The 72,089-nt window shown below is 42.4% G+C and overlaps 1 protein-coding gene across 2 annotated transcripts; it reads right to left on the reverse strand.

Annotated features, from left to right (window-relative positions):
• Positions 1-22,286: 22,286 nt before the first annotated feature.
• Positions 22,287-45,813, reverse strand: LOC146008975 (beta-microseminoprotein-like). 2 transcript variants are annotated; one of them, XM_083148858.1, is made up of 4 exons: positions 45,724-45,813; positions 33,843-33,942; positions 28,937-29,042; positions 22,287-22,546 (listed from the first exon to the last, which is right to left on the reverse strand). In XM_083148858.1, exons 1-4 carry the CDS (start codon positions 45,754-45,756, stop codon positions 22,417-22,419), a joined length of 369 nt encoding a protein of 122 aa, XP_083004984.1. In that variant the 5' UTR covers positions 45,757-45,813; the 3' UTR covers positions 22,287-22,416. The 2 variants fall into 2 exon arrangements, with proteins under 2 accessions (XP_083004984.1, XP_083004983.1); XM_083148857.1 differs by lacking the exon at positions 45,724-45,813 and adding an exon at positions 42,357-42,539.
• Positions 45,814-72,089: the final 26,276 nt, after the last annotated feature.

Raw genomic sequence — 72,089 nt, forward strand, 5'->3', positions numbered from 1 at the left:
ATAAGACACTGGTAGAAAGAGTAGGATGGATATGTAGTCATAGGTAACATCCAATAAATTTGTGTAGCTTATGTCCAGTTCACAAATATGTGATGCCTACAATAGATTGTATGGTGTGTGTCCAAGTCACAGATGTATGGTGATATACTGAAACAGTATTAATTTGTGTGACAAATTGGACACAGGACACAAATAGGCTACAAAAATTAGCTCGCAGTAGTAAAAAAAAAAAACCTTATCTGGGCATCAATTGAATCCCAACCGTGAGTGGTCAATGAAATTACAAAAATATGTGACCACAGGTTTGTGAGTCAAATTGATATATGTGTATGCCCACAGTTGTGGGTCGCTTTGATACTCTAAATTTCAAAAATATATATATGAAGACACAGATTACAAAGATAGGATGATTTGTGAATTGTATCCAATAAATTGTATAGTGTGTGTCCACTTCACCGATACATAATACATAATAATGCGCTCAATCGGCGTAAATTTAAATGTGATAGATGCAGAGCTCCAAATATAGTCAAACAAAAGGGTAATGCAGTGATAGCCACCTACAAGAAGTGATACTGAAGTTTTAATTGGATTAAGAGTAGTATCAAAATAGGGACTCCACAGGAATGCACACAATTACTACTGCTGTGTCAAATGACTAGTCCTAGTCCTGTGTTGACACAGTGAGCGGATTGTGTTGTCAGACCATCAATGGGGAGTAGAGTTGGGAACTATATAGAAATAGCATCTGCTGTCTCTTCCCCAGAAATAAGGTGCCCTGTTGTCACCGACAGTGCAGGGTCTAGCCGAATTTTCTGGGTGGAGATGAGAGTGCTAGAGAAAAGGTCATATATGGTGCTATAATAGTGCAACACAGGAGACGACTTCTGCCTAGTGGGTTAGTAGGCTGCTGCTTCCCATTGATAATACATTGGTGGGAAGTGAGCGGTACTCACCACTGGCTGCGTTTAAAGTATAGAGTAGAATATCAGTAATCACTTTAAAAGGGTATATGGTGCCCTGTTGACTGATAGTCAGAGCAGGGTCCTGCCAAAACCTCTTGCACTGATCCGATAATTCACGAGTAGAAAGAGTGCAGGAGAAATGGGAGGAAGGGGGAGAAAAAGGAGGTGCGTCTGAGGTCTGAGGTATCAGGAGCTACCAAAATCCCATTGCTAAAAGCATTGATGGGAATCAGTGTACACTGTGCCAGAGACGACCTGGAATAAATCCCCCTGATTTAGAAGTGTCACCTTAGTTGCTGCTTAAATATTCTATATAGCAGGTGCTAGACATGGAGAAGGAGCCATCATGGTAGGGCTTGCTTCTACAACATAAAGGTCTAGATAATTTGAGTGCGGAGCCGTGGGAATGGCTGCGGTGATGGGACACTGCTATGAGTTATATAGTGAGCCGGTGACCCTCTCAGAGTAGTGGAACAGTGTGGCTAGCACTGCTTACCTGCCGTAGGAGGTCTCTGCATCGGCCGGGAGCTTTTTCGGATGTGTCCTGAGCGGCGCTGAGTAACAGCGTCAGGTCTCGCCGGCGCCGGGTGTAGTATGTCAGGAAAAGAAGGCAGACAGCTGTTTCGCTTGGAGAGCTTCGTCAGTGCTGTTTCTTTCCCTTTAAAAATTTTACATCATAGCAGTGGGCAGGCTCTTGAGAGACAATTGTTAGTGTAGGACTTGCAGTGAAATGGGGTCCCTTGGCGATGGGCTGCAAGCTTAAATGTATTGATCAATTCATGAACTAGAACCCCATTATTTATTTGATTAATTGTATACTAAGGTGAGTTAGTTCATTATGGAGAGTGTTGAGTCCCTGTATTTATTAGAGCATTTATTTATTTATTAGAGCATGTGGACACAGGCCACTTCACCCCAACCTGGGAATGGCGAGTGCTGCTTGCACCCCATTCGCAGGGATGGCGAGTGTTGTGGTACTCTGTATGTGTATATATATATATATATATATATATATATATATATATATACAGTCCAGGGATCCACACTCCCATCCAGGAATATTTGCAGAGATCGGGGTGCTCCCCTAGGGACAGGGAAATTTTCCAAAAGTAGCAAACAGTCCGGTTTTTAAGCCAGAGAGGGCACTCACCACCACAGTAGGTACAACGCTTTTTTATTCAGGAGTAGTAGACAGGCATAGTCAACGTTTCAACCCCGGAGGGCCGTTTTCAAGACAGCTACAGAGATCAGTGTGTCACCACAGCAAGCCAGGCATACACTGAGACTACCATGGAGGTTATTTATACCTTAGCCAATCGGGGCTAATTGCCCATAATCAACAAATAATTAACAGGTGAGTGGATCCTCCTAACACACACCTATTCAATACTGATTGGTCAAAATCACAAGCCAGCCCTATCTAGCCCGTATACAAACAAAACAAACACACATAAACCACAAAGTATTTGGTCCAGATAAAATAAACATATTGCTAGCCAGAGCTTGTGCATACCTCTGTTTAAACCACGTAAGCGATCGCGTTGTTGTCCCGCCCCGGTGCACGAGGACGCCAGCCCATACCAGCGCCACCCGTACCCAGAAGTGTGCGGTCCAAATGCGTTCCACGACCTGATAGGTCGTCCCCAGTCAGCTGGTAGCTGTCACATGGGGCGGCTGATACGGCCAAAATGTACAGCCTCTATTGTGCTGTATAAACACAGAGATTCGGGCATATTAGTAGTAGCATATGTTAGGCACAATCCTTACTAACGGTGCCCGAACATGCCTGAATTAACAAGAATTGTCCGGACCCGGAAGTTATGCGCTTCACATGCGTTTCATTCTGCTTAAAGGCACAGTATATGAATAGCTAAAATAGAAAAAACTGACATACAAAAAATAAAGACAAACACCAAATAACATATAAGTGCTTCGTGTCACCCCCTTAGCTGTGACTTCTCGGCTCATGCAATCTACAGAACTACAACAACATAACATGGAAGGGGGGGCATGGAATACTATTGGGAGGTACATTTGTCTATAGACTAAAAAATTTTGGATATCAATTAATATCTCATAATATACTAAATATTAAGGCCAGGTAAAAATGAATCCTCCATGGTAGTTTACATAAACAACAGCATTGTGAATAAGACTGCGGAATTGCAGTCTAATTTAAAAACCAAACAGCCCCCCACCAGGAGTACCACCAACACAGGGTAGTCATTAGTGGTGAGGCAGTCCAGTGTTTATCTCCAGACCATGATAATATTCTACATGGCAAACATACTTATTGAAAAAAATTGTTACTTATTGCAAGAAAATACTTAAGGGGTTATTCTCATTTAACCCATGAGGGTCAATTGTGTTTAAATCAAAGATCCATCGGGACTCCTTTTTCTTGAGGATCAATTCCCTATTCCCCCCTCGCGACAGTTTAGGTACATGATCAATTAGCATGCAGCGCATTGTTGCTACCTGATGTTTATACTTTAGAAAATGTCTTGCGACCGGCTTGTCTGATCTAAGACTTAGGGAACATTTCCCATTAGAAAATACCATCGAGGTGACTCCACAGACTAGATGCACTACGAGAAGCACGTTTGATCCTATCTCACGAAATGACAGTATTAAGACCTTTTCCCGCATGCTCAGTAATGATATGTTTACCGCCACCATTGCCAAGCCACAATTTTATAATCTAACAGTGGCACAAAGAGAGGCCTTGGTGACTTTGAAGAATAATGATCACATAGTGATCCATCCCGCCGACAAAGGCGGGGCAGTGGTCATCCAGGACTGGGTGGACTACAGCACTGACTGACACATAATCCCACGACTGCCATCAAGAGGAGCATTGACTTGGTGTTAAATGAAGCACTACTCGAAGGGTGGATAGACGAACGTGCAAAAAAGTTCCTTACAGTTGACTACCCCGTCACACCAATTATCTACACCTTACCAAAAATACACAAGCGGCTGGAGTTCCCGCCAGGCCGACCAATTATATCGGCAAGGGGGTCGGTACTCCAGCCGCTTGCTGTGTATGTTGACCAATTTTTACAGCCTATTATGTGCAGTGCATCCAGTTACATACAAGACACTGGACATTTTTTGACAAAGATCCGTGAGATCATCTGTGTCCCTCCTGATACATGGCTGGCGACCATGGACGTCCAGTCCTTGTATACCATCATCCCACACACCAGTGGGATGGAAGCGGTCCGGAACAGCCTCCAGCTGTCTGATCACAGTAAACCGCCCATCGAATTTTTACTTACCTTGATAGAGTTAATTCTTACTAAGAATTGCTTTATGTATGGTAAAGAATATTTTGGCCAGTGCAATGGGACTGCAATGGGCAGTAATATCACCCCGGCGTATGCCAATATTTTTATGACAGCGTTTGAACAAAAACATATCTACCCACTGTACGGTGACAAATTGACGAAATATTTAAGATATATTGATGACGTATTTGTTTTGTGGTCAGGCACCAGGGAGGAGTTCATTAGTATGATTGAGACCCTCAATGCATTAGATGAACCAGTTAAGTTCACGTTTGACATCGACCAAATGAAAATGAATTTCTTTGATGTAACAATATTTCGGGATAGTGACAAACTTGGCTCGACACTATATAAGAAAGAGACAGACCGAAATACGCTGCTCTGCGCCAGCAGTCAGCACCCTAATGCACTCAAGAAAAACCTGCCAGTGTCACAATTCCTTAGAGTGCTCAGGAATAATTCATCTAATGGAAGAGCTGAGACACAGATCTTAGAAATGAAAGACCGTTTCCTTCAAAGGGGCTATACCACCACCACAGTAGACAGGTGTATTACGAAGGCTTACAAAAAACTGTCAAATACCGAAACACAGAGGTCATCAAAAGGGAAAGACAGGATGACCTATGTCTCCACATTTGACCATACTTCAAATGTCTCCAAGGAGGTACTGAAAAAAGGTATTGGCCAATTGTGGCCTCAGACCCGGCACTAAAATTGGACAAGGCGCTCCTTCCGATGTGCGCCTACAAAAAACGACCCAATTTAAAAGAACTACTAATGCGCCCTACGTTAAAACCATCTCCATCTACTGAAACGGAGTGATAAGTTGGGGTGTTTTAAATGCACATCCTGCACAACATGTCGAGCGATGTTAACAGGACCTTCCTTTCCCCACCCTCACTCGGGTAAGAAGATCAAAATAAAACATAAATTAACCTGCACTATGGACCACGTTATATATTTGCTTACGTGTCCCTGCGGACTTTACTACATTGGCCTAACCACCCGCAACTTCCGGTATCGCATGGCGAACCATAGACTGTCAATACGCTCAGCATTTGAGACTGGCAGATCAGACAAGCCGGTCGCAAGACATTTTCTAAAGTATAAACATCAGGTAGCAACAATGCGCTGCATGCTAATTGATCATGTACCTAAACTGTCGCGAGGGGGGAATAGGGAATTGATCCTCAAGAAAAAGGAGTCCCGATGGATCTTTGATTTAAACACAATTGACCCTCATGGGTTAAATGAGAATAACCCCTTAAGTATTTTCTTGCAATAAGTAAAAAAATTTTTCAATAAGTATGTTTGTCATGTAGAATATTATCATGGTCTGGAGATAAACACTGGACTGCCTCACCACTAATGACTACCCTGTGTTGGTGGTACTCCTGGTGGGGGGCTGTTTGGTTTTTAAATTAGACTGCAATTCCGCAGTCTTATTCACAATGCTGTTGTTTATGTAAACTACCATGGAGGATTCATTTTTACCTGGCCTTAATATTTAGTATATTATGAGATATTAATTGATATCCAAAATGTTTTAGTCTATAGACAAATGTACCTCCCAATAGTATTCCATGCCCCCCTTGTGCCACCTTCCATGTTATGTTGTTGTAGTTCTGTAGATTGCATGAGCCGAGAAGTCACAGCTAAGGGGGTGACACGAAGCACTTATATGTTATTTGGTGTTTGTCTTTATTTTTTGTATGTTAGTTTTTTCCATTTTAGCTATTCATATACTGTGCCTTTAAGCAGAATGAAACGCATGTGAAGCGCATAACTTCCGGGTCCGGACAATGCTTGTTAATTCAGGCATGATAGGGCACCTTGAGTAAGGATTGTGCCTAACATATGCTACTACTAATATGCCCAAATCTCTGTGTTTATATAGCACAATAGAGGCTGTACGTTTTGGCCGTATCAGCCGCCCCATGTGACAGCTACCAGCTGACTGGGGACGACCTATCAGGTCGTGGAACGCATTTGGACCGCACACTTTTGGGTACGGGTGGCGCTGGTATGGGCTGGCGTCCTCGTGCCCCGGGCGGGACAACAACGCGATCGCTTACGTGGTTTAAACAGAGGTATGCACAAGCTCTGGCTAGCAATATGTTTATTTTATCTGGACCAAATACTTTGTGGTTTATGTGTGTTTGTTTTGTTTGTATACGGGCTAGATAGGGCTGGCTTGTGATTTTGACCAATCAGTATTGAATAGGTGTGTGTTAGGAGGATCCACTCACCTGTTAATTATTTGTTGATTATGGGCAATTAGCCCCGATTGGCTAAGGTATAAATAACCTCCATGGTAGTCTCAGTGTATGCCTGGCTTGCTGTGGTGACACACTGATCTCTGTAGCTGTCTTGAAAACGGCCCTCCGGGGTTGAAACGTTGACTATGCCTGTCTACTACTCCTGAATAAAAAAGCGTTGTACCTACTGTGGTGGTGAGTTCCCTCTCTGGCTTAAAAACCGGACTGGTTGCTATATATATATACGTCGGTTTTCAAATAAATGAAGACTGGAGGCGGCACTCTCAGTGAAACAGACAAAACCTGTATTCAAATCATGTGGTAAAAATCACAGTGACAACGATGTCAGCATTTATGTGTCAACTTCACTGTTTGCTGTTTAAGCTATGTTGCACAGTCAGCAGTCCTGAGGAAGAGGCGCAAGCCTCGAAACTGTCGACACATAAATGCTGACATCGTTGTCACTGTGATTTTTACCACATGATTTGAATACAAGTTTTGTCTGTTTCACTGAGAGTGCCGCCTCCAGTCTTCATTTATTTGAAAACCGACACTGTATTATTGTTGTGGAAGGCACCTCCTCGATACCACTGGATGTACCAAGTGCCGCTCGTTACCCCCATATATATATATATATATATATATATATATATACACATACATACATACAGGTAAAGGATCTGCGCAAGGTTAGCACATAATCAATTGGTTCCGTCTCTCCAGAATGTGGTGCTGCTCACTCCAAATGGGCTTTGTCACTGCCTCAGTAAGGTGCATAGAACAGAAGAAAGGAGGAGCGCACAGGTAAGTATAATTGCACAGTGTTTACTGAAGAAAAGTGTAGGCTCACATACAATTCAATAAGCAGTAATCAGCATGTGTGGGAATCACCATCAGTACGTCAGCTTCATAGCGCGGACACCGGAGGACATCCAGGGAACCGGCAGATGGAAGTTCCAGACTGCAAACAGACGGGAACCACAGTGGCAGAGATCCGATACGTCAGGTGACCACGCTCCAACGCGTTTCGTCACTGATGACTTCGTCAGGAGGCGTGTCAAAGGTATGTATGGCAGGGTATTTTATAAGCCGGCTAAATGAGCTCAATAAGTAAACAGCATGTACCAATTAAGTGAAATGTGCAAAATGCACACAGAGAGAAAAACAAGCATTCAGTTTATTTAACAGAATCCAACTGGCAGCAAAAATATATACGCCCCAGCTGGAGTTACAACATTTAATAACATTTAATAATATATATTAAAATTTGTATAAAAAATCAATCGAATATAAATATACAAAAATATACAATGATAAAGCATATATATAAACATACAAAAATACATTAGACAAAGTTAATAAAAACAGCATATAAATATATAAGAATATGTCATTTAAAATTATAGCTAATGCTCAGATGAACAATTAAAGGGAAGCGGTAGAACAGTACAAAAATACAAAAGTAGTAGTACAAAAGTGGAAAAATGGGACGAAAAAAGAAGAATGGTATTAGTACACTCAATAATGGGATGAGAGATATATACATATATATATATATATGCATGTTAGGCGGGTTTACAACCACCCATAATAAATAAATAAATAAATAATACAAAGAGACATTAATATAAACAGGCATATAAATTCATTCAATGATTCTATCAAATCTAATAGAGAACCGTACCATAAAGTGCCATATAACAAAAACAAGGGGACAGTACATTGCTGTGCACAGGTGCGATGCCAGGACACCCACACTATAGGCACCGTGAAGGGGCAAAAACCCAGCAACAACACGGAGCCAGTGCAAGCGCCCTACATCAAACCTTCTAGTGCAAAAACGGTACAATGTCAACCCCCTCGTTAAGACCCATAGGAGACATAGTGTTAAGAGTATAAATCCAAAATGTCTCTCTCTTACTTAATTTTGTTAAAATATCGCCACCTCTCTCATCGAGGGTGATATGCTCCAACGCCTTAAATGAGAAGTTCTGAAGATCAGAGGCACAGCAGGTAGCAAAGTGTCGAGGGACACTGTGTGTTAACACTTTATTTGTAATGCTCCTAGTGTGTGTCGGCAAGACAAAAAGGGTTCTAAAATTACGTGTGTTAGAACACACTAGGAGCATTACAAATAAAGTGTTAACACACAGTGTCCCTTCGACACTTTGCTACCTGCTGTGCCTCTGATCTTCAGAACTTCTCATTTAAGGCGTTGGAGCATATCACCCTCGATGAGAGAGGTGGCGATATTTTAACAAAATATATATATTTTTTTTTAATTCATCTTTATTAAATTTTCCAACATTACAAAAAGAAAAGACAAAGATTACGTAAACATAGACAAACATACCTCACATATACATATACAGTAAAAATCCACCATCACTCTACTTACTCCTACTGTCTAGCAGCAACCCTTATATATATGACGCTTGTACTGGCAGGTATACTATAACACTCTAGCCTCTCATTTGGTCTTATCTGCAGCCCGCGGCTACTTCCTCCACCACTTGGTTTTCCTTTCTTGAGCTCTTTTTATAGTGAATCGTATGTATTTACTCTTAAACCACTTATCTCTATTTTTTTTTTTTTTTCCCTTTCCCTCTTTCTTCCCCCTTTAATTCCTTTAATATATGCTCAAACTTTTTACTAATAATGGATTCTTGCACATGATTTCCATATTATTGTTCCATCCCTCACTTCTATATTAATCTAATTATAGTGAAACTTATTTTTTGTGTCTAATAAAACAAGTTATTTGCAAAATATTCAGTGTTTAACTTTCTAAATAACATACTATATTATCTCACTAATTTAGCAAAACATTTATAATGTGTTTTATAGTGAACTTTTACCCATAAAGTAACAAGTGCATAGCTTTAATTTGTGATCATGAAGTGATCTTTAAAAAAAAAAAAAAATCAATAAAAAAAAAATAGAGTAAAAATGTATTAATTAATGAATTATTAAATACTAAAATCCAGGATAGGCATTTTCTCACACCTTTCGTGTTATAATTAGTGCATTATCATAATTTTTGACATGATAGAACAAGTGTCTTACTGTGTTTTGTAATACTTTGAGTAGTACCACCCTCCCCAAATACCATAAAACTTTTCAATTGAACGCCTAATTAAGTGTACATACTTTTCATGTTCTAATGTGCAATTAACTAAATTAACCCACTCCTTAATTGTAGGGCCCTTGTGTGCCATCCACGTGCGTGCAATAAGAACCTTTGCTATTGAACATATATTAATCGCGTATTGCCTCTTCTCGCTCGACATTAAATCATGGGGCCACACCCCCATAATACATCCTAGTGGTTGAATACACTGATTTGGTATCCCAGTCTCGTTCATAATTCTAGCAACCCCCTTCCAAATGATATTTACATTTTTGCACTGCCAAATTAGATGCCAGAATGTACCGTTTAACTCTTTGCACTTTGGGCATCTGTTCTCTTTTTTTACATTATTTCCCCCTTGGAATTTACTTAATCTCTCAGGTGTTATATATGTTCTATGCAGTATATTCACCTGAATTTGCTGTATCCTAGAGGAATTGGTAGCAATCCTTGGGATTGACATGGCCTCCCTCCAATTTTTTTCTGTAATTGGTGGTATTTCCTTTTGCCACTTTGTTCTAAGCCCCACCATCTCGTCCTGTTTTATCTGGTCTCGTAAAAACCCATAGAATCTAGACACGCCCTTTTGACCCTCCATCTTCTTAATGGCTTGTTTAACTACTGATTCAGCTATATTTATAGGTCCATCCCTTTGATACTGGGAAAGGCCACTCCTCACTTGTAAATACCTATAAAACATCTCCTTAGGCATATCAAATTCATGCTGGAGTTGAGAAAAGGATTTTAGGGTATTCGCCTCATACAACTGCCCGATTCTATTTATTCCAAACTGTTTCCAGGATTCCCCTCCCTGTTGAATATCTAACTGTTTCAGTGGACTTAATGAAAAGATATAGGTATCTGGATCCATTCCTACATTATCCTTCCCCTTTCCTGCCCAGTTCCATATTTTTATGGCCTGGGCAACAAGAGGGGGATACTTTCTTTGAATTTTCCCTGTCAAAAGCAGTTGTAATGGAGTATACCCTGGAGCAGCGATCTCAACTAGCTTAAGCAGTTCCGGGGGGGGGGGGCTCCTTCCTCCTTAACCCAAAGGCGGAGATGAGCCATCTGGGAGGCCATATAATGCATTTTAAAATCTTATAAAGAGACTGCATAGACAATTAACCCAACATTAGGACTAGCTAATTTATCAGTTCATATTAGGCTTCAGATTCTTAGGCTTTGTCATGGCCCGTCAACTCACCTATGATTTATATCAATAATCGCTAGTTAAACCTCCTCGACTATGCGTTCTCCCAACTTTATTCTCACAACTTTACTCAGTTACTTTCTTAATCTTCCCTCCACCTCTCCCCCCCCCACCTTCATTTATATATAGTTTACCCTACTGTGTCAGTGAACTAGAGCAGGGTGAGTCAGGTTATCTCAACTTCATTCTTCCATTGCAAAAGAAAGGAAAAAAAACATATGTATATATTTTTCCTCTCTCTTCCTCCTATTTCCCCCCTCCTCTTAAAAATAAAGGAAAAGGACATAAATATTTACAATTGTGATCATAATATTATAATTATATATTCTATTATAGCATTTAATTCTCTCTATAAGGTGAAGATACATTCAAATTCCACTTAGATTTCTACTTATTAGTGCAAAATTGTTCTATCATAAAAATGTGATTGTATCCAGTGATTCCAAACCAGGTAAAATTTATTTAGTGTATTACGGGCTTGTGCTAAGTTTCTTTCTTGTTGTATAATAAAATTCACGCGTGCCTTCCATACTTCTATATATGGTGCAACATTAGACATCCACCAACTTCCCACTATAATTTTAACAATGGAGATGAGATTAACGATAAACATTTTATCATTCCTGTCAATATCCCCTGGCACTATTCCTAATAAACAGCACTTTAGAGGCAAGATTTCAATTGGTTTCCCTGTCGTCATTATAATAGATTTGACTTTATCCCAAAATTGAGAGACCTGACAACAATCCCATATTAAATGGATAAATAACCCAGGAGCATTTCCACATTTAGGGCAGGCGGATGAAGCTCTCCCTGCAAATTTCGCCAATTTTAAGGCGGTCATATATGATCTATGTAGAATAAGGAGTTGGGTCTGTTGAACTCGGAGAGAGTTTGTCGCCTTAGCCACCATTGACTTGGCCATAGACCATTCCAGGTCGCACATCTCTCCTATCTCCTTCTCCCATTTTTCCTTTAATACTATTAGACTGTCTCTGTTTTTGTTTTCCATTAAGATACCATATACTCTAGATATTATTTTCTTGGTATTTGGAGCTTTAATAATCTTTTTAATCTCAGATTCATTAAACCATAGGGCTGAATTTGTTAAGCGTGCTTCCACAGCACTCCTTAATTGCAAATATCGAAAGAAGAGTGTATTCGGGAGATTATATTCTTCTTTTAATTGGGCAAATGATTTTAAACCATTCGGACCGTACAACTGGGAGAAATAGTTTATTGAATATGGGTGCAAGGCTTCTGCTATTTGTAGAGCATTAGCTTCCTTGGGGGTAAGCAAATCATCAATTCTATATTCCTTATCCATGATACCATTTTCTATAACCAGACTGACTTTCCTGTTTAGCATCTGCTGCGCCCTTACCATAACTTGAACTGGTTGACTGGCCTGACTTGTTGTCAATACAGACCAGTTTCCATGTCTCTATCCTTCCTGAGTACTTGTACTATCCTGTATGGGGGGTGGGGAGGGGGGGGGGGGTGTTTGTTCCTGTAATTGTTATACTGCTCTAGATTGTTACAGCGGATATTATGCTTAAATAATGCGTCCAATATACTTTGATACCACTTGTCCGCAACCCCAGATAGTCCATCCTATAGCTATCCTTTTGATGGGTGGGTGGGAGGTAGGGGTAAATTAGTTTTGTTAGGCATAGGTTAGCTGATAGCTGACAGCCGTTTATTTATTCACACACAGACAGTATGACCCGCACCAAGTGGTGTATTGGGATTGTATCCCTGTGGATGGAGAATTATTCTCAAAAGAAGAAACTTTTTATATATATTGTTTCTCTTTATTTTTGGGTGCTCTCAACTGATTAATAGTTTGAATTGTACAGAAAGAAGAAAAAAGAAATCAGTTTAAACTAGGATGCACTCCTCACCCACATTGTCCCGTGGGACATAACATTTTTTAATTATCGTTCTTTATTGAAATGCAATTAAGGGTAAAAGGCCATCATGTATTATTATTGATAGGTCAATTGTATTAATTGTCCATGACCTGGTATGCTGGGTCCCTGTATCAGGGATATTGATGGCGAAATATTAAAAACAAAGTAATGAATATAGAGTAGAAAAGAAAATACGAAGATTAAATTAATTCTGATACTTCTCAGATAAGTATCAGTGATGTTGTACCAGTGAATGCTTTAGTAGTCAGTGGTATGGAGCCGCTGAATGTGTTATATTGTGTGCAATTGCAACCATTGATATTGCTGGTATGGCTTTTTAAATGTTGCAGTATTTCAGTATTACTTCATATATGCCGTTGCCATCAGGAAAAAGCACTTATTTTATAATTTTGGTGGCCACTGCTGTATACTCATGGGTGTCGTTAAGTCCAGGTGTAAATTAGGACAGTACTGTCTCATATCCCGTCAGGGGTATTGCGGCTACAGAAGTCGGCCACAGTTAGTATGTGCCAGCTTTATCTGTGTATATAATTACCGCTATGACGGGTGAGGTTCTCACTGTAATTGCCATAGGGACCCCCGCTGCCGATATTTTAGACAGTATTCCCACTATATAAAACATAAAAGAGGGCATATTTTAATGCCAATCACTTAAAGTATCTATTCACAATTTTTACACTTGGCAACAGTATAAAGTCACCAAACAGCACATAAATAATTCACATGAGAGATGTGTGATCGATAAATAAAGAGGAAGGATGAAATGTGGCCGGAAGACAATAAACAATATTTCTAAGAATGTTTGAAATGATAAATGAAATCAACCTATCAAATAACCAGAGATGGATACAATGGATAACAACTAATAAATATTCTCCAGATATCCTCATTAAAGGATGAAAATATATACCCCTGAGCCCATTAAATATGGGAAAATACAGATTTTCATACAAGTGATTAATATAATTCAATGTAAATTTAATGAATATATATTCCCAATGATTGTAAGATGAGATAAACACAATGGGGCACTAAACCACAACATTGACAATTTTTTAGATCTGAGTAGGTAAAATATTAATATGTTACTCTAAATATGAGTAAATATAGATGGTAAAAAGCCTCTTTGTAATTATAGTAATATAGGTAAATGCCAAACATATACTGAAGAGCAATATAATATTAGCCATACTGAGGAAAAGAACCTGTATTATTAATAACTTGGGATGAAAACTAAGTATAAAAACCTGAGAAAATAACTGCAATATTGGACAACTAATATAATAATATGTAAAGCATACCTAGAATACTCAAATATGCATTAAAACATAGATATGCTTTATATATAAAAAGACCTTTGATATATAATCAGAAAGGGATACTATGATTTATCCAGATGCAGGGGAACAGGGAGGTTTGTGCATAAATTAATAATAAATACCGCAGTAAGCACTAAGACAAAATTTTCAAATAATGATGATAATACTAAAAGTACCCGCATAGATCGTGAGCCAGACAATGAAATTACAGTTCATATGCAACACTACAAGACGGCAAATACTGCCTTTCAAAATAAATGATCCTGTATAATACAGATTCCGGGGCTGCAGCAGGGAGCACAGACTTCCGGGTCTCGGAAAGAGAGCGCTGTGATTGGAGGAGCGGGGTCACGTGACGGAACGCATGACGTCGCGCGCACGCCGCGCAACTCCGGATTAGTAAAGATGAGTGAAATACACTCACAGTAAGGGCAGCAGAGAACCGCAATGATTGGGCTATAATCTACATGTGACCAAACGAATGCTAATGATTGGTTAATGGACGGACATCAATAGGGTATATATATAGACCCAGAAGGACAAACGGCTTGTTCTCCTGATGAAGCATTTGTGAAACAGCTGTTGAGAATATGTTAGGCAGGGAGTAGGGATGTTTGGTGTATAATACTTGTAAATTTAAAATGATTGTTATGTGTAGTATGGTGGCCTTAATCTAGTTAGTGCTGTCTCAACTCTAAAATACTGCAGACCTAGTGAGAAGGCTGCAGAGAGTATAGAACAAGAGAGGCACTATTTGAAATATATCTACCTTATCAGTATATGCTTAATACTGCAGTAGAGTAATAAATCTGGGCAATTTCCACAGTAGCCACAAGATGGCGACATAAGCCCCCTTTTTTTTCACCAATATATACTTAATACTGCAGTAGGGAATTAAACTTGAGCAAATTTCTAAAGTAGCCACAAGATGGCGACATAAGCCCTTCTCTTATGTCTGATCACACTGATACAGTGTATAAAACCAATTGAGGTACAAAGTACATGAAATTTATGGCTGCAGTGAGATTGATGAATATAGAGGAGGAAGTAGGAGCCACCTATCTTTATGATAAAGAGTGTTGAAGAAATATATAGATCTGAGACAAAAAGAAAGTAAAAAATAAAATCATTTTCAGATCAACACCTACACACAAAACATTTCCCATCCCCTGCTACCCTGCCTATTTTAATCTATTAAGCACGAACTCCTTTCTTTTCTAAAGCACAAGTGCTACAAGCACTCAATTAATGTTGCATGTTGTATGTCAAATGTATGTGAACTTCTAAGTTCTCCAAAAATTTCACCGCTAGAGGGAGCATTTTTTCCTGTAAATCCGCCCAAGTGAGTGGACACAGGATTTGAGGAAATTGTTTTAATAATGTTCAAATAAAGATTAAAGTTTTAAAGTGTGTTAGATTATTCATAATTACATGGTGTGCATCCACAGAGCAAAACCTTTTTTCTTCTTTTGCTATGTTCCCACTATATATGCAGGATATATGCATACAGCCACTAGATGTGCTTTTATTTTATGCAACTTCAAAACGTTAATTGTGCTGGTATGGCTGGTTTTGAATGTTGCAATTTTGTACTTTTTATTCACATATACTGTTGCAGTTTATAGCAGGCACTGTTTAGTATTAGTGAAACAGTATAGATATTGTTAATTAGGGTGCATCAGTGTGCACTTTCACCATTGATCATGAATTGCATATGCACATTAAAGCTGGCTGATCAAGCGGATAGGATAATGAGCTTAATACAGAGACATCAAGTGTCGCTCAGTCTGATGTCTTGATGTCTCTGTATTAAGCTCATTATCCTATCCGCTTGATCAGCCAGCTTTAATGTGCATATGCAATTCATGATCAATGGTGAAAGTGCACACTGATGCACCCTAATTAACAATATCTATACTGTTTCACTAATACTAAACAGTGCCTGCTATAAACTGCAACAGTATATGTGAATAAAAAGTACAAAATTGCAACATTCAAAACCAGCCATACCAGCACAATTAACGTTTTGAAGTTGCATAAAATAAAAGCACATCTAGTGGCTGTATGCATATATCCTGCATATATAGTGGGAATACTGTCTAAAATATCGGCAGCGGGGGTCCCTATGCCAATTACAGTGAGAACCTCACCCGTCATAGCGGTAATTATATACACAGATAAAGCTGGCACATACTAACTGTTGCCGACTTCTGTAGCCGCAATACCCCTGACGGGATATGAGACAGTACTGTCCTAATTTACACCTGGACTGAACGACACCCATGAGTATACAGCAGTGGCCACCAAAATTATAAAATAAGTGCTTTTTCCTGATGGCAACGGCATATATGAAGTAATACTGAAATACTGCAACATTTAAAAAGCCATACCAGCAATATCAATGGTTGCAATTGCACACAATATAACACATTCAGCGGCTCCATACCACTGACTACTAAAGCATTCACTGGTACAACATCACTGATACTTATCTGAGAAGTATCAGAATAAATTTGATTAAAACGACAGTTTACAGATTTTAATCTTCTTATTTTCTTTTCTACTCTATATTCATTACTTTGTTTTTAATATTTCGCCATCAATATCCCTGATACAGGGACCCAGCATACTAGGTCATGGACAATTAATACAATTGACCTATCAATAATAATACATGATGGCCTTTTACCCTTAATTGCATTTCAATAAAGAACGATAATTAAAAATTTTTATGTCCCACGGGACAATGTGGATGAGGAGTGCATCCTAGTTAAAACTGATTTCTTTTTTCTTCTTTCTGTACAGCCGTTTATTTATTCCCTACTATAGAAGCTATGGGTGGGTGGGGGGACATAGATAGATAGTTAAGTAGAAAGGGGGTAGTAGTGATTAGGGGATCCAAGTCTATTCCTTTGGGGGGAGGGGGGATTTATATGTTTAGGATAGTATAGAATAGCTGTAGTGGGGGTAGGTTAAGGGATCCAAGTATACCTAAGTTGGGGTTGGTTCATACAGGGAGGGGGGTTATTAGGGAGGTTTGTTTTGGGTTATAAATATTATTATTTTGTGTTCCATATATCCTAAATTAAACCTGGTTTAACTCTAGGATTGTAGGGCTTCAGGTGACTTTAGCAGTAAACTCTATGTCTGATATAATATCCTTTACCCTTAACGTAAAGTGTTACCCGTATGGTGCCTAGAGGTACTCTGTGAGGGTGATCCTATTGGTGTATATCACACCGCTACAACCATGCTCAATAGTCTTACTATATATTACACTGCTTTGTTATACCATACCTATATATTGATGTATACAATGTTGCCCTGCACTCCATGGAACAATATTTTGGGGTGTTATTGTGTGTTTGTTTGAGAAAATCAATAAAAAGTATTGAATTAAAAAGAAAATCACCTAGCGGGCATCAGTTGTCTTCTTTCACGCAGTCACAGTCTGAGAGTGCCGCCGCCACCAGCCAGATATATATATATATATCCTTGCACTTTAACTGTATACCTGTACAGAACAAGTTATTTTAAGCCAAGTCGGTGCATTAGTGGTGGGACCCGGTTGAAGCTTTCATAGCTATACGCACACGGTGAACCACTACCACTGCACAAGCTGCTTGCCCCAGCTGTCAGCTCAACCACCAGCTGCCAGTCCCGGCCGACATAGAACCAGCAGGACTAGGCATCTGTGCCTTTAGTAAAGCTGCCTTATGAATAATTGGACACAGAAACAACCTATGTTAATATACAAACTGTAATTCCAGTGCAACACATGTTATCATTTAAATCCCTAGACATAAGAGCAGCTCACATAGCTACACATTTTGGCCTGATTCTGTTCACTCGCAAAATCAAAAACTCTCTCTAATGTACAAAACCATGTGTACTTCTGGTGGGGCAGATGTAACATGTGCAGAAAGTTACATTTGTGTTATTTTGTTTCTGTGCAGAGTCAATACTGGCTGCTTTATTTTTTACACTGCAATATAGATATCAGTTTGAAGTACAAACCCTACCCAAATCTAACTCTCTCTGCACATGTTACAACTGCCCCACCTGCAGTGTACATGGTTTTGTCCATTAGAGAGAGAATTTGCTTTTGTGAGTTAACCAGAATCAGGGCCTTTGTGACTTCAGTGCACTACATGTAATCTTTGTGCATAAATTGCAGAATAGACACTGCCATATGTGTGCGGCTACACGAAGATCCAAATATTTTTCGTGAAAATGTTATTTTGGATGAAGAATTATTTGACCTCAGCTTTCATCATTAACCCCTTGGGTGGTATGCCCGGAAATTCTCCAGGCTCAGCTGTGCTGCCGCAGCGGGCTGTCCCAGAAAATTTCCCGGCATACCACTAAAATAAAATAGGTGCGCACCAATGGTGTCCAGGTGTGCACCACTGGCGCAGCACCTCTAGAGCCCCCCTGTCGCAACTCCCCCCCCCCACCATCACCTTTGCTCCGGCGTATGCCAGAGCTCCCCTGACCCAGCCACTATGCCACCAGCTGCCACTCATTTTACAGCAGCAGTGATGTCGGCGGCAGGCTCTGGTATGTTCGGCGCGGCTCGGGAGCGCTCAGGCACCTGAGTCCGCCGCGAACATGCCCCAGCCTGCTGCCAACGTCACTGCTGACAGGCGGGTAAGGCAGCGGCGGCAGGGAAGCTCCGGTGTACAAATAAACGCCGGAGCAGATGTGAGGTGGGTACTGGGGATGGTGGGAGTTTGCAACAGGGACAGGGGGGGGCTTCCAACGTCCTGTGGTGTGTTTTGCTGGGGCAGGACAAACTTGCCCTAGTAGGTTTGTCCTGCCCCAGCAAAGCCCACCACTCAAGGGGTTAAGTCATTAAGTTCAACTTAAAACTCTTCCAACCACAGCTTTCAATTTATTTTCCAATTAATTAATGCCTATCTGGACACACAGTATGGCATGATTTTTTTTATCTTTGTCACCTTTATATTCTTTTATGTCGCAGTTGTTCTGAAAAATATCTTAATTTATTATAATAAAAGTTCATTTTTAATTTATAATATATGTGCGTCCACAATAAAATAACTATTTTTCATCTCTCGTTGTTCTATCATGCCATATACTCCTCCACAATTTATCCCCATAAAAAGTTGGATTGAGCTTGGGAAAGTGGTTACAGATTGTTGTTCAACAGACAGTGAATTGCTCAATCATCCATAAATACACATTGAGAGAAAATACATTTAAAATATATACAAATTAGTAGGTTCTCTCTAAACTACCGAAGATCTATAACACGAGGTCTAATTTGTGTTGGTTGCACTGTAATCCTATTGGTCTAATAATGCATGCTTTTGAGGCACGCGCCTATGGCTAACAGCAGGCACGTGCGGTGAGGTAAATGGCCACTGGCTAACAGATGCTGGGGGGCAGGTGGCACAACATGCTCACTTGTATGAAGGCCCTGCTTGACCCATAGTCAGATGAGGCTAGGTCTTTTTTTTATTTTCTTTTGTAACTGGGGGGGGGGGGAGTGTGTGTGTGTGTAATGGTCAGTAGGTTGGGTTGGTGGAGGGGGTGAGGCTGTTGATGCTTTTGTAGTTGGAAGGCCCCAGAATGTAGGGGGCAGTGAAATGATGGGCGTAACCAATAATGTTGTGTCTAGGGACAGCATGATACCTAAAATTGCCCCCTGCCTCTCATTATGTTACTTTTCCAACCTATTGAAAAACTCAGTGGACATTCCTTGATATAAAACAGTGAACTTTCCTATGTGGGCTGTTGTGTCGGAATATATTAAGAGTTTATTTAATGACATTGTCACAGACTTCCACAAAGCTTGGGAGAATTGCTCCTCTTTCCTCTTTCCATTCCCCCATTATCTTCCCTTTCTGTCCCAGAAGAGATGTATCATGACTCAATTTCTAACTGTCATTTTATACACTGTGCTAGATAAATGAGAGAAGTTGATTGATTGGTTGTTATAGTTTATTTCTACACTTGAAGGTTTGATGTATCTCCTCCACAAACAAGCTAGGTAAACCTGGGTTCCAGGGTAATCCCCCTCCTCCTCTCCTTATCCCCTTTCTTATCCCCAATGTTCATATAGTATAAACTGGAATAAAACAACTTTGTTTTCAGTCTTTTTAGCTTTTGTAACCGTATAAGTTGGTCTTTGATGTATTGTGCCTGACGCAGAGCCAGAAGCAAGAGGGTTTATGGATGTATCTCGTGGATTTGAGCAAACTGCACCAAAGCCATCAAAAGAAATCAGTGAAGGCACATGTGAAGAATACTGTAGGTCATTTGCATATGTATGAAATGGATTGATTGGGCCACCCTTTCTGGGAAATGGACATTTGTAGGTGGCCACTGGGTAGCGACCATGCTAATGCACAGAAGTGTGGGCGTGTCAGCGGGAGCTGGCCTTTCCTCCCAATCTATCTATATGCCAACCACAGATTGGTATCTGAACTGGCCCAACAGCCCATCAATTGTCAAAAGTGCCATATCTCCAGCACAGCCATGACTATGGCTGTAATCAGAAAAGTGGGTTCTTACATTAGCATGAGTTAGTAGGGGGGTGGCTATGACCATGGGTACATCTGTCTCAGATTCAGAACCAATATATTATAAATGGAATACAGCTCGCTTATTGACACTGAAATTGTTAACAAGCATAAGATGACAGCGACATGCCAACTTCTACTGTAAAACACATAATTTGGAGGCTCCTACAGTATTATTAATCTCAATATCATTAATTTCAACTCACTTCCAGTCTATTCTGAACACCTCACAATATTGTTTACAAGGTAGTTGGATGACTAAGCTAAGTGACAGAAGTGTGCGACACAAACACTGGACTGATACTACACATTTTGCAGCCCACCTGGACTAATTCTGTACACTTAGCAGCACCCCTGGACTGATACAGCACACTTAGCAGCACCCCAGTACTGATATGGCAACTTAGCTACACCTCTGGAAAGTGGATGATTTATGTGTAGATCTCCGGCGCTGCTTAGGGCTTCCCATCAAACAGCAGCAGTTTTGGTTACAGGGATAGTCAGTCCCTTATAGGTACAGTACAAAGAAAAAAACTGCGTTTTTGAGTAAAGATACATTTTCACACAACTTGTAATTAAAAATATAAGCATTTATTAACAACAGCTCATTTGCAGTGGATGGGGACCAGGTTTGCCCCAAGTTACGCTAACCAATACATGCATCAATTTGATGACCAACATGTGCTGGGAAGTGGACTCGGGGTGTGCCTGGTCCTCTATGGCCGTTACATCGACGATTTTTTTTTTTTGGGATGGGGATGAATTATCTGCCACCACATTTGTCACATCACTTAATAATAATACGTTTAGTTTCAAATTTACTTCTTCCTATCACTGTACACTGATGAACTTCCTGGATGTAACGTTGTAAATCAAAGATAAGCAAATATCTTGTCTCCAAGTTTTTTTTAAACCAGTTTCTAAACAAAAACAACAATACACGGTTGACACCAATATCTGGATTTTTTAAATGTCGAAAGGTGAATTGCACCAAGTCAGCATGTAGATAGGACAAAAACAATACCAGGAACGAATCCAATTATGAGTATAAAACGTTTTATCAACTGCTTTGTTTTTAAAAGGAAAGTCATGTATATTCACACAAATATGATGCTAATAATGAACAGCTGTAGCAATCAGCGGACATATTTGGCTGTAAGTATAAATACAGTGATCTGACTAAGCGAAAGACACCTTTGAAAAAGGTCTCTGGGGACCCCTCAGCGAAACACATCAGGCACCAGACACCCCATCCTCTTTCACCACCCATTGTGGATTACAAACCTGAACCAGAACCAGGACTTGTGCAGAATATACCGTGGGTCAGCAATTACCAGCAAAGGACTACTAGCAACTGTCACCACTCCATAGGATATCATCATTCTGCAATATCAAGGATGCAGGACTTATCCCATGAATCATGAGTGGTATACGAAACCGTCTTAGCCCATTTCAATTAATAGTCTGTTCCATGATATAAGTCCAATATAGGAACAGAGATCCATATTAAGAGGACAATTAGGGATGTCTATTCCCTCATCCCTAGTAGAAACTGTTCAGCGGTTAAATAATCACATGTAACTTCTTACAGTTAATGGAGCTATTTATAAGAATGAGACTTTATGACAGTTTTTAATGCTTGCAAATACTGTTTTTTATTTATATTGTTTATATTGTAGACAATTTGGTACAAGATAAACCACATCTGGTGTCTTCACAAGTTAGATTAGTCTGGAGGTGTCTTTTGTAGACAATATGTTTATCCCGCCATTTCAAAATGTTCACACTTCTTTCTTGGATCCTTACTGGGTATCAGATCATATTGACAGGTCGTTTTGTTAAAGGCGAACTTACACTTCCTCTTGTCATAGTTTTTTGGTGTACGATAACTAAATAAAATAAATAAACCAATAAAATTAGAGAAACATAAAATGTTATTCCTGTAGGGACTTTAAGTATACAGTACATACATTCTTCCTCTGTTCCATTACTGCAAATGTCACAAAGGTGAAATACTGTACCATTTTACCTCCACAATTAAATGTGTTATGTGATCAGGTGCTTGTCAGCGCACCAATAGCATAAACATCCAAATAAGTGTGGACATACAGTATGTAGGCATATAGGGCAAAAGTAGTACGTGTATGTTCCAAGAAACCTCTGTTAAAAGAGGAAAAAATACAATTACTAAATTCAGAGGGGTAAATGTAATAGTGTCTGACATGAGGCCCTAGGCAAGATACCGGTTTGGGACCTTCCTCAAAAAATCTATAGTTTTTTTTTTCTGATTGCAGGCAGCATTAATAAAGCCCATTGGCATGTGCACAGTCTAACAAGAACATCGGCATTGGGTACAAATCTGAATAAGGCTCTAGGTCTTTTGGAAGTAGGCTTAATACCTGTGTCACATTTAAAGTAAACTGACTCCCCACATACAATGGATGAAACCATTTTGTGTGTCCAAAAGTTTTTTTATCTTATCAAATTACATAAAAGGGACTTTGGGAGTGTGGACAGATCCATGTGATGTCATGACATCATGTGGTAGTCACGCAATGCTCTTCTGGGAACCTTTTGAATGGCCAGTATCTCTTTATCCCTTGGGACCTGCTGGGCCCTAGGTAGGCTAATAGGTTGCATTGTGGAATGTCCGCCTCTAAATTGCCGGAGGTCCAGGATTTCATCTAAGAATGGGCGTATAGTGGCAATCAATTACAAGGCAAAACCAAAAACCAAACAGGTATTGCCACTTTAAAAAGATGGACATTCTCTGATGAAATCCCAGACCCTATTACATTTACACCAACATGCCCATCTCAGCTTTTTATTATTCAACATGCATATCTCTAATACTGGATGTTCTTATTTTAAATTTCCTTTGCGAATAGGGGAAGAGGTTATTTACATGTGGGTTCACAAGTGGAATTGGCAGTGTGCTTTATTGAGTAATGGTTGGGGCATGTATAGAGCAGGAGTGTGATCTACAGTATAATGTGTTTTCAGTATGAATATTGGAAGTTATGATATTTGTATTAAATCTTTAGAATGTTCATTCATACTTGATGCTATTGCATTATACTGGACCTTTAGATACAAAAGGTTAAAGCCTATTAACCCCTTGAGTGCCAACATGTCTGTGAGAGATTTTCAGAATATCTGCTAAAAATGCCAGCATCACTCACATTTGTTATATAAATTCAAATAAAAAATGTTGTGAAAAAGCGATTATATTTCCAATATAAGGTAAACATTACAGGTCATTATGATGAATAAAAAGGTTTGCTTGCCAATTTTTTACACCTATTTTGACAAATTCACTTGGCATTCAAAGGGTTAAATAGTTATTTATTTCTTTATAAGGGCTACCTTGTTCATAGCATGTACTACACAGAGTCCAAAAATGAATGAAAACATCCATAAAGTAATGAAAACACTCTATTCTCCTAAGTAGCACTCTCAAATCTGGGAACAGACATGAGAGTCAGCGAAAGAAGCACTTGGGTCTTCAACTAGATGAAGAGTACTAAAAGTTGTCATAAATGCAGTTGGGTCTACTGTAGCTAAATCTACACATTGATTAAAGAAAATTCTTATAAGGTTTACTATCAATGGTAACAGAAGGTCTAGTCCTGTTAGAGACAAAGACAAGGGCACCTGGGAGTATGAGCTGATCTTCAAAGAAAGGCAGCTGCTCTGTTTAGGGGTAGTCCATCCCTAATAGTTCTACCATAGGAAAAAAACAGATGCAAAAGAGAGCAGCGCCTTTTCACTACAATGATTGACACAATTTATATTGAAAGTGAAAAATATTTATGTAAAATCAAATAATACGCGGATACCTTCACAGGTAAACGCGTCCCTTTGAGGGCTTCCCAGGTGTCCGCGTCGCCATGGACACCTGGGAAGCCCGCGAGGGGACGCGTATAACTGTGAAGGTATCCGCGTCCCCTCGCGGGGCTCGCTGCGCTCGCCACGCTTCGGGCTCGGTGGCTCGCTGCGCTCGCCACACTATTCTATTCTCACTCCACACCCTAGTGGATAGTAGGGCATGAAAAGGTCAGAGGACGCGTACCGCCGACCCTCGCGGGCTCGCTGCGCTCGCCACGCTTCGGGTTCACATTGATGGCGGGGTGGCGTCAACTACTTTTGGGGGGACATTTCAATGTTCACGGGTGTTTTTGGCCCATTTACTATTGTTCCTATGATAATTTGGCTAAATTGAGCCATTTCACATTGTTTCCTATGGTAAATCGAATCGGATCGCATCGCATCGCATCGCATCGTTCAATATCGTGTATGTGTACGATGCGATGCAATCCGATTTCATTACGGTGCCGTACGTAGAAAACCTGGGCGCCCAGATAGGAAACAAGTACCCAAATATTGTGACTGGTATGGTAAATGGATGGAAATATTACCAGGGTGGTACGGTGCCCCCCTCAGGCCACTGGAGGATGCACAATGGGACATGCAATGAAGGTGGGTGATCCAGGTGGGGGTATCCCAATGGTGTGGATGGGAAATAATCAGGGGGTATCCAATTGGTGGGGGGTAAATCAGGAAGCACCACAAGGTCGCAGTATATACCCACACTGGAGGCAATGGTAAAAGTACCCAAACGGTAGGGTAGTCTAAATGAAGCAAGTAATCCTGTCCAGGAGTGAGAAACAACTGACGCGTTTCATGGCGAGCGGACGCGTATACCTGTAAAGTTATGCGCGTCCGCTCGCCACGTTTCGGGCTCGGTGGCTCGCTGCGCTCGCCACACTTTATAAAATCAACTCCACGCCGACGTGGATAGTGGGGGTATGAAAAGGTCAGAGGATGCGTACCGCCGCCCCTCGCGGGCTCGCTGCACTTGCCACGCTTCGGGTTGGCGTCAATAGTGGGGTGGCGTTAACAATGGGGGGCATTTCAACCATGAGGGGGGGGGTGCAATTAAAATTGGGGGTTTTGGGGCTTTTTACATTGGAGTCAATGTAAAATTGGGTCTCAGGGACCATTTTACATTGATTCCAATGTAAAAATCGTGTCGATTGCGTAGATCGCATCGCATGTGATTTGGTTGCATGCGATGCGATCGACGCGATTTTTTCTGCCGCGATCAATGCAATCAAAATCGCGGGCGCCGTGCTAGGAAACAAGTACCCAAACAAGCAATACTGTATTTGTAAAAAACAGCATAATTAAAACGGTTAGGAGACAAACATATGATAACTATAATTAGCATAAAATTAATTTGCAGTTTATAGGAAGGAAAAATAGAAAAATATAGTACAAAAGTTGTATAAGCAATCTATTTACTTCCAGGTTAGGATCAAATGATCAATCACAGTCACATGATCGGCCGGAGGTTTTATACTAATGCACAGATGGATCCGGGCTCTTCTTTGCAGGGGATAGCAATGGCGACGCAATCCCCCGCCACGCGCCATCTGTTTTTGCGAAAGGGGGCACGCGCGCACGAGATGCGCGCACGTCCCCTTCTGACGGCTTCCCCCAGGGGACCGCCGGCGTGTTGGCGGTCACCCGGGGTCCCCACCGCCTCCCCGCACCCCCTAAACCTGTCCGTCTCCCTGAAGCGGAGACGGACAGGTTTCCGTCCCCCTCAGCGCATGGACACTGAGACGCGCGTGCGCATGAGACGCACGCGCGTCTCAGTCAGATGGTGAGCCAGGCTGCTGGCGGATCGCCAGCGGTGACATTCTGGCGATTCGCCAGCAAAGAAGAGCCCGGCCCCATCTGTATAAGATATACAACATATATGGCAGAAGGAATAGGCTGACCAATTCATATATAAGTATATTAGAAAGAAGGTATTTTTACCAGTAGTAATTGTGGATGCTTGCGTGGGAAGTTCCACTCGATGTGTGCTATCAACTCCGGTGGAATGCAAATGCGTTCCACCTCTATTTCCGCCTTTGATACTATTGTGCGGGCTTACAACAGTGTCTTCAGTTAGTGGTCCGCCGGAAGTAAATGGGCGGAAGTGACGTGATGGCTTCATAACCGCCGGGGATAGCGTTATCTTTGACACTCGACTGTTTGAGTAGTTCTCCCGCTGGACATGATTTAGCGGAAGTGACGTTACGGACCTATGTGTGCAAAGGAAGGTATACCCCCTCAGATTGCGCACTTAGGTCCAGTTCCACAGATATTGTGGGAACCCTTTGAGCCGGCAGGGATGACATTTGTGGGGGACAGGTCATCAGTTAAAGATTCCCATACTATAAGGGAACAGCGGTGTACAATATAGGTTCCTACTTGGGCTAATGAACATAAGATTATGCAAAGACATGTATATCAGATCTATAAATGGCTGCACTAAATCTAAATATACATTCAATATTATTTCATTTATAATAGAGAACATACAAACAGGTATAGAGGAGAATATAATAATTTGCTTTTTCAATTAGGTTTTGTGGATAACCCTTTTCCAGGAATCGTGTTCCCATTTCAAGGGATTGTTCCTGATAAACGTTTTGTTCCGTACAGTTCCTCCTGACCCTGAGGAACTGTCCATATGGGATTCCATCGAGCCAGTTTCCATGGTGTTGGCTTGTTTTTTCAATGAAGCTATTTGAATCAGTAGCTTTTCGAAAAACTTTAGTATTTAGAGTCCCCTCTTTGATGTATAGACATAAATCAAGAAAATGGAGTTCCTCTTCACTTTTTGAAAAAGTTAATTTTATATTCCTGTCGTTTAAATTTAGTGAATTACAGAAAGACTCCAACTTTTCAGGGCCCTTGTTCCAAATAAACAACACGTCGTCAATGTAACGACGCCAGAGCACCAGGCCCGCCCCCAGCTCCCCCCCATGCCATATGGTTTGTGACTCCCAATATGACATGAAGAGGTTGGCATAGCTGGGTGCGAACCTGGTGCCCATAGCTGTACCGACCTTCTGTACGTAATAGTGGCCGTTAAAAAAGAAATAATTATTCCGAAGAATAAACCTAATTCCCCCTATAATAAATTCCTTTAGGTCCTCTGAATAGTCAGTGGTTTCCAAATAGAATTTTACGGCTTCCACCCCCTGCTCTTCTTCTATAATGGTATAAAGGGTTGATACGTCAGCACTTGCCATAATGTACCCCTTTTCCCATTGGACTTCATCGAGTATTTTCAATACCTCATTTGAGTCTTTCAGGTAGGCTTTTGTTTATTTTACCAAGGGCTGCAAGTAATGATCGAGCATGGCAGATAAATTGGCAGTAATACTGTTTGTCCCAGATTCTATAGGTCTTCTATTTGGCGCTTACCAGGACTTTGTGGACCCTAAGCCTGACTGACTGGACGTTCCCCCTGTTTCCGGAGTCTGACCTTTCCGGAGGGTCAGTGAAATCAACATCTTTTCTCTCCAGGGACGGATCGGTGACACCCAGTTCCAGTGTTTGCCTTTGGGATACCACATACGCTTTTTATCTTGTCTTCTATATGTGAGTGTAATTGTGAAATTAAAAGGTGTTTTGTCTAACTGATCTGCACCATCACTCTCTTTTAATTTTTACATGTGATGACATCCTGCATTGAGGAAATTGCTGTTTTGCCAGTGGGATATCTCTGAATGCTATTATATACACAGCTAGCTTGTGAGTGTTCCTGAAATCTATATAATACTCCAATAGCCATAACCATCTGCACTAAATTGTGGTGTATCTCCCCTTGGCAATATGCTTGCTGGATGGTCTGCATAAAGCCAAGGCTTTTTTTACAGTATTTATACGCCGCTTTGAGAGCTGAAAATCTCCTAAAAAGGGACAGTATTTTTTATTGTATTCTTCACATGCTGTGTTTGGGGAGCGCTTTACTGACTTTGTACTTGTTTTCCTATTTTTTTTAATAGCAACATGGACAAAAATTACTCAAAGCTGCAGATAACACTGGAAAAATTATCAGGATGGTAGAAAATTTGGTGTCTTTAGTTTAAGTTAGGGAGAAGGAGTTAGAGAGAAGGAAAAACACTGACCTTTCGCCTACTGACCAATAAACCAACCTCCTTTTATATTTGTGATCTACAGTACCTAATACCTAGGCTGTTCCACTCAAACATGTTGATCATCTCTCACCACCCGCCATGCCCCCTTTTCTCTACCCCAGATTTATATCCTGTATTTGATCTGAGTCAATGTGTTACAATTATTTTTCTATTTTGTTGGGGTTTTTTTGGATGCTGCATTCGGTCATTTTTAAGACATGGTTGTAATTGGGGCATTTGAATCAATATCAATATAAAAAAAAAATATATATATATATTTGGAAAGATTCATCTTACGCTGAGCAACATCTTATTTCTCCACCTAGAGAGCAGCTACAATCCATACAACTCTCTGTCCTCCATGAGCTGCCAACTTCATGGTATTCACCATCCTTGAAACATCCTGGAAACAAAATATATTAACAAAACTTTAGAAACCATTCATGTATACAAAATCAGGATCATTGTAAAATGTGTGGGAAAGTTAATATAATCTTATATTACCTTTGTTGCTGACATATTGGGTAATTAATCAAATGTCAGAAATCTACTGCAGACTATTGATTTAAAACTGTATAAAGCTGCTATTGTGATTTTATATCTGTGCTATGTCGAGAACTTAGAAATAGTGGGATAGTGTCACTGATCTTACATCTCTTATGTCTGATCAGCACCTTTTGCTGGTGGGGGAGGTGTATTGGGAGGGGCAGTTAAATCAGGATGCACATATGTTTCTTTTGGCTGATATATTCAGTATAGCTTGGGACGCCAGTCCTTCAGGACGCTAGGGATCTAGTATAAGAAGGGTCTAGTTATAAAGGGTCAGCTTTAAATTATTAGCAGCGTTATACCGGCGTTCTACCAAAGGAAACCAGAAGGTAAACAACAAACCAATATTACTTCTGAAGGACTGCATTAAAACCACAAAACTCAGGAACATCATGTGGCCTCAACTCACACATCTGAAGAAGGAATATTTTCCGAAACATGTTATCAGGATGCCATCACGCTGACGGGAGGACTTTGTGACCATCTACCTTTGTCTCTATTCAAGCCTGTGCGGTGGTGCGCACCCTTTGCTATCCCAGGACTTACCATCATATAGCACCACAGCCCGCCGCACCACCTCAGAATGGTGAGATAAAGACATTGATTGCCCCTGTTCAGATGTTTGTATGCATTCAATTGCATTATAAAACTGCATTTGCACTTTTGTATGAAAACGTTTTTCTTGTTTTTATTGTTATGTGAAATAAAATTGTTATTCTGGAGATCATAGTGCCCTGAACTGGGTCCAGATCATTTATAGCATATCCACTGCACTGTTATATGCGCCATCTCTGCTGACCATTTCTTCTTACATTTGCTACACCAAACATTGGGAGTTTTTGCTCTTTTTCCGGTCAACAGAGGGCTGCTAATAACATTACAGCTAAAATTGTGCACACAGATACCACCAATCCCCTTTTTCCATTGTCTTCCTTGTATGGCTTGGCCATCTTACAGTGTAACCTTCGTAGTGTGCCCACCATGGCTGCCTCATGTAGTGCACTTGTGGATGAGATGAAAAATACATGGACCTGAGTATACATTGAAATCACCCATTTTGGGTAATTTCTTTTATGGGTAATCTATTCCACTCAGGGTAATCCTACGCAGAGTGCCTAAAATGGCTGCCGCACTTGATACCTTGTCAGGGTGGAGTACACAACCCATGGAAATGATTATCCAAAATGCTGCACCAATCCTGCATTATGCTTACTGTGTGCTCAAGGCTTTCGTTTGTCTGTGATTTGTCTGTTACAGTACCACCAACATCCTCTGTATTATGTGCATTGTTTTTTAATGTCTGTAAAGTGCCTTGAGTCCTGTTGGAGAAAGTGCGCTATATAAATTAAAATTACTTACTTATCATTTCCCAAAGTGATTAAAGCAATGTAACTATTGATTTGTGTTAATTGTTCTGCTCCATGGTACAACATAACGTAACCACCAGGTGTTGGGGTAACGCCAGGTCTTAAGTTGGACAAAGCTGCTACAGGAGGCTGGGCAAGGCAAATAAAGGACTGGAGTTAGACTGGGACACAGTTGGAAGGACCAGACACACAATAACTTTAGCACACTACCATGTGCGACTGGTACAGGACCACTGCGGCAGACAGACAGGCTCTGGAAGTGGAATAGCCGCTAATAGCGACACAAACATATAGGTACATGGACCAGACTGGGGAAGAGTGCCAGTAGCAGAGTAGCAGATTTATTGACACATAAGCACAGGTATATCCGATTCCACATAGAAGCTCAATAAGAGCAGTTACATAAAGGACACAATAATACAGCAGTTTATACACAAGACAAACCGAAGCTTACTATGAGCAGGTACAGACAGGGCAAGTTTTATCAAACAGGACTAAAGCAGAAGCTCTATTAGAGCCAGTGACATGTAGTGGTTGGTGAGGCTCTGGCTTGGTGGAGCCAGCGCCGGGTTGTGAACACTAAATAGACTGTGCCTGACTCCCTGCAGTGCCTGAAACATCTGTTAAAGAAAGGAATCCTCTCCTGTACACAGGCCATTATTACATGCACAATCAGTAGCACTACACTGGTGGTGGCTGACAGCTTGGGCTGTCAGTGCCACTGTACTCAACAGGCATGATGTGGTCTCTGCAGGCTGTTGTGCGGGCTCCGTCGCTGCACCAGGGGTATGATATATATATGAGTGGAGGCACTCACCTCAGCAGCTGCAACGGGGACAGCACATTGGTTACTATCATGGACGTCAGAACATTTTTATAGGTTGGAGGGCAAAATATTCTCTCATTCTGGCACTCCTAAAATTTTAAATGTTGCTCCCTACGGTTTTATGAAACAGACAGAATGACACAGTAAAATGCCAGATCTGCACTACGGGTCTAAGTAATGTCTGTACACATATACGGTACCTATTATTTTTAAGCTACCAAATTTCCATTGCAGAAGTCCTCAGTAACTATGTACACATCAAGGTGCTAGGGTGTTCGGCACCCACCAATAATTTATAAATACACATAACAGCCTCAAAAAGGGATGTGCTCTTACAAGGAAAGTGTGTGGACACAGAATATTGCCTCCAATTCAAAGTATGCTGCACAGTAGCAGAAGCTTGTTCAGATTACACCACTATAATTCATATTGCACCATATTGTAGTTCCCCTGTTACATCATACATTAGTACCCCTTTTACAAAATGCCACAATAGTGGGCACAGGCACACAATTCCTTAACAAAGTCTACCCATGTCAATCAACAAATACAATGGGTTAAATTTGCTAAGATGTGAAATACACTTCACAGGTCATGTTGCTATGGGCAACCAATCAGAAACTACTTCTTATTTATTTACCACCCTCTAGAAGATAGATAGAAGGTAGACAGGATGTGATTGGTTGCCCATAGCAACATGACTTGTGAAGTGTATTTCACATCTCAGTAAAAAATATCTCAAATGTTCAGTTATTAAAAAAATAAATAAACATAAATACATTAATTAAACATTTGTGCAGGAGGTGAACAGTTAAAAGTTTCCCATTCTAAAATTAGGTACACACTGGGCGTTATGCTGTCTGGTTAGATGGATCAGACCAACATATCGCTCAGCTTCACTTGCAATGATGGTAGGTTTGATGTGCTGAACAATCAAATGTGGAAGTAACAGTACATTTATTAATAACAGTAGTGAATTTTCATTATATAATTGCCTTCTGCCCATATTGGCTTTTTCTGGTATCTGCATATGAGAAATGTGAGGTGGCAAGTTAATTTTAACTGTACTGAATTTTTTTTTGTTTAAAATGTTGCCCTAAATGGGCATTACAGACGGTGTAATGGTTAGCATTACTGCCTCACAGCGCTGAGGTCATGGGTTCTATTCCCACCATAGCCCTTACTGTGCGGAGTTTGTATATTCTCCCCGTGTTTGTGTGGGTTTACTTCGGGTACTCCGGTTTCCTCCCACAATCCAAAAATATACTGGTAGGGTAATTGGCTTCCAACAAATGAACCATAGAATGTCTGTGTTTGCATGTACATTTGGTAGGGAATATAGATTGCAAGCTCCACTGGGGCAGGGACTGATGTGAATGTTTGAATATTCTCTGTACAGCGCTGCCGAATATGTGTGTGCTATATAAGAAACTGTTAATAAATAAATAAATGACCATTACAGACCAAAATTACATATGCTGGCATCATATGAGAAAACATTACATAATTTCATCAACAGTTATTAATACAATAGTATTAGAATTGGGTGACAGTGACCCCCCCCTCCCCCCTCACAAAAAAAAATCAGTGGGCACAGGACAGCCCCACTCCATAGAATACAGTGTATGGGTCAAGGTAGAGGCACAGGACAGGCAATAACTTACCTACCCAAGCACACATTGCAACTTCACCTTCATTCAGGCAATCCGATGGTGCCCCCAATATTGATGACCAGGACCTGGGCCTTGCTGGCTATGAAGCTCATACACTCCATTGAGCCATGCAGGTTGTGGATCCTGGGCAGCTGTCTTTAAGGGTGTCCGGTGGGTTGGACAGTGTGTACACCGTGCCCTGGATGCAAGAGGCAAACATGGACCCTTTCTCCAGGAGGAGCATTGGGCTATGCCTCAGAGTGGGGTTTGGTGGTGCTCCAGACCTCTTTGGAGGCAGAGCTGAGGCAAGAGCAGTTTACATGCTGCTTCCCATGTCCCATACTGCACTGAGATCTGCTCTACTGCCAGCAGGAGTAAACTGTGGGGGTGTTAAGGCCGTTGACCCCAGCTGCCAGCACCACTGCCTATTATATACTGTGACAGCAGAAGGCAACAGCAACAGTCATCATCTATGAGAATGCAGGCGGAGAGGAGCCGGCAGGTTGCAGCAGAACTGGCGGCCCAGCGGCAGGAGCACTGGAGAAGTCAGTGGACATCTGTTTGTAGAAATGGCACTGGAAATTCCTCAGTGACAGGGGCATGCTTTCATATAGGCAAAAAGCATGTCCCAGTCACTGAGGCACTTCTATAGGTGCCGCTTATATAGCTTTTTTGAATGGGCTTTTAAAGCCCAGTGCTCAGCCATGCCCACTGCCCTACCATGCACTTGTCGGAAATTGCATTGTACTGTAATTTATGTACACTTTGGCTATAATATTATTCTCATTCATTTGTCAGTATAAACTTACCCTCTGGATCCTCATCCTCTGTAGGAGGTTCTGTCAGGCAAGCGGCATTGCACACAGTGAAAAGGACACCGGCACTCAACACAAGACCCGCAATATATTTCTGGAATTCAAATGAAAGAAAAATACTCATAAAAACAAAAGTCATTTTAATGACTTCACATTGTCAGACTGGAGTTTTAGAAAAAAATGTTTTGTACAATCACTGTGTAGGGAATCCAATACAAATGTAATAATACACAGTACCAGTGCCTTTTTTCTTACCCATGGTCTGTAGCTCCCCCCCCCCAAGGATAATCCGCAACATTGCTCAGTCTTAGTGAAGCTAGATGCTATATGTGAGTCTGAACTGGCTTCACTTTGACTCCCAGTGACTCCCTCCTATGGCGAGGTAGGAGCCTCCGCTGCTCAGGACCAATGATTCTAGTTGATGTTCTCATGCTGCTAGATAAAGCAATTGTTCCTGCTTTCACACTTATTCCTGAACGATCGGAAGAGGCCAAATTTAGCCCATTATGATGGTGCATTTCTGCGCATGCGCCAACCTCAGCACCAAACTGCTGTGGCGATTTACACACTCGCCAGGCCGTTCGTTGCGGGGAGGGAGGGCAGGGGGCGGACAAAGGCAGAAATGGGGCAGGAGAATTAGGCGACCATCAAATGATTTCCCCAGCCTTTGGAAATTGAAGTCATTCTGAACTGACTTTTATTTCCTCCGCAAATCGAATTAGACGGGGAAGACATCGGCTCGACTGTATTCCCATGGGAACGCCCAGCGTTCTTATGGGGACGCCCATTGAATGATTTCTCCTGCTAGCGACCACATATGAGGGCATATGTTAGTGAATACATCCCCTCGCATGGTACCAAGGGGATTTGGCGATGGTCTTAACACTCAATAAGCAGCGATTTTCTCAGTTTACCGAGCCAACATGAATCACCCCCTTAGGGTATATTTTCTTTAAACTTGAAATTTAAAAGCATCAGTCCTAATTCAGATTTCAGATGTGGTTGGAGCTGCACCCTGTGCCACAAAGTACAGATTATCATGTGCAAACAGATCCTGCGACACAGAATGGGAGAGGGAAGAGACCGGTGATGGCGCTGGACCTCGGGAACACCCAGCATTTAAGGGCATCCCCATGAAAATGCATTCCCATTGGACGTCAGCTCCGAGCCCGCCTTCCTGGATTTGCAGAGGAAATAAACGTCCATTTCTACTGACTTTTATTCCTCTGAAGGCAGGAGAAAGCATTTGATGGTCGGCGACCATCGAATGATTTCTCCTGCTAGCGGACGCATGTTTGGCAACACATCCTCTCGCATGGTACTGAGGGGATTCAGTGGTGGGTGATTGGCGAGGCGGCATTAAGCCGCTCGGTAAGCAGCGAATGACCGCTGCTTACCGAGCGGTGTTGAATCACCCCCTTAATCCATTGAAACAAGGGAGCATTCTAGTGACTATTTCACCAAACTCCCTTAGAAAAAAATACAAAAAAGTATTTGCAGTGCTGTGTTTAGAATTGGGGGCACGTAAACGCTCAACCAGGGGTGTTCACTTGCTACCCTCCCCACCAGACCAGCATACAGCAGGGTGTACTAGGCTGTCGCTGCTTCCCGCTCTTGGTGGCCCTGCTATCATTACAAAGCAGATCTTAGATCTATTGAGCACTCCAATCCAACTCTTCATCTTTGTAAGTAGCGGCAGTGCGAAAATATGCAAATGCCACAGGACTCCCGTCGTGAGTAACAAAAAATACCCATTGCAGGCTTCTTTGAGCTGCTGCTTCAACCAATTGACTGTTTGATCATCAGACATCTGAGTAACCTTTAGGTGTAGTGGAAACAGCAGGATATACTTAGTTGGAAATAGACAGACACATAACCGTTATGAAACAGCCAGATCAAGGGACTGGTAAACATATAGTACATGCCCAAAATTTACTGGGTGCTATTGATACCGTAATACAGTGATGACTGTTTAAGAATGGTGTATCATTGTACATATACCACAGAGCCACCTGCCAGTCCAGCAGCACTGCTACAGAGATCACATGATGGAAAATTTTGTCCAGCAAGCAGCCACCGGGTGGGGAGTGTGGATGCTGTGGGTCGTACGATCACTGCTGGCCACAGTGATTGGGATTCAGAGCCGCAGCTACATAAAAAAAGAAATAAGTGCAGTGCTTGATCCGGTATACCGGCATAATGAAGTTTGCCGATATATCACTGTATACTGTCAATCTTTGAGCAGCGTGTGTGTGTGTCATTTATTGGCTGTAATTCATCCATGTACTGTATGCAGTACATGGGTGCTGGGAGGTGTGACAGTGAAAGTAAAGTGGTAGGGCAATAAACATCTTATTGCTTTACCTCTTTCACACTGCACCTATAACCCGGGTCGACCTGGGCCGTGGTGCGGTGTGAAAGGACCAAACTGAATATTCTGGGTCAACGAACCCAGCATTTCAACCCGGGTTATAAGAAGGGTTAAACCAGGGTTGCCCTGTGTATAATGGGTGGCCCAGGTTAATTGTCAAAATCCCAGGTCCGACCCGGCTTAGCGAAGTGAAAGTGGTATTAGTCTGGTACATGCTAAGTAATACATATATTGGCATTTTGCTCAAATGGCCGATATATCATGAGCCCATCACTGTATGTGTACACCCAGTACTGTATGTCTGTGAAAAAGGTCAAAATATCTAAAGTGGCACAGAGAGGGGGCATGGGTCCTCTTTACCCAGGCCCGGGCATGTTGGGTCCCGGTGTGGGCCTGGGTCCCGCTACACCCCTCCCTCCCATAGCAGGGAGACTTTGGGAAGGTAGAGTGAGGACTGACTGCTTCTTTAGAGAGAGTATGTATAGACACTCTCTCTGAAGAAGCCGCTGACGCTTACTGCAGGAGGGGAAATGCATTAAAGACCTATTTAGAAGCACCTAAGAGCTGGGATATTGACACTGATTTAAGCAGACATACCCATCCCCATTTGTGATCTCTAGAGAAAGCTGCACCACAGGTTGTGAGCAACAGCAGCTGGGAGACACAGATCGGCACTGTCCTGAAGGGTCTGTGAAACCAAGTAAGGTATCTGCTGGGCTTACTAAGGGTGGTGATATTATTATACTGATTTTAGGATTATGTATTTTATTTGTATTCATTGTTGATTATGAATGTATTGTATCAGTACTGGTAGGCAACTGCCTTGCACAGTTTTATTGACCCCATCTTGTTCATTATCTTATTTATTTGACTTGTGATGTTATGGGTTTTATGATATTGGCCGGGATGTAATGGAAGCTAATTTTAGTCGACAGGTAAAAGTTGCTCAAAGTCAACGTTAGAATGTCAACTGTTTACCAGAACTTGGCCAATGTAACACTCCGAATGCAAATCGGCTCTGACTTCTGATGGTATTTTTAGAGTAGGAAGCATCTGAATTTTTTAAGACAACCGGAATGCACCATATACAGGTACACCGCTGATTTTCCAGCAACCGGTGGTCCGGAATCTCCTTTAATCCGGACACATCAGGTCCCAGGGGGAAATTATTATTGATAGGTTGTTAGATGTAGAAGGGACTATGGGAGTCTGTGGGAGCTTGGATTATCTGCACGCACAAGACAAGCTGCGGATTGGTACTACGGAGGTCACACTGAGGGGGGCTCTCTGCTTTCTGAAGGTACCACCGATAATCCGTCAAATTTGGTAATCCAGCTCAGTGCTGGAACAGACTATGCCGAGTAATCGCTGTTCAACCTGTAGTGTAACAGTTGCAGACAGGGACGTAATGGCGGCCGAGTTAGAAAGTCAGACAAATATAGAGATGGATTTTTTTTTTTTGAGGGGGTCATAAGTTCTATTCAACAATGTTTACGTTCACTTACAAGTACACAATTATGTACATGTGTAACAAACAAACATTTTTAAATTATTTGTAACTTTCAATTGCAAAATATACTTTGACCTGTCAAAATAGGTCATGTACTGTACAAATGCATCTTATGCGCATCGCTGTGCAATATGAATGTACAAGCAGCATCTATGTAATTGTGACTGTATCTGCATAAAAAATGTTCTGCTAAAGTGTATCCTAGCCAAGCAGTGTAACGTACAGTCATTTGGAATGCAACTGGACACTATTTACAATTGGTGACTGCAGAATAATTTTATATTTCACAAAATTGGACCAAAAATGGCTCCTACTACATCCCGATTCCTGGCCATTGTGTTTATCCATTGCACTGTAATGCATAGTTAACAGTTATCTTAAGATTCTTTATAGCTGTAATTTAGTAATTTGTGATAAAGTATATTTTTATGTACAAAAAAATGACAAATAATAAAACCGGTAGCTTTGTTTCTGACAGTGTGCTTTACACTGACCAAATATATTTTCAACTCTTTGTAAAAAAAGCTCCTGTACTATTGGCTCGGCAAGGTAATTATTAGCTGAGTGTTTGCTGTAGTCGTTTGATCATTAAACAAGAAAAAGACATACAACCAGCAAAGATTGGGGATGACCGGGGTGTTTAATTTCCAGAGCATAATGTTACTTTGTAGTGGTCTACATACAGTAAACCTTTCTGATCCAACCATGAATAATTGTCTTTGACCTACTACTACATATTACAATCATGACAGCTTTTCTTTATACCGGGTAAATGTGAATATTAGATCAATGGTTCAGTTTTTGTAAAATTAATTAACAAACATATCGGGGGGAATTTACTAAAGGAAATTTGTACAAAAAATATGTGTATTTGTATCCAGAAATACACTTATTTTTGACATTTACTATCCCGAAAATACGGCAATTCATAGCACATCAATACGAATACGAATTGCCGTATTTTCGGGATACAAATACACCTATTTTTTACAAATTTCCTTTAGTAAATTTCCCCCATCATCTCTAATGTTAAATATTTTGATTATCTGAATGCAGAGGAGTAGCTAGGTGACATGGTGCCCGGAGCAATGATATGTTTTGGCACCCCCAACCCACCCAGTCATCTTTCCTTCTTATAGTAATGTTCCTTACACATTATTAGATTAGATTAGATACAGCTTTATTGTCATCACCCTAAATTAGGGCGGCAAAACTCAGTTTACCATCCATCCGCATACGTACATACTGTACAATAAAATCTGAATGATCCACGTACAAATAACAATAAAACTTAAGTCCCATTAACCCTCCCCCCATGACCCAAATTAGCATTTAGTTCTAAAATAGCCCTAGGAAAGAAACTATTCCTCACCCTACTGGTCCTACTCCTCATACAACTAAAGTATTTGCCTGAAGGTAAAAACACAAACAACCCATTAGCCGGGTGTGGTCTATCTTTTAAGATATTGAGCGCCCTACACAGACAGCACTTTCTCTGAATATCATCATCAGCAGGGAGAGTAGTACCCATTATCCGTTGGGCCAGTTTAATTGACCTCTGTATTAGCTTCTATTCTGCAGCGGTACAATTTCCATACCAGACGGAGATACAACTGTTCAGAATACTTACCACTGCACAGCGATAGAAATTTACCAATATGCATAGTGGCAATTGTTGTTTTTTTCAGCATCCTAAGGAAAAAAGGTGTTGATGGGCCTTTTTTTACCAGACACTTAATATTAGTTGACCATGTTAGGTCCTCAGAGATATGAGTACCCAAAAATTTAAAACTAGAGACACGGTCAACATTACTACCACTAATCTGTACCGGCATAACCGGGTTAGATTTTTTCCAGCGAAAATCCACCGCAATCTCTTTAGTTTTACTGGCGTTAAGAAAGAGATTATTGGCACAACACCACTCAGCCAAATGCTGAATCTCATCTCTATTTGCCGTTTAGTTGTTGTTGTCAATAAGGCCTATTAATGTTGTATCATCGGCAAATTTAATAATGATATTGGAATTGTAAACCGGCTTGCAGTCGGACGTAAAAATAGAATAAAGGAACGGGCTTAATACACAACCTTTTGGTACCCAATTATTCAGCGTAACTGAGCCTGAACTGTCTGTCCCTGCTTTAACCACCTGTGGCCTATCACTTAAAAAGTCCCCTATCCAATTACACATGGAACTGTCAATCCCCAAGTCCAGAGACTAGTCTAGCTGGTATCACCGTATTGAACGCCAAACTGAAATCGACAAACAACAGTCGGACATACGTGTTATTTTTATCCAGATGTGATAATACAAAATGCATCAGCAAAGAGACTGCATCATCAATGCTGCGATAAGCAAACTGAAATGGATCCAAAGATGGTGAAAGACCAGCCTTCAGATGTATTAACACCAACTGTTCAAAATACTTCATGACTATCGGTGTGAGAGCAACAGGACGATAATCATTCAAATTTATCAACCCAGAATTTTTTGGCACCGATATTATAGTAGTGCAAGCAGGCACAATCGACGCAGATAGGGACAGATTGAAAATGTCCGTAAATACCCCCGTCAACTGCTCAGCACATGCCCTCAGCACCCATCCCGGTTTACCATCTGGTCCAGCCGACTTAATTGCATTGATTTGGCTTAGACCAGCTAGGACCTCTGCAGATGTTAATACAAGAGATTGGCCAGAGGAAGGCAGTCTAGTCACCCTTTCACTGTTGGCTCTATCGAACCGTGCATAGAAATGGTTCAACTCATTTAGAGAGGAGACATCCATAGCAAGTGCTGAGCTAGTTTTATCTGCCTTATAGTTGCTGATAACCCGGATACCCTGCCATAAACGGCGGGGATCAGATCTTGCCAAATGCTCCTCTATCCTTAGCTTATAGCAGTGTTTAGCCCCGATAATACCTTTCTTCAGATTTGCCCTAGCTGTACCATAGGCTACTGCATCCCCTTACCTAAAGGCAGTGTTACGGGCCCTTAGCAGAAGCCGAACCTCCCTATTCATCCATGGCTTCTCATTCGGATATACAGTAATCTTTTTCCAGGTGGTGACACTATGCCACACAAATTGTAATGGCCATTACAGAATATGCCACACAATCTGTAATGCCCGTTACACATTATGACCCACACCATAATGCCTTTAGACTTTATGCCACAAACCGTTATGCTTAAGTAACTTTATGCCACACACCATAATGCCCATTGCACATACCACAAACCAATTAATTTTTATGCCACACACCATAATGCTTCAGGTTAACTCTTTACACGCAATGGTATAATTATAAATTTTGCAACCCCTCCCTCGGCACTTTAGTGCCACAAAAGGCCCATACACACTTGATGATTTTGAGCTGAAAATCGATCATTTTGGCAGTTTTGAGCTATTTTCAGCTGAAAATCACCTAGTGTGTATGAGCCACCGTTGGCAGACTAGCGATGATGCGTGCTCCCGCATCATCGCTAGCCAAGTCCACCATCTGCTGGTTTTACCAGCATGCCAGCGATGATGGATGGTTTTTCATCCATTATCGCTGTGTGTGTACGCAACGCGGTCTGAAAGATTATACACTTTCAGCCCGTGGACCGCCCCAAGCCTCCCCTTCTCCCTCCCCTTCTCCCTCCCCCTGCTCCTTACTCATGCCGCACTTGAACACCCGTCCAGCCTCCCATCAGTCCGTCCACTCTCCCTCCTTTCCTTCTGCCTGTACGTCCGCAGCCCCCTCCTGCCTGTACGTCTGCTGCTGTTCCACCCCCTCCACCACCTTCCGAACACTGCCACAGCTCACCTGCTCGCAAGCAGCTCCATCACCCCAGCGGGAGCGCAGGCAGAATAAATAATAATTATATATATATATATATATATATGTGTGTGTGTGTGTGTGTATGTATATATATATATATATATATATATATATATATATATATCGAATGGAACAGGCGTTAACCCCTGCGCCAAGTGTATATCAAACAAGTCACCAGTTGAACAAATTCCCCAGTAAATCAACCGAGGGAATACCAGCACCAAAGTTAGTTTTTTCAACCTGCAGCTGCTTCTCTCTATAGCAGTGTTTTTCAACCAGTGTGCCGTGGCACACTAGTGTGCCTTGAGCTGTTCTCAAGTGTGCCCCCAGATCTAGAGATGCCCAAACCCATTTACAGCCACCACCAGGTCAAATGTTATTTACTGGTCTCTTTTTTTCATGTAAAGGGCCAATGTATTTTATTTTTGTTACCTGTGGGGATCAGTGTGATTGTTTTTAATGTGGGGGCCAATAGGTTTGTTTTTTTCCTGTGATGGCCAATGTGTTTTGCCCCGTGGGGATCTCATGGTGTGCCTTGGCTATTTTAAAGTCCTATTTAGTGTGCCGCAAGGTAAAAAGGTTGAAAATCACTGCTCTATAGGGTGAAGTCTCTGGAATCCACAGAGAGGAAGAGATCTAGGAGAAGGCAGAGAGAAGGCGCTTCATGGTGCAATATCACTTATAAACCATTTTAATGGACAATAGTAAAATCCTGGTACAGGCAAATACAGACTCGTACCATAAGTAAAAGCACTGTGGACTGGGTACCACAAGGTTTAAAATGTAGCCAAAGGCTAAGCTGCTCACACTTAGGCGCTGGAACAAGGAACCACCAAGGACACCGCTATGCTGGCTTGCAGGGAGGCGTGCAGGGGTCACCAGGAACCAGACGTCAGCTGTGAGATGGGTAGGAGCGTCGTAGGCCACGCTCTGACGCGTTTCGTCGTATATATACACAGCAAGGTTCCCAGACATCCAAACAGGTCCCCAGGAACAACACGTCACTGCAGCATCTCCAACATGAAGAATCTTTAATGCATAGCCTCAACGGCTCGTTTCAGGGAATTTGATAAAGGGGTAAATTCCCCGAAACGAGCCGTTGAGGCTATGCATTAAAGATTTTTCATGTTGGAGATGCTGCAGTGACGTGTTGTTCCTGGGGCCCTGTTTGGATGTCTGGGAACCTTGCTGTATATTTATACTACAAAGGCACGCAGCGCTGGTTGTGATTTTCATGGAAAGTGCCGGTCCATTGCCTGGATATATATATATATATATATGTGTATTAAAAAGCCATGCAAAATGACACCCAATATATATTATATATATACACACACACACACACACACACACACACACACACAGTATATTTTTGCACCACTCAGTTGTGAGGAAGCCACTGAAGTTATACACAGGCGGAGAAAGGGGGTGCCGGACGGGTTCCCGATAGTCGGGATCCCGACAGTCATTTACCCGACGTCGGGATCCGCTGATCATAAACAGCCTGTCCCAGTGACCGCAATCTCATTGCCGCTGATACATCTATAGGAGCGGACATTATCTGTATTTGTTTGGCGAATAGCTCTCTCCACAAACATCAGGAGAGTACCTCCATTCAATCAGAAGGTAAATTGTTCATATGAAATTGGACATTGCTTGAGCTGGATATAACCACCACCAAAGAGACTTTTCATCAATTCTGTGCAGGACTGGTAAACATAAAATGCCTTGCAGATCAGTTAAAACCAATTGATGCCTTAATTTAAAACCATTCTAGCCTCATACCAGATGTTGCGAGACTAATTGATATGCCTCTTTATGTTATGTGTTGTACGTCTTGTTGTGTTGTATGTGATAATAATAATGTAATTGTTTATGAAGTGCACTTCTCATTGTTTATATATGTGATACTTATATTTATCTTTTGATAAATTTTATCATTTAAACACATTTCTAATTATTGTGCTGAGCATGACTGCGCCCCTTGAAAGTACATGTCAGTGTAAATTGGATGTCCTTTTTCCTTTCCTTGTCTTGTTTCGAGGTACACAACCTCTGACAAGGGGCAGCAATAGTGCACAGCGATTGGGATATTTTAATTACATAGAACCAGTGCTCCTATTTGCCATCTTTGGCTTACCTACACATGCTGGTTGCCAGGGGTAACATGCTTGTTGCCTGTGATTCCATACTTGTTGTCAAGGGGGATTATATGGTAGTTGCCATAGGGGTTCCATGCTTGTGGCCAGGGGTTCCATGCTCGTAGCCAGGGGAGATAACATGCTCGTTGCCCAAAGGGAGCTAAATGTGAGTTGCCCCGGAGGAAATAAATTTGTTTATTACCCGCCTTACCCCCTGCCAGATGATGACCGCCCATCTGCTGTGGAGGCACAGAGTCTCTGACAGCATTAGAGACCCTGTGCCCCTCCAAAGATGGCCGCCCCCACAAAGGAGACAGCCGCTAGAGGTCCTCCTGCACCTCTAGCGTCTGTCAGTATGACAGATGCTAGAACTAAGGGAGTACCTCTAGCTTGTCTTCTCTGTGGCAGCGGACGGGGTGCAGGGTCTCTGTAATACTGTCAGAGACACTGCACTTCCGCAGCAGATGGGCGGTCAGCATCTGGCAGGGGAAAGGGCCAAAGCGGACGGGCGGTCGGCATCAAGAGGGCAGATTAGCGGGCAACAAGTGTGGTTCCTGGGCACCCTGCTACTCTTTGGCGCCCGGAGCTTGCGCTCCGTCGGCTCCACTCTCCTTACGCCCCTGTCTGAATATAATCCATACACAGTATCAGAGCAGTTACTGACAAATTATTTAACGCCTTATATTTAGTATCTGTCAGACTGACACAGATTAATACCCCTTTTATACCCAAATCCCAGATCCGACCCGGCATTTGGAACACAGATCCAAGCCAGGTCGGATCCGGGATTTGCACCATTTACACTGCGGTGCCTACTCGCAGTGTAAACGGAGGCGGCGCTTGGAGATGACATCATCTGCAAGCACCGGGACCGGCGTTCCCCCCCGCTAGGGCCACCGATTGTCACGCTGGGGGCAAGCCCAACACCAAGGTAAGCTGCTGGGCTGCCACTGACGCGGGTCCACAAGGGAATAACCTAGGTTTCTGCGGCGGTGTAAAGGGGTATTAGTGATTGTCTGATATCATGTTGATGTAAATAAGTAGCTGTGCCCTCTTCATCCAGACTCTGATGAATTAATTTGCCTGATCTGGTAACCGGGCAGCACAGGTGTTAGATAGTCACTATTATTTTAATTTTGTTTATGTAAGTCTAAATCTGTGTAGGTTTTTAAATGTAATACAGTATGTGGACCATTTGTAGGGACAAGAATTGATGCCAATGAATATACTGTAACGTAATGCCAACATCCAGCTCCATCTCTCTGCATCCCACCTGTGTTTTCTGTTTCCTTGTGTTAAAACCTTGATGATTGATTTCCCTACTTACTACTTACATAAATAACTTAACATAACATTAGTAGTAGTAATAATAATAACAATAGTACAGTACATAAACTTCCACGCACAATAAGACTCTCCACTAGCCTCCAAACTTTCAAGCATTCCCTGAAAACTCACCTCTTCAGGCAAGCCTACCATATTTAAGTCCCATATGCATAACCCTCTGAGGCACTTCTGTATTATATAGCTTCCCTTCTGTAACTTGGTGGGACTGCTATGCTATTACTGGTGCCTGTCCTTGTGTTTCCCTCCTATATCCCTATAGATTGTAAGCTTGCAGCAGGGCCCTCCTACCTCCAAGTCTGTCTGTTATTACCCAGTTTGTTTTATCTGTGTATACAATTGTAAAGCGCAATGGTAACTGCTGCTCTATATAAGAAACTGTAAATAAATAATAAATAAACTATATAGAGATATATTAATAATGATACAGTAATTATATTTTCCTGCTTATTGTACTTCATAGTTAGAAACGACAATTTTTGTATGATTTATCACATAGGATATTATCACATCACTCATTAAAATGTATAATAATGAAATTCTTTTGTGTGATATTGACTGTTGATTTTTTTTTTTTAAATACTATAATACTGTAGCCATAAACTCCCTGAAAACATCCATTAAAGTCAACTGAAATGTGTCTGTTCAGTCTAAGATAGTATTACTATTACCAAGCAGAATAAACTTACCATCGTTAAATGTTCTCTGCAGCGACTGAACATAATGGCCCTGTAATGTGCTATTTAAGCTCGGTGGAGCCCACGATTGGTCAATATTGATCATTCTCAATCTCTATTGATTGCCATTTCTCTAGAAATTTAAAAGCAAATGTTGACCACTGCATCACATTTGGCAAGGAGACCATTTAGTGCTATGGTTTACTATTGTTGTTAACTCCTTCATGACAACAGACACTGTGGGTGACATTTAATAGGATGCGAATTTTAGTCACTTTCCAAAATCGCACCATATCGCACTTTTCAAAATCGATATTTTTTTTTTTGCTGGAATATGCATATTTAATGAAAAGCAAAATCTGGGCAAAAAAGGTGCGATAATGTGCGATTTTTAGTCATGAAAATGCTATTTTTAGTCATGAAAATGTGCGAATTTGAGGAAATGTGTGATATCGTGTTTTAAAAAAAAAAATGGCGTGAGGTCCCCCCTCCTGAGCATAACCAGCCCCGGGCTCATTAATCCGGACCTGGTTCAAAAAATACGGGTCACAAAAAGTGTTGGGGTCCCCTGTGTTTCTGAAACCAGCCCCGGACTCTTGGACCGGTCCTGGTTCCAAAACTACGGGGGACAAAAAAATCTGGGGGTCCCCCGTATTTTGAAACTAGCACCGGGCTCCAACAGCTCGCGGTGTCATGCCACAGCCGGGCGACACTTTTTTACATATTAGTGTGGTTGGCTTGATGTGTCTCCATGGAGATGCATAGAGCCAAAGACGCTAGTAGACTCTATAGACAAAGACGCTATCAGCCTCTATAGTGCTGGGACAGCGCTATAGAAGCTGTTAGCAGCGCCGGAGAAAGCCGGCTCACCCCGCTGTCAGTGCTGGGTGTGCTGGCTCTGGAGGAGGGAGGGCAGTGCAGGACCCTGGTTCGGTAAGTGTATTGGTGCAAAATTGAGGTGTGTGTGTGTGTGTAATAAAGTTCTTCTTTTCTGTGTGTGTTTTATTTAAAAATGTCATTTTAACATTCTTTTTACAGGTGGACTACAAGTCCCAGCAGCCCCATTAATGCCCCGCATGTTGGGACTTGTGGTTTGCCATGTCCCAGCATGCAGGGGAGGCTTTCTGGCACTTGTAGTTCACCTGTATAAAGCAATGTTATGTATGAATGATTTAACACTATCAGGCCGGCGTCCAATGGCCAGGGAAGCCGGTGATAGCCCCGGGCTTCAGCCCTGGACGGTTAAGCCTGGGGGGGGGACCCCTTTATTTATTTACTCCCCCAGGCTGACCAGCCATAGTGCTCATGGTTCGGCCCGGGGGACCTTATTTAAAAGTGTCCCCTGGCTGTGGCGCTGACACCGAAGGCTGTTGGAGCCCGGAGCTGGTTTCAAAATATGGGGGATCCCCAGATTTCTTGTCCCCTGTATTTTTGGAACCAGGAATGGTCCAAATATTCCGGGGCTGGTTTCAGTCATATGGGGGACCCCAACGCTTTTTTGTCCCCCATATTTTTGTAACCAGGTCCAGCTTAATGAGCCTGGGGCTGGTTATGCTCAGGAGGGGGGACCTCAAGCCATTTTTTTTTTAAATTTGAACTTTTACACATTTTTTAAGACAGGACCATGCGGGTTGGGATTGTTGGGTCGACCATAACTAGGTCGACAAGCATTGGGTCGACACCACAAGGTCGACATGGGTTAAGGTCGACATGGGTCAATGTCGACATGGGTCAAGGTCGACAGGGGTCTAGGTCAACATGGATCTAGGTCGACATGACGTTAAGTCAACACAAGCATTAGGTCGACATGGGCTAATCAAAAGGTTGACATGGGTTTTTTCACTTTTTTTACCCGAATATCAACACAGTCGACATGGACACAATTTGAAGTGCACTGGATCCCCTCGCATTGCTCACTTTGCTCGCAATGCTTCGGGCACATTCTTTTATTCTCCCACCACTCCCTAGTGAATGGTAGGGCATGAAATACCACCTGTCGGCACATGTCAGGTCGAAAAAACAGCAGCTTCAAAGTGGCTTAAGAGTGAGGCTAATTTGTAGCTAATGTGGGGTACACACCACGATGACCCGCTCAAGATGCACATTGTGAGCGGGTCGTCAGTGTTTCTTCAGACCCGTTCACGATGATGCGGGGGGCACGACCCGCTCACGATGTGCACCGTGAGCGGGTCCGATCTGATGGCGACCCGCACCCGGCTGTATGGTCGTTCTTCAGATCCTACCTGCTGCAGGTAGGATCTGAATAACGATCGACCCGCGGGACCGCGCATCGGATCGGTCCACACCAGGACAGAAAAGGGCCCAATCACCACACAATCTACATCCAATTGGTCGGAATTGGATCTAGATTGAGGGGATCGGGCCCTAGTCGTCCTGGTGTGTACCAGGCATAAATTATCCTGACTTTGAAGTCGGAAACTGCTTTACCTGTTGGGGGTGCCTCATCTCACAGACTCAAATCTTGCTTTTTCTTTCATGGGATAAATTAGGTTTATTATTGGGAATGGGACTCGCCAAACTAGGCATACCTGCACAGTTCCACCATTTACACTTCATTTAAACACTTTTGTTCACTATAGGGGTGAAATTTAATAGGATGAGAGAATCAGAAAGTGAGAGATTAATCATTTACACTTCAAAATCAAACTGGTTTTGCAAAGTTAATGATTGTTGCCTTCAAAAAATGGGGATTTCTTACCAAATCTCTCACTTTCTTCCTCTCATCCTACTAAATTTCACCCCAGGTGTCAATTAAAAATAGAGGCATGTGCCTTTTAATGGTCTGGATTTAGTTCTAAAGCTGTGTACACAAGGGGGTGATTTCAGCACATATCGCTGACAATATGGCCATATTGCCAGTGATTTCATGTGCTGTTGGAGATAAATCGCCAGGAGCGTGTTCCCGCTACCAGCCCTTCATGGTCGCTGGTCGCAGAAGCAAGGTCCTCTGATTATGGCTAAAAATTGCTGGTCACTGGTGCACAATGCACTGTGCACCAGCGATTTGTAGTCAAAATGAGACAGAATAGGTGCGTACACACGGGTGCGATTTTGTATAATATCGCTGAAAATATGGTCGCTAAGCGACCATATTGCCCACGATGGGAGTGTGCTCCCGTTTTTACCCCTGTAGTGGTCGCTGGTCGCAGGAACATGCTCCTGCGACCAGCTGATTACCACTGCCGGGCTCCCCCGGCAGTTTCTTTTTCATCAGCGACCATCTCTGGTCGCTGATGAAAAGGAGAAACTGACCAATATATTGCTCAGCCATATATTGCTCAGCCATATATGGCTGAGCAATATATCTCCCCCGTGTGTACGGGGCTAATGAGACAGAATAGCTTGCAATTTTCAGCCAAAAGTGCTGGTCACTGATGAAAACAGCACACTGAGCAATATATTGCTGAGAGATATTGCAAGTACACTGAGCAATATATTGCTGAGTGATTTTAAGCCAAAATCGATCAGCGACCAAATCGCACCATGTGTACACAGCTTAAATCCTCTTCTTGTGTTTGGATCTGGATTTCATAAAAAAAGAATTGATAAAAACAGCTAAATCCATGGAGGTTGAATCATTTTTGTTTCTATAATACTATTAACAGTAAATTTTACATTATTATCAGAAAAATTCCTTTGCAGTTAATTACAACCACCGCAGAACTCACAATAATGTTATCACCAAAACCAATATAACCAATATCGCCAAAGACTGCAGCATGCTGGGTGGCTAAAATAAATGACAGAGCAGCGGTGCAAACACATGGCAGCAGCATTATAAGGATATAGCACATCTATGAAACATGGAGGCCCAGCAGTGGCAGACAGGATGCTGTTAACCCCTATATATACGTCATGGCCGGGATGTACTTCCCGACACATGACGTATATATACGTCATGACTTTAAACTGTCCCCGCGTCTATAGACGCGGTGACAGTTTAAACATGTCTGCTGTCCCTGACAGCAGACATGTCCCTGCATGCCCTGGGGGAGTGGCGATGCCTTCCCCCCGTCGGCGATCGCTGTGATTGGCTGTTCAATGTGAACAGCCAGTCGCAGCGTTTTCCTGTGTTACCGGCGAATCAGACGCTCGGTAACACAGGTGTCAATCACTGTCGGGTGTGAGGGGGCATAAGGGGGTCACCGGTGATGACCACACCTCACCCCACCTCACCCCACCTGCCCCCAAGGCTGTGATTGGTCCGTCGGACCGACGGACCAATCACAGCCAAGGCGCGTCATTTAAACTAACGGTGACTGCGCTGCAGACGCCATTCCGGTCTGGAATTGCGTGCAGAGCGGTCACCGGCCACTCTGTCGTGATATACATACCTGAACCTTGCCTGATACTTACCTGATCACCGCTGATCACCACTGGTAGCGTGCTGCCAGCAGCTGGATGCTTCCTGGATCTTGTGACTTCCTGTGTCCTGCTGCTGCAGTGTCATAGAGTCACAGATCGTGAGAGATAGTGACAGATAGTGACAGAGAGTGACAGAGAGTGACAGAGAGTGATAGAGAGTGATAGAGAGTGATAGAGAGTGCTATATTTTGTGTCTGCTGCACCCCTTTTGTGCTGATCAGTATATATGTGCTGATCAGCAACTTTTTTTTTTTTTTTTTTTTATATATATATACCTGTCAGTTGCACCAAAGGTTGTGCTGCCTGTGCAACTGACTGCTGCCCCCCCTTTTGTGCTGATCAGTTTAAATTAATTAACTGATCAGCAACATTTTGGGGGTCCAGGTTTTTTTTTTTTATATATATACCCTGTCAGGTTGCACCCACAGTTGTCTGCCTGCTGCCCCTCACTGCTAATCAGTGTCGCATCACTGCATCACTGATCTGCAGTTTTTTTTGGGGGGGGGGGATTGCAGTGGGGTTTTGTTTTTACACCCACATTGCTTTTGTGGGTGCTTTTGTGGGTGTCCTGTGGCCGCTGATCAGTGACGTACATCACTGAACAGCATTTTTGGCACAGGGTTGATATCATTTTTTTTCTGCAGTTTTTTTAAATTGTTTTTTTTTTTTTTGGAGAGTGCTGTGGTTTATTACACCCACGTTGCTTTTGTGGGTGTCCTGTGGCTGCTGATCAGTGACGTACATCACTGAACAGCATTTTTGGCACAGGGTTGATATCATTTTTTTTCTGCAGTTTTTTTAAATTGTTTTTTTTTTTTTTGGAGAGTGCTGTGGTTTATTACACCCACGTTGCTTTTGTGGGTGTCCTGTGGCCACTGATCAGTGACGTACATCACTGAACAGCATTTTTGGCACAGGGTTGATATCATTTTTTTTCTGCAGTTTTTTTTAATAGTTTTTTTTTTGGAGAGTGCAGTGGTTTATTTTTTTTTTTTAATTGTTTTTACACCCACGTTGCTTTTGTGGGTGTCCTGTTGCCTTTGAGCGCTGTTCAGTGACGGACGTTACTGACCAACATCTGTGCTCAATTTTTGGCGCAGGACCTTTTTTTTTTTTTTTTTAACCCCTTCAATTTTTTTTTTTTTTATTGGGATCAAATTCCTGTATAAAGTATTTTTTTTTCTGCACTACATACACACTACACACTACATACCCCCCGTGTTGAAATAAAGTTTGTACCCCCCCTACACTATACACGTGTTGAAACATTACACTTACAGAAACACAAAAATAAAAATGGCATCCCAAATGTCATCCCAAATGTCATCCCAGTCATCCAGAAGAATGTATTCAGCGGAGGAGGCATATGCCATGCTTGCCTCTGACTCTGACACAGCCAGTGATGCAAGCGGGGAATTTGAAGGATTCGTCTTAAGCTCCTCTTCCTCCTCTAGTGATGAGGGACCCCCTCAAAGACGCCCCCGTAGAGCAGCTGAGACCCCCCCAAATGATTGATCCCGTATGGACCCCACCACCAGACAATTTTGAGCCCCAGGTTCCTGAGTTTTTGGCCATCCCAGGAATCCAATTTGATTCAACAGGTCTCAGAGAAATTGACTTTTTCAAATTATTTTTCTCTGATGATTTTATAAATTTAATGGTGGACCAAAGTAATTTATATGCCCAGCAGTTTATTGCTCAAAACCCCACGTCATCATTTGCTAGGTGGACCCCTGTAGATGCAGTAGAGATGATGACGTTTTGGGGTCTGGTGTTACATATGGGCATAGTAAAAAAGCCAGAAATTAGGCAATATTGGAGTACAGATGTTCTGTACAGCACCCCACTTGGATCTTTCAGATCAGGTACTGAAGCCGTACAGTCCTCTGCGGAAAACAAAAATCTGGTACAAGAAGCTGGCCGTGTATATCATCCAGATGGCACTGTATAACGCTTACGTGCTATTCCGTTCTACCAGCCAGAGGGGGACATTTATGCACTTTCAAGAGGAAGTCATAAAGGGCCTAATATTTGGGAACCAGCAGGCAGAGGGCCCCAGTACTTCTAGTACTGGCCCCCGTATTGTACCAGGGCAGCATTTTCCTAACGAAATCCCCTCCACTGCAAGAAAGGGCAGGACACAAAAAAGGTGCAAAGTTTGCTATAAAAAGGGAATAAGAAAGGATACTATTTTCCACTGTGAAACTTGCCCCGACAAACCCGGCCTATGTATAAAGGAGTGTTTTAAAATATACCACACATCTATGGATTATTAGGTTCATCATTTCACCGTGCTTCGGGGGTCTTGCTAATGCCACATAGCACCCACCATTCATTCCACCAGAATTTGAGCTGCAAAATCCAAAAATCACTCCTTCCCTTCTGAGTCCTGCCATGCACCCAACTGGTATTTTTTGGTCACATATGAGGCATTGCCATACTCGGGAGAAATTGGGGCACAGATTTTGGGGTGCTTTGTCTCCTTCATTCCTTGTGAAAATGAAAAATTTGGAGCCAGAACTGCATTTTTGTGTAAAAAATTTAATTTTTCATTTGCACAGCCCAGTTGTATCAAAATTGGTGAACCCCCTGGGGGTTTGAAATGTACACTATACCCCTAGATGAATTTCCTGAGGGGTGTTGTTTGCAAAATGGGGTCACTTGTGTTCCACTGTATTGGTGCTTCTGGGGTCTTGCTAATGCGACATAGCACCCACCAACATTCCACCAGAATCTGTGCTGAAAAATCCAAATATCACTCCTTCCCTTCTGAGTCCTGCCATTTTTTGGTCACACATGAGGCATTGTCGTACTCGGGAGAAATTGGGGCACAGTTTTTGGGGTGCTTTGTCTCCTTCATTCCTTGTGAAAATGAAAAATTTTGAGCAAGAACTGCATTTTTGTGTAAAAAATGTAATTTTTCATTTGCACAGCCCAGTTGTATCAAAATTGGTGAAACCCCTGGGGGTTTGAAATGTACACTATACCCCTAGATGAATTCCCTGAGGGGTGTAGTTTGCAAAATGGGGTCACTTGTGGGGGGGTTCCACTGTATTGGTGCTTCGGGGGTCTTGCTAATGCGACATAGCACCCACCAACATTCCACCAGAATCTGAGCTGCAAAATCCAAAAATCACTCCTTCCCTTCTGAGTCCTGCCATGCACCCAAATGGTATTTTTTGGTCACATGTGAGGCATTGCCGTACTCGGGAGAAATTGGGGCACAGATTTTGGGGTGCTTTGTCTCCTTCATTCCTTGTGAAAATGAAAAATTTGGAGCCAGAACTGCATTTTTGTGTAAAAAATGTAATTTTTCATTTGCACAGCCCAGTTGTATCAAAATTGGTGAAACCCCTGGGGGTTTGAAATGTACACTATACCCCTAGATGAATTCCCTGAGGGGTGTAGTTTGCAAAATAGGGTCACTTGTGGGGGGGTTCCACTGTATTGGTGCTTCGGGGGTCTTGCTAATGCGACATAGCACCCACCAACATTCCACCAGAATCTGAGCTGCAAAATCCAAAAATCACTCCTTCCCTTCTGAGTCCTGCCATGCACCCAAATGGTATTTTTTGGTCACATGTGAGGCATTGCCGTACTCAGGAGAAATTGGGGCACAGATTTTGCGGTGCTTTGTCTCCTTCATTCCTTGTGAAAATGAAAAATTTTGAGCCAGAACTGCATTTTTGTGTAAAAAATGTAATTTTTCATTTGCACAGCCCAGTTGTATCAAAATTGGTGAAACCCCTGGGGGTTTGAAATGTACACTATACCCCTAGATGAATTCCCTGAGGGGTGTAGTTTGCAAAATGGGGTCACTTGTGGGGGGGTTCCACTGTATTGGTGCTTCGGGGGTCTTGCTAATGCGACATAGCACCCACCAACATTCCACCAGAATCTGAGCTGCAAAATCCAAAAATCACTCCTTCCCTTCTGAGTCCTGCCATGCACCCAAATGGTATTTTTTGGTCACATGTGAGGCATTGCCGTACTCGGGAGAAATTGGGGCACAGATTTTGGGGTGCTTTGTCTCCTTCATTCCTTGTGAAAATGACAAATTTGGAGCCAGAACTGCATTTTTGTGTAAAAAATGTAATTTTTCATTTGCACAGCCCAGTTGTATCAAAATTGGTGAAACCCCTGGGGGTTTGAAATGTGCACTATACCCCTAGATGAATTCCCTGAGGGGTGTAGTTTGCAAAATGGGGACACTTGTGGGGGGGTTCCACTGTATTGGTGCTTCGGGGGTCTTGCTAATGCGACATAGCACCCACCAACATTCCACCAGAATCTGAGCTGCAAAATCCAAAAATCACTCCTTCCCTTCTGAGTCCTGCCATGCACCCAACTGGTATTTTTTGGTCACATGTGAGGCATTGCCGTACTCGGAAGAAATTGGGGCACAGATTTTGGGGTGCTTTGTCTCCTTCATTCCTTGTGAAAATGAAAAATTTGGAGCCAGAACTGCATTTTTGTGTAAAAAATGTAATTTTTCATTTGCACAGCCCAGTTGTATCAAAATTGGTGAAACCCCTGGGGGTTTGAAATGTACACTATACCCCTAGATGAATTCCCTGAGGGGTGTAGTTTGCAAAATGGGGTCACTTGTGGGGGGGGCTCCACTGTATTGGTGCTTCGGGGGTCTTGCTAATGCGACATACACCATACAACATTCCACCAGAATCTGAGCTGCAAAATCCAAAAATCACTCCTTCCCTTCTGAGTCCTGCCATGCACCCAAATGGTATTTTTTGGTCCACCATTTTACACCATTGGTGCTTCGGGGGTCTTGCTAATGCGACATACACCATACAACATTCCACCAGAATCTGAGCTGCAAAATCCAAAAATCACTCCTTCCCTTCTGAGTCCTGCCATGCACCCAAATGGTATTTTTTGGTCACATGTGAGGCATTGCCGTACTCGGGAGAAATTGGGGCACAGATTTTGCGGTGCTTTGTCTCCTTCATTCCTTGTGAAAATGAAAAATTTGGAGCCAGAACTGCATTTTTGTGTAAAAAATGTAATTTTTCATTTGCACAGCCCAGTTGTATCAAAATTGGTGAAACCCCTGGGGGTTTGAAATGTACACTATACCCCTAGATGAATTCCCTGAGGGGTGTAGTTTGCAAAATGGGGTCACTTGTGGGGGGGCTCCACTGTATTGGTGCTTCGGGGGTCTTGCTAATGCGACATACACCATACAACATTCCACCAGAATCTGAGCTGCAAAATCCAAAAATCACTCCTTCCCTTCTGAGTCCTGCCATGCACCCAAATGGTATTTTTTGGTCCACCATTTTACACCATTGGTGCTTCGGGGGTCTTGCTAATGCGACATACACCATACAACATTCCACCAGAATCTGAGCTGCAAAATCCAAAAATCACTCCTTCCCTTCTGAGTCCTGCCATGCACCCAAATGGTATTTTTTGGTCACATGTGAGGCATTGCCGTACTCGGGAGAAATTGGGGCACAGATTTTGCGGTGCTTTGTCTCCTTCATTCCTTGTGAAAATGAAAAATTTTGAGCCAGAACTGCATTTTTGTGTAAAAAATGTAATTTTTCATTTGCACAGCCCAGTTGTATGAAAATTGGTGAAACCCCTGGGGGTTTGAAATGTACACTATACCCCTAGATGAATTCCCTGAGGGGTGTAGTTTGCAAAATGGGGTCACTTGTGGGGGGGTTCCACTGTATTGGTGCTTCGGGGGTCTTGCTAATGCGACATAGCACCCACCATTCATTCCACCAGAATCTGAGCTGCAAAATCCAAAAATCACTCCTTCCCTTCTGAGTCCTGCCATGCACCCAAATGGTATTTTTTGGTCACATGTGAGGCATTGCCGTACTTGGGAGAAATTGGGGCACAGATTTTGGGGTGCTTTGTCTCCTTCATTCCTTGTGAAAATGACAAATTTGGAGCCAGAACTGCATTTTTGTGTAAAAAATGTAATTTTTCATTTGCACAGCCCAGTTGTATCAAAATTGGTGAAACCCCTGGGGGTTTGAAATGTACACTATACCCCTAGATGAATTCCCTGAGGGGTGTAGTTTGCAAAATGGGGACACGTGTGGGGGGGTTCCACTGTATTGGTGCTTCGGGGGTCTTGCTAATGCGACATAGCACCCACCAACATTCCACCAGAATCTGAGCTGCAAAATCCAAAAATCACTCCTTCCCTTCTGAGTCCTGCCATGCACCCAAATGGTATTTTTTGGTCACATGTGAGGCATTGCCGTACTCGGGAGAAATTGGGGCACAGATTTTGGGGTGCTTTGTCTCCTTCATTCCTTGTGAAAATGACAAATTTGGAGCCAGAACTGCATTTTTGTGTAAAAAATGTAATTTTTCATTTGCACAGCCCAGTTGTATCAAAATTGGTGAAACCCCTGGGGGTTTGAAATGTACACTATACCCCTAGATGAATTCCCTGAGGGGTGTAGTTTGCAAAATGGGGTCACTTGTGGGGGGGTTCCACTGTATTGGTGCTTCGGGGGTCTTGCTAATGCGACATAGCACCCACCAACATTCCACCAGAATCTGAGCTGCAAAATCCAAAAATCACTCCTTCCCTTCTGAGTCCTGCCATGCACCCAAATGGTATTTTTTGGTCACATGTGAGGCATTGCCGTACTCGGGAGAAATTGGGGCACAGATTTTGGGGTGCTTTGTCTCCTTCATTCCTTGTGAAAATGAAAAATTTGGAGCCAGAACTGCATTTTTGTGTAAAAAAAATAATTTTTCATTTTCACTGCCCAGTTGTACCACAATTGGTGAAACCCCTGGGGGTTTGAAATGTACACTATACCCCTAGATGAATTCCCTGAGGGGTGTAGTTTGCAAAATGGGGTCACTTGTGGGGGGGGTCCTAACTTTTAGCATCTTATGGTGCCTAGAAACCTACATGGTGCCTAAAAAATAATCTCATAAAAAGGAGGCTCCAAAATCAAGTAGGTGCTCCTTCTATTATGAAGCCTGTGGTTTGGTCAACGTGCACACTAGGGCCACATATAGGATATTTATGAAAACAAAAGAATTGGGGGAATCAATTTTTAGTCACATTTCTCTAGTAAAATCTACTGTGTTCCTTAGAAAAATGTATTAAAATTGCAAATCTGCAAAAAAAAATGAAATTTTGAAATTTCACCTACACTTTGTTTTAATTCCTGTGAAACACCTAAAGGGTTAACAAACTTCCAAAATGCTGTTTTGAATACTGTGAGGGGTGCAGTTTTTGAAATGGCATCATTTATGGGGGTGTCTCACATACAAGTCCCTCAAAGTCACATCAGAACTGAACTGGTCCCTAAAAAAATCAGTGTTTGAAATTTTCTTGAAAATTTGAGAATTTGCTATTCATATTTTAAGCCTCCTAGTGTCCAACAAAATTAAAAGGATGTTGAAATAATGATGGAAACATAAAGTAGACATATGGTCTATGTTAGTTATTAACTATTTTGAGTGGTATGATTATTTGTCTCACAAGCAGAAAATTTAACATTTTGAAAATTGCTAAATTTTCCATTTTTTTACGACATTTTGGTATTTTTCACAAAAAAACACAGACTGTATCGACCCAAATTTACCACTAACTTGAAGTACAATGTGTCACGAGAAAACAATCTCAAAATCACTGGGATAAGTAAAAGCAAAAAAAAGTTATCCCCACTTAAGTGATACCTGTCAGATTTGAAAAAAAGGGCTCTGTTAGGAAGGCAAAAACAGGCTGCGGCGGGAAGGGGTTAAACTACTGAATAGAACCCTACAGATTTGTTTTTCATTATTCAAAATTAAAAGCTAAGTAGAAAATATACTTCCAACGCCCTTCTCCAAAGCCGATAATTTAGATGCTGTTAGTAGCAGCAGTAACATAGATACATTTTTAAACAAAATGTATGCACCCCCGACATACAGCATGGTGTCCCCTTGCCATAACAGAATCTAGCCCCAATCTATTGAACCCCCCCTTCCCCACACCCAATCTGTTGAACCCCACCATCCCCCCACAAAAAATGGTCCCTCCCTCCTGGGAAAAAAACAGCCTTGGCCTATCTAGAGCACAAGAAGGGGGGGGGGGGGGTAGACAGACAGTACACCCTGTAATGAGAGTTGCTACCTTGCTGGGCTTTATAGTTACATGCAAAACAAAGGGGATTTGCAGGTGCACTATGCACTCATTACTGCTAACACACACACATATACATATATTTCAAAACAAACCCATGAGTCACGCTTAAGCTGTGTACACACGGGGGCAATAGGGGCTGAAATCGTGGGAAATATGGTCCCTGGCGACCATATTGCCAGTATTGGGAGTGTGCCCCGGCGATAAATCGCCGGGTGCGCGCTCCCGTTTTCAGCCACGTTCTAATCGTTGGTCGCAGGAGCAAACTGCTGCGACCAGCTGATTACCTCTGCAGCACCGCTGGCAGAGGTTCCCTTTTATCAGCGACCATCTCTGGTCGCAGATGAAAAGGAGACACTGAGCAATACAGTATATTGCTCAGCAATATATTGCTAGCAATATATTGCTGAGCAAAATCTCTCCCCCGTGTGTACGGGGCTTTAGTTCACATAAGTGAAATCTATCAGATATTGGATGAGGCTGCCTTACCCATAAACCTGAAAAGGAAAGTCAAAGGTGACTTGAAGGGAACCAGACAAGGTTTTTTGGGGCACGCTTGTAAGTAATAATATATGTTTGATATGGTGTCTATTAGTTAAAACATAACTTTTAATTTTTGAAACACTTAAAAAACAGATTTAGCATAAGAGGGGTTACACATTTACTGAGGAAAATCAGATTGTTAAGTTAATTCTTCCTCCTCCAAGCAATAAATCAAAGTAATACTGACTCGGTCAGGTACTTAATTATAGATAAACTTTGCGAAAATTAGTCACACACATAGCTATTTCTTATCATGGCAGTTATAACAGAAAATGATGTCTGCTTATCATCTAGGTTTGAAATAGCAATTCTGATGGCGCAGGACACACCACCCCTCAGTAATCAATTGAAATTGTTTTATGTGATATCAGATGGGGAAAAGGAATTAGAGTCACAGCTTGACAGGAGTAAAACAGGATAGAAGTAAAGAGGTGTGGATGAAGCGTCACTCTCACAGCTGTTGGCTTCTGCTGTTATGGCGAATTACGACACAGACTATTCCCTGTTAGTTCCCCAGACAGGTACTTGGCCGGCCCTTCACTGCTTAGCTTCTGGGTTCGGATGGTACCAGGCGATTCAGTGAGGTATGGCCGTATGGTTGAAATGTGAGAGCCCTGCTGGTGGAAAGTGAGCTCAAGCGTGCTTCTGCTGTTGGTCCTGCAGTAATAGGATCCTCCCTGTTACCATCGGGGCCTTGCAGGGTGAATAATTAGCAGGAGGGCCAATGAGAGAGTCACTAGGAGGTGAGATATAGGGTAGTCAGAAAGAGGGGGAATCTTGTGCCTGAGCCCAACTTCTGCTGTCCCCAATCTTACAATGTATAGGATTGGGGATGAGAGAGAGAGGGTGAGGCGATCCTCCCTGGAGTGGAAAACACGAGGACAGTTTGCCCTGGAAGGAGAATAAAAGTGAGTGACAACTCAGTGGATGTCTGAATGTCAAAATGGAGGGATGTTAGATGAGAGTAAAATGGTGAATGTACCCTCAGTCCAGGAAGCTGGCTAGTGTTCTAGGTGTCAGAATATGGGTTTGTCTGATCACCCAGTTCACCCAGGGGTTTGTTTAGTACTGTTTAGTGAACAGGGGAAACAGTGACAAATACTGACATTTAGCCAAATTGGCAGATTTTTGTCGCTGTAGTGCTACAAGATAGCAGTTCTTGTGGTTAGGTACAGTTAATAGCGTCTTTCAGTAAATAAACAACAAACAGACTGGCTATGGTCACGGTTGGCAAAAAATCTTCTTGACAACACGGTTTGATAGCCACGGAAATGATTTTTGGGTACACCGTGTATTAAATGGATCCTGACTGTTTTTACAGTACAAAATTAGTAGATTGTGACTGACATGTCCTGGTCATGGGCCAAGTCTACAGGTCAGAGTACATACAAGGTATACTGAGCAGTAGGTATAACCTGTCTGTTTACAAGGCAGGTTGGTAAATGGGTCTGACAGATCCTGGCCCTTAGCCAAATCAGCAGATCCTGGTGTGTGTTAAATACATCACAGATTTTATGAAATATCACCTATAGGTCCTCTAAGCACATAACGTAATACTATACATTCAGGTAATCCTGTAAAGGTAAAGTTATTTGCATGTGCATATGCACATCCTGTGCTTTGAGCAGTGTAAGGTAAAAAAGCTCTGGTGTGTATGCGCTGACGTTCAATATGCCGCGCAATCTACAATGAGAGATCACCTTGCGTTATCCAAGCACAACAAATCTCTAATATACTGAGCCAATGCATACAGGTGGTCCCGTTAGAGCTACGCTGCTACACGCGCGCGTCTGTACTGTAAACAGAGCTGCGTGGGGTAGGGCGGCTCTGGAGTGTGGATGCTGCAGGGTAAATTACTTGCAGGCACAGCCTGCTTTACCTTGCTGCCCTGATGCAGCGAAGAAGGCGGGAGATAGCCGGACACCGGAGCGGGGTGTCCGTGGAGAACACGGTCGAGGGTATCCTGAGGGGGGTGTGTCCTGCGCATCAGAGGACACGTGTTTCGCTGTAAAGCTTGTTCACTGACTACCGAGCAACGGCACATATGTTGGTTTACATTTCAAATTAACAGAAAAACCTTACCTGTGCCAATCCAACTCAACCCCAAAAGAAGTTGTTACCCATAAACCTCCCTGTTGGCAAGGGAAGTAGACAGCAAATATACACACATTTGCAGGGTAGCACCTTGTATACTTGTGAACTTTCTATTTGTACTCTATGAACCTCAATTTGAAGTATGTAATAATGTTCACAACCAAAGTCCATAATAAAGATTTTTATTAAAAGGAAGGTATTTCGATGTACATTCAATGTTCTCTGCAGGGACTGAACAGAATGACCTTAGAATGTGTTATTAAGCTCTGTGGAGCCCACGATGGTCAATATTAGGCAAGGCCTTTTCTCTAGAAATTCAAAAGTAGATGTTGACCACTGCATCACACTTGCCAAGGAGACAATTTAGTCCTATGATTTACCGTTACTGGTAACTCTTTCATGACAAAAGTCGATGTATTTCCTGATCACAGACAAACAGACAGTGAAGACCATGTAGTGCTGTGGTTTACGATTACTGTTAACTACTGTTCCTGATCAGAGACACTTCAATATTATGTGCCTGCTAAGTTTGTATTTATGATATATGCTGTCATTTTAAAATAGTATGAAAACAGGGTGTGCGGACTAGATATCTGGAAGTCTGATTACTGGCAGCTTCAAAGTGGTTTAAAGGCCCCCTACATTAGTCAGACTTGTCCTAAGGACAAGTCGGACCTGATTATCCCAGCAGTTCCCTGGGACGGCTCACACGTGATAGGCACTTCATGTGCCAAGTTTTGCTGCTTTCAGCTCCAAAGCCACCCAGTATGTACATGCCAACAATGGTATAACCAGCAAATGAGCAAAGGGGTGGATGGCTTTCCATAGCGTCCTGCAAAATGATGATGTGAATCCTCAAATAAAGTTGGACATCATCAGTAATCCATCACAAGCAGTCGCCCCCTGCAGCAGTGGTGATTCAACCTGCATGTGTTCCGTTTCCTTTTGTTTAAACCCTTTGATTGTCTTCCCTACTTACTGCTATGGGCAGTATTCAATGATTTGAGCGAGCTGTGACAGCTTACACGGTCAGTATTCAACTGACCCCCTGCACACACCATGTACCCCTTGCTAGCTTTTTGGAGAGAGGGGGAAACAGAGTGTGCGGCTACTAAAACAGTGAGATTCGCAGCTAAATGCAGCAGGCTCCCTAAATTAGCCACGAGCCTCGCTGTTTGGGGAAATCCTCGCTGTCCTCTGTCCTCATTCCCACGGAATGTTAAAAAAGGGTAAGTGGCCAGCGCAGGGGTTAAACGGTGAGGATCTCTTGTTTTCGGCGATCCCAGCAGTTTAACCCCCTCGCTGACCGCATTGAATACACCCCTATATGTAAATAAAATACAGAAATTGTAATAATAACAATACATGACCTATATCTGTTGTTATTAGGTATTATGAATTGCATGACTGAGTCTGCCATCGAGACTTGCGATAACACATGGGATCAGGGACTTATCGATGATCCCATGTATTTGTACATGTTTGCCCATGATGCTAATTGGATACTGCGAAAATGACCATCGTCATTAATCCACCTGTTTTTATTGACCAAAGCTGCAAAGGATATATATCATAAAAAGGGGCATTTGTACAGTAGGCTATCATTCAGTTTTTCCATATCCAGTTTCTCCTTGGAAATAGTCCTTTATTCAGATCTGAGCTCAGTACAAATTTGTTTGGAAAATGGGCAAAACCATGTGCACTGCAAGTTAGTGGGTCAGATGTAACATGTGCAGAGAGATTTAGATTTGTTTGAGTTAAGCCGTGTACACACGGCTGCGATAGGGGCTGAAATCGCTGGGATGGGAGTGTGCCCCGGCGATAAATCGCCGGGTGCGCGCTCCCGTTTTCAGCCCCGTTCTAATCGCTGGTCGCAGGAGCTTGCTCCTGTGACTAGCTGATTACCTCTGCGGTACCACCGGCAGAGGTTCCCTTTTATCAGCTCAGTACAAATTTGTTTGGAAAATGGGCAAAACCCCCTCCCAAGGCTATCATTCAGTTTTTCCAAATCCAGTTTTTCCAAATCCAAATTTGTTTTGAAAATGGGCAAAACCATGTGCACTTCAAGTGGGTCAGATGTAACATGTGCAGAGAGAGTTAGATTTGTTTGAGTTAAGCTGTATACACACGGCTGCAATAGGGGCCGAAATCGCTGGGATTGGGGCTGATGGGAGTGTGCCCCGGCGATAAATCGCCGGGTGCGCGCTCCCGTTTTCAGCCCCGTTCTAATCGCTGGTCGCAGGAGCTTGCTCCTGTGACTAGCTGATTACCTCTGCGGTACCACCAGCAGAGGTTCCCTTTCATCAGCAACCATCTCTGGTCGCTGATGAAAAGGAGACACTGAGCAATATATTGCTAGCAATATATTGCTTAGCAATATATCTTCCCCATGTGTACAGTATGCACCTTTATTTTGTTTCTGTGCACCATTTACACTTCATTTAAACACTTTTGTTCACTATAGGGGTGAAATTTAATAGGATGAGAGAATCAGAAAGTGAGAGATTAATCATTTACACTTCAAAATCAAACTGGTTTTGCAGAGTTTATGATTGTTGCCTTCAAAAAATGGGGATTTCTTACCAAATCTCTCACTTTCGGAATCTCTCATCCTATTAAATTTCACCAGGTGTCAATTAAAAATAGAGGCATGTGCCTTGTAATGGTCTGGATTTAGTTCTAAAGCTGTGTACACAAGGGGGCGATTTCAGCACATATGGCTGACAATATGGCCATATTGCCAGTGATTTCATGTGCTGTTGGAGATAAATTGCTAGGAGCGTGTTCCTGCTACCAGCCCTTCATGGTCGCTGGTCGCAGGAGCAAGGTCCTCCGATTATGGCTAAAAATTGCTGGTCACTGGTGCACAATGCACTGTGCACCAGCGATTTGTAGTCAAAATGAGACAGAATAGGTGCGTACACACGGGGGCGATTTTGTATAATATCGCTGGAAATATGGTCGCTAAGCGACCATATTGCCCACGATGGGAGTGTGCACCGGCGATATATCGCCGGGTGCGCGCTCCCGTTTTTACCCCTGCTGTAGTGATCGCTAGTCGCAGGAACATACTCCTGCGACCAGCTGATTACCACTGCCGGGCTCCCCCGGCAGTTTCTTTTTCATCAGCGACCATCTCTGGTCGCTGATGAAAAGGAGAAACTGACCAATATATTGCTCAGCCATATATTGCTCAGCCATATATGGCTGAGCAATATATCTCCCCCGTGTGTACGGGGCTAATGAGACAGAATAGCTTGCAATTTTCAGCCAAAATTGCTGGTTACTGATGAAAACAGCACACTGAGCAATATATTGCTGAGAGATATTGCAAGTACACTGAGCAATATATTGCTGAGTGATTTTAAGCCAAAATCGATCAACGACCAAATCGCACCGTGTGTACACAGCTTAAATCCTCATCTAGGGCCTTATTCTGGTCGATGCTTAAATTTCCGAATACTTTCGGATGGCGTTTTTTTAGCCGTCTGCGCATGCGTGGGGAACGCTATGCGCATGTGCCACGCATGGTCTCCGTACTTGTTCTCACTAATACCGTACAGAAATGTGCACCGCAATCACTCGGGAAATATGGGCATATTATGGGCGTCATTCGGAACTACACAGGGGCGTAGTTTCAAAGTGGGCTAAACTGGGCGTAAACATGGGCGTGCACGAAGGAGTGCACTTGTTCTGGTAGGCGTGCATTCGGACAGCACACCGAATGCACGCGAACAAAAAGGCTAGAAATATGCGGTGTCCATAAGCAAGTATTGCTTTGCGGACACCACTCGTTCATGCGCTAGGCAATCGGAACGCCTAATCAGGACGGCCGCACCTCAACCAATGTCAGCTGAACACAATACAATCCACTCCTTTACTCATTACTCATTAATTACACGCTTGTCAGTGCTTCAATTGGAACCATTGCAGCTTAAATGGACCATTACTAAACACACACATATATGCTGCAGTTTTCACACACTTTTACACTGCCACCAATGGACAGAACTTACTATCTCTAATACAAATAGACATGTCACTTGTACATGTAACAATTAAACCACACTTTTCGGGATAAAAATATACATTTATTACAATAAAAAAAAAAAAAGGGAAACCGTAACAAAATAAAAGGTACCATGCCAGGAATGTACAAAAATAATATATAATAAATAAATGAATTTGTGACATACAGAACCACAGCAGAATCATTAGGAAAACATCAGGTGGCTTCACAACAAAAGTATAGCACCAACACTTCAAGTACAGAAGACAGTAATGCTAGCCGAAAGAGGCCAACAGGGGAACCAAACAAGACATTCGAAACGAGGGCAAATGTGGGTACCCTCTGCACGGGATTGGACATAGGAAGCTGACACACACAGCTCAATGAAAGATTTGGGAAGACATAAGGGTGGAGATTAATGCGGACACAAGTTCATTTGCGGGCACATTTGGCCCTGGTAGGCTCCTTGCCACGTGCAGCAGCTCTTCGGCCACGGCCACGTTCTGATGGTGGCCCAGGTGGAGCAGATGCTGGTGAGGGGGGGGATGGTGTTCCCCCTCTGCCAGCAGGGAGTGCTGCTGGTGGTAATGCACCAGAAACGGATGACAATAGGACCCTATTGCTGGCAACTAGCTCCACCATAAGCTCATTATGGTGGAGGAGGAGGTCATTTTGGCGCAGGGCTTGATCTGCCAGCACCTGCAGGCTTGCAGCAATTGACTGCTGGCTGCCAGCCATGCCCTGCTGGGCCTCAGCCATAGCCTGCAGCTAATTTAGTTAGATTTGCCCAAGTTACTATCACCCTATATAACTCTATGTGGCATTAATTGAATTGTTATGAAAAATTGCAGTCACTTGCAAACTCTATTGAATTTTTGACTGTTATCGTCTCATGCCAGAATTACCATCTGCACTAACCATTACACCTGTTCTGGCTACTATAATTTGAATATTCATATCAGTACCATTAGCCCAAGATCCCTGGACATCCTGTTCTTTATAAAACTGTCCCTGATCTTATTGTGTCTTGCACAAGCAACCGTGCTACCACCCATCCACGTGCAAACTTGACTTCCTTCTACACTTCACCACCCGGGTGGTATCGCTCAACTTCTGTTCACTACAGATAATTCTGTACACAGAGGATAGCAGCAAACACCAGGGACAGGGTGAAGGGGTACCTTACACTCTATTTTTATTCAGGGTTCTCTCATTTCTGGGGGACCCTGGATCCGACTCTGCGCTGTACTTTGTATAACAGAGCCAGACAGGTCACCCCTGGAAACAGCAGAAACTCCCTTATCTACACTCTGACACCTGTGACGCTCTTGGAGTCCGCTCAACTGCGCATTCACTGATTAACGTCACATGCACAGGCAGCAGCGACTCCCTTAGCATACCCATACTCAGGTGTCTCTATATCTATTGCTATCGACCAGCTAATCAGACCTACCCAGTCCAGACAATTCTGTCACTTACAGGAAATATAAGTACTAACTGAATCTAGCTAATTTTGACATTTATTTCCAATATAAATTGGTATTTGAGGTTTTTTACTGTCTATTAGGATTCCATATGTGATTGATTGGAGTGTTTTCTCCATTGAATCCCCAGACAGATATACTTTGAAATAATATTTCACTACTTTCTCATGTATATTGTCCATTAGTGTTATCTGTTTGTCTTTGTCCTTTGTTTTCTCTGGACCCTTAATTAGGGCCATGTTTTAACTAATAAAGTTTGTATTAACAGTAATCCATTCTCATTAGAAGGCTGTGCCCCACCCGGGAGTCTTTTTTCGATATCCTCTCTTGGATATCTAACCCTTTTGACTACGATTACCCTACTCCCTGGGAGCACCTCCACAATTCTATTATATCCAATTATATTTTATCACATTGATTGGAGTATGCCTTCTTACTCTCCGTCATTATAGCCCAGTGCCCTCGGCCTCTCCCCTCTTCCCTTCCCTCTTTTTTGCAAGTACGCATTACCGGTGCTCTTTTCCCGGTTTTCCTAGGCTATTAGAGGTTGCACGGATAGCCCTATTATTGACACAAAACATACTAAACGTTACAAACATCTCATCGTTGGAGATACTATCCAACATGGCATTCAGCCTTAAGGATGAGTTGTTTTCTCTCAGAAGACCAACAGACGACCTTAATAACATCTTTCCCACCTCCATTGAGGACTATACACAACAAACCTCATGGGAGGAGGACTTCCGGAAACTAAATTTAACCCTACAAAAACAAATACGCACCAACTGGGACTTAACCACTACAGAAAACTATATTAAACAAAAATTAGTCCCAAGAGGATTACGTCCAAAAATATTCCCCACTTTTGAATTCATAACACCCAACCTTAAAACAGACTGGGAAAATTGCCTGCTAAAATGCTCCTCGGACCTGATGGCTATCCTGTCGAAACACAACTTACTCATGTTAGAAGAACTTGATAAGGAAATTGCCAAACTGAGCAAATCCCTAGAACCATGGGAAAAAGACGAAAACTTCAAAAAAACGTTCGCAAAAAATAAAGAGGACCTCATCAACTATGAAAAAATGATTATCGAACGTAAACGCACAAAATTTCTGCGTGATAAACGGGATTATGCCTCAGGTCAAATCTTCAAATGGAGGCGCACTGATAGACCTAAAGAGAATAACTACAATTCCCAATATAGCTCATCAGAAGCAGAACTGTCCGATGCAGAAGACCCGCAAAATACACCCTTCAGGAACGCCATGTCTTTTTTAGAGATAGGCCCTGGAGCAACCAGAGGCAGATACAGAAAAACAACAAACGAACGAGGAGGAGCAAGAAGAAGAGGAAGGGACCCACGACAGTGGAGACAAGAAACACCATCTCGCCAGTCACCACGCTTCCAACGCACATAGATTCTACGGAAGAAAATCTAAGAATAATTAATCTCTCAGAACACCCTTTAAATGATGCCCACAAATCTCTCCTAGCCAAGGGACTATCCTTTTCCCCCATCAATTCGTTCAATCGTTTTCAATGGGAGAAGGATCTGAAAATGTTTGGCAGAAGACTCCTGTTATACAAAATGTATAACAATCAGGCCGATCCCAACCATACAAACACCATATCCATCTCAGAGTCCCTGGAACCAACACTATCCAGAGAGGAATTGGAAGCCATTGAGGCCTTAGAAGAACTAGCATCGGGAAATACCAACACATGCCCGCCAGAAATGAGACGACAAGACTTGTGCAAGAAGAGATCCAATTTCATGCCCCAAGAACACATTAGTCCGAACGTTAAAGTATTTATGGACATGGTGGGCCATGACATGGACAACTTGGAAAAATCCAAGAATACACATCACTCAGCAGTTAAGGACAACCTCACCAGGGAAGAAAGAGCTGCCTTGCAGGACATCAATGGCTGGGAGGACGTTGTCCTGAAACCCTCGGACAAGGGGGGTAATATTGTCATCTGGCCGATGGATATGTACCTTGGGGAGGCCAACAAACAATTACAGGATAAAACATGCTACAAAAAATTATTTTGCAACCCTACTAAAGACTTCTTGGAAATCTACAACAAAATTCTACAGAAGCATAAACAATCGGGTACCATCACAGAAAAAGAGATTTCTTTTCTACAGATTCAACACCCCAAAGTACCCACTTTCTATCTTCTCCCCAAGGTACATAAACATCTCACCAAACCTCCAGGGAGACCGATAGTATCGGGCATCGGTGGTCTCCTGGAACCTGCCAGTAAACTTATTGACAAGTATCTTAGACATCATGTCTACAGCTTGCCATCGTATCTCCAGGATACTGCCGATGTGCTCCGGAAAATTGATGGAATCTGCTTAGCTCCAGAACATTACATCGTAACCATGGATGTCGAATCCCTATACACCAGTATTCAACACCATGATGGATTACAGGCTGTACAAACTTTCCTGGAGACAGAAGGCCACAATGATTTCCACATGTTCTTGTTGGATCTCCTCAATTTCGTTCTTGGCAAGAACTACTTTACATTCAATGACTCCTTCTTCCTCCAGATCCGAGGAACAGCGATGGGCGCGGCATGTGCGCCCACCTATGCCAACCTGTTCCTCGGATCATGGGAGAAGGAATGCGTTTTCTGCGAGGCCAATGATATCTATACCGACCTTATTACAGGCTGGTATAGATACATTGACGACATCCTCATGTTGTGGCATGGGGGTCTGGAAGAACTGAAAGCATTCATTGGCATACTCAATACGAACACCTTGAACATCAAACTCACATATGAGTATAGCCAATCTGAAGCCACCTTCTTAGATCTCACCTTGTACAAGGAACATGATGGTGTACTGAAGACTAAACTTTTTAGGAAACAGACCTCCACCAACAGCCTTCTTCATTGCCAAAGTTCCCATTTCCCTCCTACTATTAAAAATCTGCCAAAAGGGGAATTTCTGCGACTTCGCAGAAACTGCACCGACATTAAGACCTACGAGAGTAAAAGTCAGGATCTAACCAATAGATTACTTAGCAGGGGTTACAGCAAGCGGGGCATCAAAAGTGCTAAATACCACGCCCGCAACCTAGACAGACAAACTATTATTTTCCCACAAAACAAGACCAAGGAAATTCAGCAGCCCATACGCTTTATCAGCAATTACTGTAATGAATGGCAGGAGCTCCAGAAAATTCTTTCTAAACACTGGCCCATCCTCCTTAATGATGACACACTCAAGGAAGCATTGGGTGACCGTCCCATCTATAGCTGGCGGAGAGCACCCAATTTACATGATAAACTGATTCAGAGCCACCTCTCCAAACACAAGAAACCCACACCATCTAGAGCAATTGGCACCTATCCCTGTGGCCACTGTAAAGCCTGTGCCTTCATGGAAAAAAGATCATTGGTAACGGACAGATTCAATAAACAAATCAAAATCGCCCATTATTTCAACTGCGACACGAAAAATCTGGTCTATTGCCTAGAATGCCAATGCAACCTCAGATATGTGGGCATGACCACACGCCCCTTTAAACAGAGGATCCTAGAGCATGTGGGAAACATACGAAATGCCAGCACAGATCTTAACAAGTTCAAGAAACTGACATCTGTGGCCCGTCACTTCCACAAATTTAATGGAGGATCACCGAAAGATCTTAAGGCCTTTGGACTGGAACCACTGCATCTCGGGATCCGAGGAGGTGAGGTCACCAGAGAGCTCCTCAAGAAAGAAAGCACCTGGACCTTTAAATTAAATACAGTGACCCCTAGGGGCCTTAATGAATTCATAAATTATGGAGTATTTTTGGGCGACTAAATCCATACTTTAACCTATTTGGTATCCCTCCATACATACCTACCTTTTTCTGCCCTTTAATGGAACAGGCAACCTATATATACACATAGATCCACACAATGGATACATATGCTTACTAGCTCACGATATACTTCTTATTGAATATCAGCACAGTTCCCTAGTACCCTTATGACCCCTCGCATAATAACCTTTTGCTGTCAACACTTAATAACTGATTTAGTCACTTACCCTTCAATCCAAGGGTCAACTGTGACTCTACACCTACTCACACACAGTTACTTATTATACAATTGACATCACTTTCATATTAACATCACTCATATTTCCTGTATCTCACTTATCACTATACCCCACCATAATATTATCAACATTATACACTCTTTTCCAAAACAACGTTTTCAATTAATTTAGTGTGCATTTTATCCCTCAATCTTCATTCCCTATAACCCTGAGACTTAGACATCTCTCCACACATCACTTCCCCCCCCCCCCCTTTCCCTCCCGTTTCTTCCTCTTTTTTTCTTTTAGTCACCATTAATTCACTTTATCACCCAGTTGATTTAATGCACACTCATTTTTCACCATATTACACGTTTTTCTCATCCCCCACTTCCCTTATTCCCACCTTTGGGATCATACACCATCCAAAATACTACTCTGATCCCTTACATTACTTTTTTTCACTAATTACTCAACACCCGATATATTCCACTTTCCTTCAAAGTACACACCGTACATACTTCTATTTATTTATTTATCTATTTATTATATTTTCTTTTCCCATCAACACCAATGGAACATCACTCCTATTTTTATTATTCTGGATTATTCATCCACTAATCAAATATATCCCTCTAGGTTTACCATATTTCACTATAGAAATTCCATTCATTTATTATTATTATTTTTTAATTAATTAATTTTTTGTCTTTTATTACCTGCAAGTAATTATACTTTCTGTATTATATTTTCTGCATTATACGTTTATTCTTTATTCCTTCCCTTTTTTCCGGCAGCAAACATAATAATTACTATACTTCAAAAAATCTTTATCTCTAATTTGTGCAATAGGGTCACTAGGGATACAGAGAACTTCATGTATACCTTTACAACCACTATCTGTCCCAGTGCGTGTCCATACCACAGTTTCCCATTCTCCTTAAATCCCTCCCATCTCTCACCTGTCCCCACAGGGGATTGGCCACAGACCATTTAAATAATGAGTGGCCATACATACCAGACACCCGATTGAGAAAGCCTTAACGGTGAAACGTACGTCTCGTGCGGCTCCCGCTGTGCACAAGCGGGACCTCTACTGCCTCATCTACCTGCTAGACAGTCTTCTTGTAAATGACAGACTGCGCCAGAACACGGAGCACATTACCCACAGACTCCGGATACCTTTGGAGCTGACAGCTCACCCCTTAACACACTGCTGATTCTCCACGGCTCAGCACACAGACTACATCCGCCTCAGGATTGACGCCAGACCGGCAGCTCATTTTTGAGTATATTGCCGGTTCCTGTACTTAACATCCTTGACCGTGCATCTACCGAAGAACAGACACAGCGCAGCCCTACCTGCTGGCCCTCGCTGACACTCAGTGTCGGCACACTGACTTTTTGGGCACCAGTATCCCAGCGCTCTCAGAGCACACGCTCTATCTGCCGGTCCCCGCTGAGACCAAGTGTCGACACACTGACTGTCGGGCACCCAGACTCCAGCGCTCACAGAGCACACAGCGCCGGCTCCCTCTACTACACATAACAATGGGATCCCGACATCTGTAAGAGATAGAGGCATACGTCTCTCCTGGCTGTACCTGAGCTCTCCCTATCACAGTGCCTTTTCCCTGTCTGCATACACCTGTCAGACTGGTTGGATTACCTACAACGCG

Source organism: Crinia signifera, chromosome 6, assembly GCF_055691185.1.
Source record: "Crinia signifera chromosome 6, ASM5569118v1, whole genome shotgun sequence".
Taxonomy (NCBI): Eukaryota; Metazoa; Chordata; class Amphibia; order Anura; family Myobatrachidae; genus Crinia; species Crinia signifera.

Excerpts from the sequence above, each read along its gene's own strand:
- LOC146008975 (XM_083148857.1), bottom strand. The coding sequence starts at position 42,524 with ATGTCTGGGAACCTTGCTGTGTATATATACGACGAAACGCGTCAGAGC. Across the intron at positions 29,043-33,842 it reads AGAGGATGAGGATCCAGAGG|GATGTTTCAAGGATGGTGAA; the intron begins GTAAGTTTATAC and ends TTTTGTTTCCAG. Across the intron at positions 22,547-28,936 it reads GAAATAAGATGTTGCTCAGC|TTATCGTACACCAAAAAACT; the intron begins GTAAGATGAATC and ends TATTTTATTTAG.